Below are 72,089 nucleotides of genomic sequence, written 5' to 3'. Positions count from 1 at the left end.
AAGAAAAATAGACTTCTCCAGATGCCATAAGATCTATAGAATGTCCATCTATGAAGCAAGATATTATAGTTTGTCTTTTTACCTACAGCAAAAATATTGATATGTTGTTATTAAACTCTGCTTATAATAAAGGGCTGTGGCCTGGTATCCACACATGCTTTACTTTAATTAACAGCAAAGTCTATTATTAGTAGTGTTTCTTTGCCTACAGTTTTCTGAAACAATGAAATGCCTTGGAATTATAAGTAATGTTGAGCCAGATTCACCCAAAATAAATCCTGTAGGAAAATTTGTCACCCTTATACTGTTCATTTACATTTATATGAAATGTAAATAAGACTTTACTTAAGCAAATTAAGTGCAAATTTCAAATATCTATAAAATTAACTTCATAAACTGAGATTTTTAAGAAATTTCTAGATGAATTGGCTTAATATTGCTGATCATATGTACATTTTTTAAAAAGTTATCAAGTCCCTGTTATATTCCCGACACTGTGATTGTTTCTCAAGGTTAAAAGGTGGTTGAGGTAGACTCTCTGCATTTAAAGAGCTCACTTATTCTGAGAGACAATAGCACAGAAACAAGTGAATAAAATAGAGAATGAGAGTTCTTGGTTAGAAAGATGTGTCATGGAAATACAGAGGGTGTAATTCTTTCTGTTGGAAAGAAATCAGGAAAACTTCCCAGAGCAGATGATCTCTGAGATACATGTTGAAGGATAAGTAAAAGGTCAACAGGTAGATAAGGCAGATATGGGGATTCAGGCAAAAAGAACAACATGGGCAGCAGCTTTAGAACTGTGATTGTGAAATTAAAGGTGGTTTTGTGTTGTGGGAGAACAGGACGTTGATGACAGTAATTTGTTATATATCTGGTGAGAGAGGTGGAAATAAAAACAGGAAGGGCTTTATGTACCATTTTAAGGCATTTGGACTTGCCTACTATGTATAAAAAGAGAGTCAATGAAGACGTTTTAAGGAGAGGAGTCACATAATTAGATCCATAGATTGAAATAGTATTTAAGTGATTGAACTGGAGGAGGGAGAGATTGGAAGCAGGAACATCGGTAAGAAGCCATCAACATCACCAGGCAACAAATAATGGAAAGCCAGATTAGGAGACTATCAGGGGACTGCAATAGAAATTGTATTTTAATTAAAATAAAGAGGATTTGGTAACTGATTCGTAGAGACCAGAGGGAAGAAAGAATAAAGGATGGCTTCATGTTTCAGGAAGGATGTGCTTCAGTTAGCTTTTGCTGAGTAACAAAACACACCAAAACTAAATTACTTAAACCAACAATAATTTATTATTGCTCATGAATATCTTGGTCAACTGGACATTTCTGCTCAACTGGGCCAAATTCAGCTGATGTTGGCTGGGCTTGGTCATGTGACTGTGGTCAGTTGCTGTGTCAGCTGACTAATCTACTATGGCCTGAGCTGAGATGCCTAGTTTCTGTTCTATGTAGTTTTTTATCCATCAGCAGGCTAGTCAAGGGTTTTTCAGATGGAGTCTGGGCAGGGTTCAAAGATAATTAACAGAAGCATGCAAAAACTGTAATCATTAGGCTCAGAACTAGCACACAATCACATTCTATTAGTCAAAGCAAGTCACAGGGCCAAAAAGCAAAGAAACAAACAAAAAGCAAGTCAAAAGGTGGGAATAGACTATGCTTTTTGATGGAAGGATCATTGATTTAGGGAGGAGAAAAATTGCAGCCGCTTTTGTAAAGAATCTACTACAAAATAATTCATTAATAGAAGAGCAAGTAAAGAAGGTGGGTTCGATTGGAAAAGAAAGATAAAATCTTTGAATATATTGAGTTTCAGGTTCTACCTAAACATCTAGAAAAATTCAGTGAGAAGTTAAAAGCAGGAAAGGTAAAGTGACTTACACAACATTATATAAAGTGTAATATTATGCTTTGAGACATGTTATACCTAGAACACAGGCTCAATCTGCAATCCAGTATTCTTTCTGCAAATCTATTAATTTATTTAGAAGACACTCCTAGAGGACCACATGATCAATTATTTATTCACTTGATTCATTATTTCTTGATTTTCTCTCTCCCCTTCTTCCTTCCTTTCTTTCTTCCTTTCTTTCTTTATTCCCAGTATTTACTGAATACCTAATATGTGCTAGATGCTATAGGCACAGACAGGAGAATTGAACTTTACCTTATCTCAGATTGGTTAGTTCAAATCAGATTACAGTGTAATTAGAAAGAACTATGACCACACCCCTTTGCTTAGGAAGATATTTATTTGTTTTGAGCTTCACGTTGTTGATAATCTAGACAACCAACTTTGTTTGCCTTTTGACAAATAAATGAATACCATAAGGTAGATGGAATATAATTAATTGCAAACTGTCTTTCGTAACTTAATTAAACGTTCTGCTCCTACAGCAGGAATTTGAATCTTTTGTGTGGCTGCTAATTAGAGCACGTGAAGCCTGTTTTAGTTGGCTAATAATAAGAAAACGAGCAGGAGAGTACTATTGTTTACCACTATCACAACAGTTTTAACGTAGATATGCTTAATTTCTCAAAGGAAATGGGTTTTTAAATTGTAAAGTTTCATGGGGTGTAGGTATGATCTTTCTTTCTTAAACAAAAATCATCTTGTCCAATAAAAACAAAATGAAAACAAGTTAATTAAATTTTAAAAATTCTTTTCAAACATGTGTAATGCTTAGTTAAGAAATAAAACCCACAAACTCACTCCTGGCTATGCAATTAATTCATTTACTGGCAGGTAAATACTAGGGTCTCAATCTTGAGTGAATGATTGGTGGAGATGAAATTTCAGATTTCCTTCTGTCAAATATTGTTATCTAATAAGTGTCTGTAAAGAGAAGGTAAACTTGGCTCTCTTACCAGTATTATTAAAAAGCTATATCCTCAAGCTCAGCTGAAGTTATTGCAGTTTATGCATTGATATATGCAAGTTCTTTCTAGATTTCTATATCTTTGGAGATCCTGTTACTTACAAATACCTATTCCAAATATGGTTTAAATATTTCAATTAAAATTTTAAATTAAATGATTATATTTAAATATTTAAATTTAAATGTTTGATATTTAAATATTTTGAATTAAATCAGGAATACAAAAGGTTCCAAGTAATGATTTCACTTTCATTCTCTAGTTCTGGTTAAATTAAAAACACATACCAAAAAGAAAAAAATCAAAAGAGAAAGGAGGTGAGCGTTGTTTAAACATGAAATACAAATTCTGCACAGTATTTATATTTTTTACACTCCTTTCCTAGCATATTTGAGAAATTACTATATTTACCCTAAAAGGCAGAGAAACATATATTCCTCCTAATATGTTTGTCTTGTCCTTTTAAACAGCATATCCAATTGTGTTAATATAGATCTAGAAGCTGTTGTACACACAATATATTCATTTTTTAGGATTTTTTTACCTGTTCTTTTAATAAACTAACCATATCTTTTGGCATCTCTTACACTCTTGATGGACATTTTATCCTCAGCCAGAGTTGCTAAGCTTGGCCCTGTCAATAGCAGAATGAGCAGACCCTCCAGGACATCCACCTGATGGCTGGAGCAGCATCCTGCCCTCAACATTTCAGTTGCTCCTCAATCCACTGGAATAATTTTAATTAGTTTAGTCCCTACTGAGTTTCTATTTCCTGTTACTCACATGAGGTAAGATATATGCATTACAGTTGGATAAAAAATTGGTGGGTAAATGATTTGCAGGTATATAGCCAAAATTTTCCAAATCCGAATTAGCAGGGAGGTCAAACAAGTGGAGAAGAAGAAGGAGAAGAAAAAGAAGGTGAGGAAAAGCAGGAGGAGGAGAACAGAAGGAGGAGAAACGCTATATGTCATGAGCTGCTCGCTATATGTCATGAGCTGCTCGGTGTGCTTTTAGCCTCTGGCTACGTGACTCATATTATGGGGAGAGGTTGTGGGAGGTGATCTTCCTGGGAGGTCCAAGAACATACAAAACACTCATAGAAGGATCTGAGTTATAAGGTGAAAAATCCACGTTTTTACGTTGTGATTCATCCATTTCACACCATGGATATTTTGAAATTTCAGGCCAGAAGGGTGTTACTGCTGTATTATTTCAGATTACTGAATTCTTCTATAACAGATAGGAGAAACAAATTAAGAGAATGGATAAAACTAAGTATAGATAGTAAGTAGCTTGTGACAGTCCTTAGACATGGATAAAGTAAGTTCAGTCTAAATGTGCTGAACACAGCTAAGAAGGGAGAAAAGGACCAAGTAAGCCCTAAACAGCCGTGGGACACTAGTCATCAATCTTCTGTGACACATACTCTGGCCCCATGTATCTCCTACCTGAGCCACACAGATAAAATCCAGAGCTGCTCAGCCAGTCATCAGTGACCTGCAGCTACTGTCCAGGAGACCTTGACTGGTGCCTCTCTGCTGGGGGAAGTCGTGCTGGCTTCAGGGCTCTCACTGAACCCAGGTCTGCCCCACATTCTGATCCTGGAAACCACACCATCAGCAGGGAAGGCTGATATAGCAGACACAGGAAAACAATGCATGAACACTGTGTGACACTAGATCCAGGTATTGTCACCTTTCCATTCTTCTTGCTCTCGTTCCTAAGTTTGTGAACCTACTGCCTCTCCTCCCCCTTGAGTTTGCCGTCGTTTATCAAAACATGACTTGAGCATCTTTCTTTGGTCTGAGGACCTTGCTGGTCCACTGTCTCAGGGATGATTTGCTTATTGTACTTGGAGGCCACTAGCACTTCAAGAACATATCCCACCACACAAGGTATAATTGAGCCCACTTGGTGATGTTTCCAGATCAGGTTAAAAATATTAAATGGTTTCTCATATTCACATTAGATTTTTTTAGCAAAAAAAAAAAAAGTTCAATCGCAACCTAGTGAGCTGTTGCTAGCCAATGGTACTAGTTGTTTCTCTTTTATTTTGAGTCAGTTATCACCAAAATGTCTCAATTACATTCCTAGCTCTTTGAGTGTCAAAATGTTTGCCCTCTTCATACATTTACCACAGCAAAAGTCTCATCAAAACTTCATGACCTTAAAGCACTTTCTCCTCCTCTTACATGTAATGCTTTCCCAGATGCTCTAGTATTTTGAAGGGGGCAGTAGTCTCACGTGTAGCATGAAAAGCAGTGGAACGCCCAGTGGTGCATGCGAACTCTTATATCCCCCCGAGAGGAAGATAGAAATTGGCGTTTCCCTCTTAGCCTCTCCACCTCCCTGCATATTCCCAGGATATGGGTTTACAGATGGACATGAAATTTTTCCTCACTGTGTGTAATGTTTGTTCACCAAGTCTGACATGTATGAACAAGAACTGCTGGAACACTAAGTTACATGTGAATAATGAGAGAAAAGCCAAGTTTCCAGCTATATCAGACAATTCCATTACTCAGCTAAGTAATTTTCGGGCAGTGAAATTTGTGTTTATAATGCGAAAGTAATGGAGCTGCGTTGCTCTAGACTACTGAAAATAACACGAAATAAATATTTTAGATTCTCAAGTGATGTGTTTGATTAGGTGATTAGGCAGAAATAAATTCAACTGTCAAGTGAACACATTTTGTTTTTAGAGTCTTCATGAGGAAACTGGGGCTTAGAATAGATAAATTAAAATATTGAGTCTTAGATATTTGACATTCTATGGTCTCCTAAATTAAACCTTGGGAATTCGATTAAAAATTTCAAGCGGAGACACAGCTGAATATCTTTGACCCCTATGTAGTTCACCTCTACCTGTGAATTCTTTTTCTTTTCTTTAAGCTCTTTTTAAGAAAGGGTGGGCCCATAGCAGTAAGGAATGAAGGGAATCTCCACCACAGTCAGGCAGAGCAGCTAAATCTCTACCTGCACTCATGGGGTGGCAGCTATGGCTAGGTGGCCCTTAGGTTAAAAATATTCAGTAAGTTAACTTCTTTGGTATGTTACTCACTCTGGAAATATTTCCAAGTACAGTAAACCTTTTATAAATTGAAATATTAGATGGCAACATTGTCACAGGTTCTATAGTTCCCATGTTACATTAGACTTATTATATGCATATGGTAATTTGGTGGAATAAAAAAATCCTTAAGTGTATGTTGACACTCTAGCTGTACATGAATAACTTAAAAAACTTTCTGTTATAGATTTTGATACCATGTAGGCATAAATTAGCATTACTAATTAATAAATGTTTAAAATGTGAAATACGTAATCTAATGGGACCAATCTCCACCAACAAACATGCAAACATTTTGCAAAAGAACTTTCTCTTCCTGTTACTTGAGAAAAAGGAAAAGGATAATAAACACACAAAATCTACTGAGTATCTAGTATGTACAAGGCCCTATGTGCACCCTTCCACATACATCATTTCATGTAATCCTTATGCATCTCATAATATCTCCTTCCTTCCCTCTGCCTCAGATTCCTTCCAATGTACACTGTACAGGATACCATAAACTGAACATTTCACCACAGGCATGTTTACTCAGTATTCTCAAGCTCTGAAAAAGCTCAGCTGACACTTGACTGGGGCGTTGATGAAGTGACAGGTGACTTGGTGATGACATCATACCTTGATGAAGTGACAAGTGACTTGGTAATAATGATGTCACATCTGGGCACACCAGACAGCATTGTTTTGTTTTGTTTAGGAGAACTACACAAAGCCAGTGTCTGTAGCATAGACAGTTAACGTCCATTGGGTTGATGAAATGGAAATTATATAATTTATAATTGAATGCCCTAGTTACAGGACTAAATTAAATGTAAATTTAGAAGAAAAAAGAAAACATTATAATCACATTAAAATAAAATAATCTACCAATTACAAAAGAAGTTAAAATCTAAGATTTATTGGATATATATTTTCCTCCTACTGATTGGTGATGAAATAGCACTTCATTTAAAAAAATGGAAATTGGTTTGTTATCCAATTAAACAATCAACAGCTATTTATTAAATGTCTACTATAGGTACTATATGTTTGAAATAGCTCAATTTTCTGAAGCACCTATAAGTTTCCCAATTGTTATGTGAATAAGTAGTATGATTTTAAAGACGTTTTAAAGCTCGAATTGTCTGATATCTTACGTATACCCAACAAGTCTCGAAAAACACTATAAAAACACCATTTAAAGATTAACTTTACCTTTATTACATGTTTGCACGACTACAGTGGAAACAGAAAAATTGAAAAATACATGGAGACAAGACACTGATTCAATTCCATCCAGAATTGTTATTTTGGATACTGTAGAGAAATCTAAATGATCTAAGCATTTTTTAAATCAACTGATGGGTGACTCATAATTATTGTCAATGAACCGAGGTAAACTTTCATTCTGAAATTCATTCTGAAATATACTATTAAAAGTAAATCCCTTTGCAAATGAATTGAAGTGTGAATCTGGGATTCACAGATTTATACGTGGTCCTTCTGATTTATCTTTATGTATTTATCTTTATCTTTATTTATTATTTATCTTAATTTATCTTAGAGAAGGCCATTGCACAAATAGTTCATTCAGTGGCCCCTCATTGCTCACAGAATGAAAAAATCAAAATCTTTTTTCTGGCATCCAAAGACTACCATAATTTGGATTCGATACAACTTTCTAAACTTTTTTTTCACTATTTCAGTTTAGATACCTTGTGCTAGATCAATCCTCAAATAGTGAGTGGTCTCTTAAGTTTTCTTTTAAGAGAGTTTATTTTTTAGAGCAGTAACAACTGATAACCTACCTTGACACATCATTATCACCCAAACTCCATAGTTTACATTAGGGTTCACTCTTGGTGTGGTACATTCTATGAGTTTTGACAAATGTATAATGACATGTATCCACTGCATTATACTATCATACAGAATAATTTCATTGACCTAATAATTCTCTGTTTATATTCATCCCTCCCTGCCTCTCAGCCTCTGGCAACCACTGATCCTTTTATTGTCTCCATAGTTTTGTCCTTTTCAGGATGTCGTATAATTGGAATCATGCAGCACGATGTCTTTTCACATTGGCTTCTTTTACTTAGTAATATGCATTTAAGGCTCTTCATCTCTTTTTATGGCTAGATAGCTCATTTCTTTTTAAGACTGAGTAATATTCCACTGTCTGGAGGTACCATGGTCTATTTATCTATTCACTTACTGAAGGGCATCTTGGTTGCTTCTAAGTTTTGGCAATTATGAATAGAGCTACTGCAAACATTTGTGTGCAGGTGCTTGTATGGACTTAAGTTTTCAACTCCTTTGGGTTATTATCAAGAATCATGATTGCTGGATGATACAGTAAGAGTATGTTTGGTTTTGTAAGAAACTGCCAAAGTGTTTTCCAGAGTGTCTGTACCACTTTGCATTCTAACCAGCAATGAATGAGAGTTCCTGTTGCTCCACATCCTTGTCAGCATTTGCTGTTGTTAATTTTCCATATTTTGGCCATTCTAATAAGTATATAGTGGTATCTCGTTGTTTAATTTAAAATTCCCTAATAACATATGATGTGGGATATCTTTTCATATATTTATTTGCTATCTGTATATCTTCTTTGGTGATGTCTTGTTCAGGTCTTTTACCTATTTTTAACATGTTTTCTTATTGTTGAGTTTTAAGACATCTTTTTATATTTGTATTAAAAAGATCAGTCCTTTATAAAATATGCCTTTACAAATATTTTCCCGCAGTCTATAGTTTGTCTACTCATCATATTGATGTGTCTTTTGCAGCGAAGTTTTACATTTTAATGACGTCCAAATAATCATTTTTTTTCATGTATCTTGCCTTTGGTATTGTGTCTCAAAGTTTATTGCCTTACCCAAGGTCATCTGGGTTTTATCCTGTGTTTTCTTCAGAGTTTTTAGTTTTGATTTTACACTAGGTTAATGATCCATTGGAAGCCAGGTTTTGTGAAGGGTACAAGGCTTGTGTCTATATACTTGTTTTTTTTTTTTTTTTGCGTGTGGATCTCCAGTTGTTCCAGCACCATTTATTAAAAAGGCTATCTTTGCTCCATTGTACTGCCTTTGCTCCTTTGGCAAAAATCAGTTGGCTATATTTATATGAGTCTGTTTCTGTGCTCTCCATTATATTTAGTTGATCTATTAGGCAGCACTCAATAGTGCCCTTAAAGAGGCCCTCTAAAGTACTAGTTATCTAGGCTCCCTCATCTTACTCACGTCTCAAGGGATGTCCTTGTCAATGTGTATTCAAAGCAACACTGCAGCCCTGCCACCTTCCCTCTTTCCATCTGAAGATCTGCTGGAGTCCCCTAAAAGGGTGACCATTTCCCAACTCAGCTTGTGTCTCAAGTCCTGGTCCCTTGGAGGGTCATTTTTTCCAGTCTTCACTCAGTTGCCAGGTGATGAAGGAACAATGCTATTCTTTTTACTGCTCTTCATTGCCCTTTTCCCCAACTCAATCATGTAAATGAAGGCTTTGCATTCCTGAGCCAAATGAGAACATTGCCCTTTAAATCAGATAATCTGGTGTTTCCACCTGGAAGAGATTGGTTCCAAATTATTGTACCTCTCTGAGTTCCCACTGGTTGTCCAGTGTTGCAGGACTGTGAATCTTCACTGGGGCTCCCACACTTCTCAGGGCTGACGTTACTCCGTACGGAGACAGAGGATTTATCTTTCTCAGTTTGTACATTATCTCCAACTAGGCTAACAGCATGCCCTCTCTTGATCTTAGAGAAGTAGGCCAGAGAATGTCTGCCCTGAGGAAAGAACTTTAAATTTCTCAAAAATGAGGGTATTTGGGGTCACTTTTCTGGATCTTCCTGAACTTACACATCAGGTCTGTCATTCCACTTGAGTTAGGCATGTATCGTAAGCTCCATCATAAGATACATATATTCCTTGGATGGTGACGATACATTAGATAATCATTTGTTATACTTCTGTATTAAGTATGTTAAGAAATAACGAAAAATCTTGTTTTAGAAATTTATAGTAATGGCATGACCTTATGAAAAGTTTTGAAAATCTGGTCCCTTTCATCAAGACTTTTTCAGACAAAAACAACAAAATAATGGACTTAAGACAACATTATTTCCTCATATTTAATTACACGAGAGATAATGCAGGATTGATGCAGCCAATACATTTGATTTAAAATAAATGTGTTGATCGTTACTTAAAATATGTGGGCCCAGCATTTCCTGGGCTTTCTATTAAATTCAGTGAAGGAGTGTACTGAGGAGGCTGATCTTGAGTTATAGCATAAAAATTTTGAGATAGGAGATAATTATTAGGAGTCATCATTTCAGTTAAGTTTAATTTGGAGAATGGTTTACTGCTCTGTGAAAAAATGAAAAACATGAAATGCCTTTGAATGCTGTGCTGTATTGACATACTTCCCCTCTCAGTGGACAAGAATTAAATCAGTTAACTGTGTCTTCATAAAGCTCCATAAGATTTAATGTGCGGAACATTTATGCTGCCTCCTCTATTAGGTGTGAACTCTAGTAAAGGCTTATAAAGGTGTTTAGGGAGAAACAGAATACAATCTTTGCCAACTCGACTGAGTAAAGATTTATAGAGGAGGGTTTGTGTAACTTAAGTCAATAAAGTCCCCAAATGGAGTAATTGGAACATCTGGAATCAATAATCTCATAGGACTAGTTTCCTCTCCTCAACTTCTCTTTTCTTTTGCTTTCTGGCAGCTTATCCAGCCAATAACTCTAGGAAGTTATATTTGGTTTGAGAATTGAAATATGTGTGGAGATGCAGCTGCAAACATCAGTTTAGGGTCAGAATGAGATCAACTATACAGAGATTTAGGAGATGGGAGTTGGAAAAAAAATCGTCTTATGTGTACCTTTTCAACTACAAAATATATAGGACCATTGTAAGAAATAACAGCATTTTTAAAAATCAGTGTTTAAATGAGACAAATATAGACCTTCTACAGAAATGAATGGGTTTGAAAAGTCAAGATCACATATTAATTTGATTTATCTCAAAGAAGATCTGATCACCAAAGTACAAATGAGCATTTCACCTAATCACACAAAATACATTAAAAGTGAGCTCAGAAGTCAAATCAAGAAATTGCAAAAATAAATAAATAAATAAATAAAATGAGTGCTTTCCTTCCTTCCTTCTTTTTTTTTTTTTTAACATCTTTATTGGCGTATAATTGCTGTACAATGGTGTGTTAATTTCTGCTTTATAACAAAGTGAATCAGCTATACATATACATATATTCCCATATCTCCTGCCTCTTGCGTCTCCCTCCCACCCTCCCTATCCCACCCCTCTAGGTGGTCACAAAGCACTGAGAAGATCTCCCTGTGCTATGCAGCTGCTTCCCACTAGCTATCGGTTTTACGTTTCGTACTGTATATATGTCCGTGCCACTCTCTCACTTTGTCCCAGCTTACCCTTCCCCTCCCCATGTCCTCAGTCCATTCTCTAGTAGGTCTGCGTCTTTATTCCCATCCTGCCTCTAGGTTCTTCATGACCTTTTTTTTTTTTTTTTTTTAGATTCCATATATATGTGTTAGCATACGGTATTTGTTTTTCTCTTTCTGACTTACTTCAGTCTGTATGACAGTCTCTAAGTCCATCCACCTCACTACAAATAAGTCAATTTCATTTCTTTTTATGGCTGAGCAATATTCCATTGTATATATGTGCCACATCTTCTTTATCCAGTCATCTGTCAGTGGACACTTAGGTTGCTTCCATGTCCTGGATATTGTAAATAGAGCTGCAGTGAACATTGTGGTACATGACTCTTTTTGAATTATGGTTTTCTCAGGGTATATGCCCAGTAGTGGGATTGCTGGGTTGTATGGTAGTTCTATTTTTAGTTTTTTAAGGAACCTCCCTACTATTCTTCATAGTGGGTGTATCAATTTACATTCCCACCAGCGGTGCAAGAGGGTTTCCTTTTCTCCACACCCTCTCCAGCATTTATTTTTTGTAGATTTTTTGATGACGGCCATTCTGACCAGTGTGAGGTGATACCTCATTGTAGTTTTGATTTGCATTTCTCTAATGATTAGTGATGTTGAGCATCCTTTCATGTGTTTGTTGGCAATCTGTATATCTTCTTTGGGGAAACATCTATTTAGGTCTTCTGCCCATTTTTGGATTGGGTTGTTTGTTTTTCTGATATTGAGCTGCATGAGCTGCTTGTAAATTTTGGAGATTAATCCTTTGTCAGTTGCTTCGTTTGCAAATATTTTCTCCCATTCTGAGGGTTGTCTTTTCGTCTTGTTTATGGCTTCCTTTGCTGTGCAAAAGCTTTTAAGTTTCATTAGGTCCCATTTGTTTATTTTTGTTTTTATTTCCATTTCTCTAGGAAGTGGGTCAAAAAGGATCTTGCTGTGATTTATGTTATAGAGTGTTCTGCCTATGTTTTCCTCTAAGAGTTTTATAGTATCTGGCCTTACATTTAGGTCTTTAATTCATTTTGAGTTTATTTTTGTGTATGGTGTTAGGGAGTGTTCTAATTTCATTCTTTTACATGTAGCTGTCCAGTTTTCCCAGCATCACTTATTGAAGAGACTGTCTTTTCTCCATTGTATATTCTTGCCTCCTTTGTCATACATTATGCGTGGGTTTATCTCTGGGCTTTCTATCCTGTTCCTTCCTTCTTTTTTGAACGTGGTGTCACTATCTATCCAGCTGCTGAGGCCAGAAACATGAGAGTCGTCCTTGACTTGTTTCCTTAGCATAAAATTTTCTGAAAATAATAAATAAAACTGAGAGTTTGGTGTTCTTTTTGTATCTAGTTTTGCTCTGATTTGGCTTCTCGGTTTAGTAGACTTCAAGTTGAGGAGGCAGGGATTTCTGCTTTTGTTCCCATTGCCTGGTATCTTGGAGGTACTTAGAAATATTTGTTGAAAACTTGACAGATTATAATCTCAGTGACATCCTCAAGCAGGAAAAAACGCAATGCAATCAGTCTACGTCGATCACGATATAGGAAAAATGCACAAAAGTTTGTCACCTTGGGTGAGTTATTTAACCTTCCCAAATCAAAGTTTTTTCACCTGCAATACAGAGGTTAATAATAACACCAACAGGACAAGGTTAATGTACAAATCACGGATGCTCAAATCCCTCTCCTCTCTCTTTTCTCTTTGTCCTAATGATAGATCCTCATTGAAGACAAGAAAGCAAGGATGATGGCACAACCAAGAGAAAACAGCTTTCCCGGTGGCATGATTTAAGTAGAAATGGCAGCAGAGGTTTAGTGGAGCAACCCAGAGTCCGAGTGAGATGGGGCTGGGGGTGGGTGAAAGGTGCCCCAACAGTGTGAGTGTCAGAGAACATATTCCAGACAGGAACCATTCCTGGAAAATAATTATCTCAGGAGGTAGACCCCGATACCTAACCCTAAACAGATCCAGTATTCAATAGTAGGGTGACTGAGCAGCCTGGAGGGAGTCCACAGACCTCAGTTCATCTTTGTGCTTGTTTGGATCAGAAGTTCTATCAAGAGTGTGATCAGTTGAAACTGTTATTGACGATGAATCCTAAAGTGGCTGCTAATTTAATCGTTTAACACAAGTCAGAGGTTGAGGGTGACATCAATTCTATAGCCTGAAATGACTGCCACTGAAATTGATAAAATGATTAAAGCCCCATTACTAATACATAGGACTGTTCACCCAGTATGACCATTACCTGCTGGGAACTAGGATCTCTAGGGATATGACAGCCAGAAAAGGAGGAAGGAGAGGGAGCAAAAGAAGAGGAACACATATACCTGTGAAATCACAAAATATCAGGCTTTCCAAACCTCCTGACGAACCCCGGAATCACATGTGCAAATGTACATAAGATTAGATATTTTCACTCTGATGAATGCCTATTTCATTATTAATTACAATTTAAATGTTCATTCCAGGAGCAGAGGAGATTGCTTATTCATTCGCTACTTTTGTTATTTACTTATTAAGAGGTCTTTTAAAAGGGTTTCAATCTAACAGAATTTTCCTGAATTCTGGTTTAGGAAAATTGTTGGTTATTAGAAGCACATAAATATTCTAGAGCTTTCACTGAACTCAGAAATTCAAGTGAGTTGTGCCAAAGTAATGTAACAAATTCTGATTAATGAGTGAATATCAATGTTGTTTTACAAAAGGTCGTTTTAATTCTGATCAAAGTGCGCAGTCACTGTGCTTATGCGTAAAATCTGTAAAACCTTGTTGTCACCAGTTATTTATTTCATAAAAGACACTTGTTGAGGTTGATTACATTTGAATTGTCTTTTATTTCTATTTACAACCCAGAAAGTTAAATGAGAGTGCTATCAGCATACTCTTAGAATATGCTCTAGTTTTAAAGATTCCCTCAAATACTTTGAGATAGCTGGTAGGTGTGGGATATCTATCAACAACTTGAACAGATCTATAGGTCAGTTCCATAAATTTGAAATAAACTTTACTCTTTATGTTTTATTATGGTCCAATAGTCTTAGAAAATATGTAGTTTTGGATTTTCATCAAATTTTTGCATATTAAAAGTTCAATAATGAATTGTTAGATTAAGTAGGTGTATCTGGAATCACTTTTAGTAATTTAAAATTTTTAGAGTAGTTTTATTTTGGAACAATTTACAGAATTAATGCAAAGGTGATAAAAATAGTTCCCTTATATCCGACACCCAATTTCCTCCACGGTTAACATTTTATATTAGAATGGTACATTTAAATTTAACTTAAAGTTAACTTTGATCAGCGGTCTGAGGTTTGTTTGTCAGGTTTCTCTACTGTAAAGTTAGTCTTTCCATAATGTACTCTTTGGAAGAAAGCCATTAGGCACAACCCACACTGAAGGAGTGGGGAGTCATGCTCTACTTCTTGCGGGGCAGAGTATCTACATAAATTATTGGGACTTCTTCTGGACAAGAGATTTGTATATTCTCTTCCATTTTTAAATGTATTCAATCATTTATTTATATCAGATAAGGGCTCTCAGGTATATTTATTTTATATTTTGGATTATAATACAATACTCTTTATTTTCTTACTCAAATTGTTTTAGCTTTGGCCATTGGGGGATCTTTCAGTTGGGTCTTGTATCTGTTTGACATATCCCCATGATTGTGGTGGTTTTTTTTTTTTTCTTCTTCTTTGGAGCACTTTTTTCTTTACAGTACTACACGATACTCCAGGGTCATCTTCTGGGTTACCTCTCCCAGTCCCAGAAGATCATTTCTCCAAAGAGACTTGGTTCTTCTTTTGGAGAATAACATTAGAAACCAAGATCTAGGTGCACTCATTGCTTCTGGGGTGTCACTAATTCTGGGCCTTCTCAGTTGACTTAGCAAGGAATTAGATGTGTATATACCAATCTGCACATATACACACACCTTAGATATGTCCATGCATAACCATCCTGTGTCTACATTAAGCTACATGTGAGTTCATACTGATGTTTCCACTCTATAATCTATTACTCAGAGGCCATCCTAGTCTCTTTCCATTGCTTATCTATAACTTTCCATTACAAGAGAAAGAAAACTCGCTACCAACCATCCATTTACTTAATTGTTAAATTTCAATATACAAATATAACAGTTTCAGAATTGTTAACCTATAACCCTGTGGGGACCAACATCAGTAATTTGACTAGAGGGTTTTTGTCCAATTCCTTTGCCCTTAGTCTAATACAATGCACTCATTTCCAGAGTTACTTAGGTCAGCGCATACTCCCATACTGCCTTCAGTGAAATTTGTCAGACATTTAAATTACATTGTCACATTCTGCGTTCCACACATTGTATGGATGCACCAGTTTATTTATCCATTCACCTACTGAAGGACATCTTGGTTGCTTTCAGTTGTTGATGATTATGGCTAAAGCTATAAATATTTGTGTGCAGGTTATTGTGTGGACATAAGTTTTCACACCAGTTGGGTAAATCTCTAGGAATGTGATTGCTGAAATGTGTGGCAAGATTATGTTTCAAATTGTGAGAAACAGCCAGACTGTCTTCCATACTGTCTGTACCATTGTGCATTCCCATTGGCAACAAATGAGAGTTCCTATTGCTTTGTATTCACACCAGAAATGGCACTGCAGGTTTTTCTTTTTTGTTTTGTTTTTGATTCTTTGCCATTATAGTAGGCATGTAGTATGTTTTCAGTGTTGTTTTCATTGCAATTTCCTGACGACAAATGATGCTGAGCATCTTTTCATTTGGAAGCTGAAACCAGAACTAACCTGGATTCTAGCATATTATTGTGTTTCATGCCAGATTGAGTTCATGAAAGGTCTCACTAATAACACTTTAAATCTGATTTGGATCAGAAGATTTTACTGACACATAATTGATAAGGTCATTTAATCTCACACAAGAGCCATCTACCAGCATCATGTGTTTTGTAAAATCCTACTTAGTGTCTGATTAGAATGCATGATGTTACTGAATATAATGAAGTTGGGAGCACACCATCATTCCTCTCTGTTATTTACAGTGAGTCAAGAATATATCCAGTTGGCCACCTCTAAAGATCATGGGACTTCTAGTTATTAGAGTAAGGTACCTCTAAGAATTTGTCAATTACTTAGTTAAGAGAATGTACAAATGCACTCCCAAAATGGATGAATATATTAATTTTTAAAATATTTTTTGGTAGCCCAGCAGCAAATATATGAAATAGAGTAGAAATTTTATCAGTGATGATCTCAGAGGTTTGATAGACACAAAAATAGAAATGTTACTAAAATGACTGAGAAGAGCAAACATATGGACACCAAGGGGAAAGAGGGGGTGGGATGAATTGGGAGATTGGGATTGACGTGTAATACACTATTGATACTGTGTATAAAATAGATAACTAATGAGAACCTACTGTATAGCTCAGGGAACTCTACTCAGTGCTCTGTGGTGACCTAAATGGGAAGGAAATTCAAAAAAGAGTGGATATATATATATACGTATAGCTGATTCACTTTGCTGTACAGCAGAAACTAACACAACATTGTAAAGCAACTATACTCCAATGAAAATTAATTATAAAAGTAAAAAAAATAAAATGACTGAGAATTACAGTATGAAATAAATCTTAATTTGCAGGACCTTGACATTTTTTTTTCAAATTACACAAATATTTTTATTTTGAAATAACGATGTAATTTTGACAGAATTTAGATTGATAGAAGGCAATTTTGACAACCCATTTTGAACTGGAATTACATAAAATCACATTATACTAAATGGTGTCATTTTATATGAGATGAAATGTTTGTTAATTGTTACCTGGGTGACTCCAGCAAGCTCCTGTAAATTGGTTGCTAATAATGGGGTTATGTAATCCTTTCTTGAAAAAAGCTACAAGTTTCTTTCTAAGAAATGTTTTGAAATCATCTACAAAATGAAAAAGCAACCTATAGAATGGGAAAAAAATATCTGGAAATCATATATCTGATAAGGGGTTAATATCCGAGATATTAAAAGAACTCTTACAACTCAACAGTAAACAAACAATCTGATCAAAAAAATGGACAGAAGTACTGAATAGACATTTTTCAAAAGAAGAAACACAGATAGCCAACAGTTACATGAAAATGTACTCAACATTACTAATCATCAGGGAAATGCAGCTTAAAGCCACAATGTGATATCACCTCACACCTATTAGAATGGTTACTATCAAAAAGACAAGAAATAACAAAAAGTGTTGGAGAGGGTGTGGGGAGAAGGCAATCTTCGTGCACTGCTGGTGAGAATGCACACTGGTACAGCCACTGTGAAAAACAGTACGGAGGGTCCTCAGAAAATTGTAAATAGAACTACCATATGATCTAGCAATTCCACTTCTGGCTATTTACCTGAAGGAAATGAAATTACTATGTCAAAAAGATATCTGCCCCTCCATTCATTGCTACATTATTTAGAATAGCCAAGATATGAAAACAACCTGAATATGCATCCATGGATGAATGGATAAAGAAGGTGTGGCACCTATAATAATATAATGATAATAGTTATTATATATCAAATAGTATACCATGGAATATTGTTCAGCCATTAAAAAAGAAGGAAATCCTGCCTTCTACAACCACATAGATGGACTTTGAGGACATTATGGTTAGCAAAACAAGTCAGACAGAGAAGACAAATGCCATATCATCTCACTTATATGTGGAATCTAAAAAAAAGAACTCATAGATACAGAGGCAGAGGGTGGGAGGTGGGCAAAATGAATGAAGGTGGTCAAAAAGTACAAAAGCCTAGTTATGAGATAAGTAGGTGCTAGGGAGGGAATGTAGAGCCTGGTGACTATAGTTAATAATACTGTGTTGTATATTTGAAAGATGTTAAGAGGATAGATCTTTGAACTTCTCATCACAAGAAAAAAAAATTGTAACTGTGAGTGATGATGGACTTATTGTGGTGATCATTTCACAGTATGTACAATACATACAAATATCAAATCATGGACTTCCCTGGTGGTGTGGTGGTTAAGAATCCGCCTGCCAATGCAGGGGACAGAGGTTCGAGCCCTGGTCTGGGAAGATCCCACGTGCCGCGGAGCAGCTAAGCTCATGTGCCACAAGTACTGAGCCTGCGCTCTAGAGCCCGCGAGCCACAACTACTGAGCCCGTGTGCCACCACTACTGAAGCTCATGCGCCTAGAGCCCGTGCTTCGCAACGAGAGAAGCCACCCGATGAGAAGCCTGCGCACTAAAACGAAGAGTAGCCCCTGCTCGCTGCAACTAGAGAAAGCCAGCACGCAGCAACGAAGACCCAACGCAGCCAAAAAATCAATCATTAAAAAAAAAAAAATCAAATCATTACGTTGTACACCTAAAACTAACACAATATTATATGTCAGTTATATCTCAATTAAAAAAAGAAAGGAAAAACCTTGTGAAAACTTGAGATGTGAGATGTTAGGACATCAGTGGCAAGAGACACAGGAAGAAGGCATCCAGAGTGGACATTGTCAGCACCAGCCAAGACATGTAATGTCCAGGGAGAGGGAAGAGGTCAGCACAGGATTCTGAGAAGCTGGTACATCAGGTAGATGGACGGAGGGGCTGTCAATAGGGCTGAGGAGAAAACGTAGGCGCAGACTGGAGGAATTCATATCCTTAGCTAAGGAAGCTGAATTTTTCCCCAAAGACCAGCTCGAAAAGGCCAAGTTATAAAAGCATGTGGTCCTTCTAACGGTCCCTTTCCTTTATGAAAGTGAGAAACATCTAAACAAAAGCAATAACGATAACAATGCAGTCCTGTCTTCACTGATTCAACATAATTTTTGAGAGGGAAAAATTAACTTCTAGTATGTCATGCAATGGACCATGAGTCAGTGGAACCAAGTTCTAGCTATGATTACTCAAATTAAAAAAAAAGTTTCCTTCTGTCTTTGCAGTCATGTTATATTAATATGTGAACAAGAATTGTAATACAGTACATGAAATGAAAATAGATACATTTTATGTTATGAGTGAATTTCCTCCCCCAAATTTTATCTAACAGTGACATCACATCTAAAAGATGGTTAATTTCTACTGACATACAGGAATTAGGAGTAAGCAAAAAATAATAATAATAAATAAATAAAAACAACCAAAAAAGAGACATTGCAATAACTTGAAATGTTTTCATAGCTGCCAATATCATACCATTCCTTCACAAAATCCCTTCTTCTTATGTCCTAGGCAGTAACCTCAGGAACAATTAGGGAGTATGTTTCTTTGAGCTGGATAATTAAATGCCAAGAAAACTCACAACTTGACGTGTAATTCACTCAACATCTTGTTGTTTGAAGGAGCCAGTGTTCATATGTAGGATGGATTGAATTCCTAACAACATCTGGCATGAGCAGTGGACTTGGCCCTCACCATAACAGCATTACATTCATGGTCGGAATGACAGCTAAATGGATGGAGGGAGCTTGTCTCTAACAGGGCAGATTCATGACTGCAGCATAATGAATAAGAATGTTATAACCTCTGGTCACATACACCCTGGCCTGTTGCTCCTTACAAGCTATATCAGGGGACAGGGAGTAAATTCCTGTTGTCAGATCTAATGGTGAAAGATTCTGGCTTCTAACTGACTGGGAAAGCAAAGTAGAATTTCCATTCCAATAATCTGGATCAAAACACTTCCTGATCACCGTGGTCAACTTATTCTGTCACCTAATTAAACCCAAAGCATTGCAAATTGTGTAAGTAAGCAAAGGAAAGACTGCCTCTTCAACCTTGAAAACCAGTCCTTAAGACAAATATTAAGTCAGTTAAGTTCTAGGACATGTATTACAGGAGGTTTTCTCTAGGGTTTTTTCATGGGTTAAATAGGGATTAAATGCAAATGGCAAACAAAGTCACAAGAGTTACAAGAGGGCTTCCCTGGTGGCACAGTGGTTAAGAATCCGCCTGCCAATGCAGGGGACACGGGTTCGAGCACTGGTCCGGGAAGATCCCACATGCTGCGGAGCAGCTAAGCTCGTGCACCACAACTACTGAGCCTGAGCTCTGGAGCCTGCGAGCCACAACTACTGAAGCCTGCATGCCTAGAGCCTGCGCTCCGCAGCAAGAGAAGCCACCACAATGAGAAGCCCGCACACCGCAAGGAAGAGTAGCCCTCGCTCACCACAACTAGAGAAAGCCCGCGTGCAGCAACGAAGACCCAATGCAGCCAAAAATAAATAAATTAAAAATAAAAAGGAGTTACAAGAGAAATTGAAATGCAAGAGCAAATTCATACAAACTGATAAGAAGCAAAAATTCCCACCAAAGAAGCTCTCCCACACAAAGAAAAAAAAAAAAATCCAAGTTCTGAGAAAGGGAATAGCAAAATAGCTCACATTATTTAAATTTTTCCTTAAGCTCGGAAAGTTAGCTATATATTTTCTAAGTTGAAGGCCCTTGGATGTTGGGAAGAAATAGTATTATTCATTTTTTTAAAAGTTTGGAAATGTGTTCATTTTGCAGTATACTGCTTTCCTTTCCTTCAATATATACAAGCTTTATAGCAAAGCCCAGAATGAAAGAAAGGAGAACCACAAACAGCATGTGCCCTTTGTTGATGGCTACTCATCACACTTAGGTGCATCCAAAATTAGTATTTGTTCATGAAGGTGAAGTGCCTTTGTCAGCCACACGCTGTCATGATGTAGGCTGCCCTATGTTCTATGCACTTCCATAGGGAGGATTACAGCCGAGCTCATGTTTGCAAACATTTGTAGGTGTCTGCACGGAGTGAATAGTGCCATACTGCCTTGCACTTTTCATTCTTTCGGAGTTTTGAAGACATGATTATATGCCCCAAGAGAGTAGCTGTTTCCTGATGAAACGTGTTTATTAAGGAAACGTGCATAACTCTATGGGGAGGTAGACAGCTCACTTTCAAGGAGACTAACAGATTAGGATACATGGCATAATGATTGCTTTCTGCAGCACAGAGCACAATGTGAGCTCTGTATTTTTTTAAAGGACTGAAACTATAATTTGGGTATTTTTCAGGTTAATTTGTAATAGTTCCACTAGGAGGAAATCATTCAGGATGCATTATACAAATTGCTACAAAATTGAAAAATGAACATGAGGATTTTAGCGTCCTATAAGTTGCTCTAAAACACATGTTCTGGAAAAGTGCTGTCGGGGTGGGTGGGGGAGTAGAGAGAGAGAGAATCTCGACTGATTCTTTCCCAATGAGTTAAAATTAAGTAGATTCAATAAGTGGTTATGAAAAATGATGACTACATAGGTGTAAAAACTGCAAAAGCGTACCTTGATTTTTGCTTCAATCAGTAAAACTAGAGCATTTTAAAGCTTCTTAAAATATTTAATACTAATAACATTTGAGGGAGATTTTACAACTAATGATATAAAAGAAATTACACGCATTGTTCATTAAGATATTTTGCAACATCCTTTATCCACCAGGATTCAACATTTTTATTAAATCTTTAGTGATTGAAGCATTAGTTTTTCAGAGCTGTGTATTCAACTGCAAATACCATGATATCAGTTTAGGTGTTCTGTATGAAAAGGAAAATATTGTTTTGCATATATATATGCAGAATTTTCAGATGAAAGGATAAAGGTGATTGGAAGGAGACACTTTTACATATTGTTGTTTTAAATTTTAACTATTTGTTAGACATTTCTTCAAAGAAGACATATAGATGGCCAAGAGGCACATGAAAAGATGCTCAACATCACCAATTATTAGAGAAATGCAAATCAAAACTACAATGAGGTGTCACCTCCCACCAGTTAGAATGGGCATCATCAGAAAATCTACAAACAACAAATGCTGGAGAGGGCATGGAGAAAAGGCAACCCTCTTGCACTGTTGGCGGGAATGTAAATTGATACAGCCACTATGGAGAACAGTATGGAGGTGCCTTAAAAAACTAAAAATAGAATTACCTTATGACCCAGCAATCCCACTACTGGGCGTATACCCAGAGAAAAACATAATTCAAAAAGACACACGCACCCCAGTGTTCACTGCAGCACTATTTACCATAGCCAGGTCATGGAAGCAGCCTAAATGCCCATCGACAGATGAATGGATAAAGAAGATGTGGCACATATATACAATGGAATATTACTCAGCCATAAAAAGGAACAAAACTGGGTCATTTGTAGAGACATGGATGGACCTAGAGACTGTCATACAGAGTGAAGTAACTCAGAAAGAGAAAAATATCGTATATTAACGCATATATGTGGAATCTAGAAAAATGGTACAGATGAATTGGTTTGCAGGGCAGAAATAGAGACACAAATGTAGAGAACAAACATATGGACACCAAGGGGGGAAAGTGGGGGGGAGAGGGGGGAGTGTGGTGGTGGGATGAACTAGGAGATTGGGATTGACATGTATACACTAATATATATAAAATAGATAACTAATAAGAACCTACTGTATAAAAAAATAAATAAAAACAACAAAAAAATAAAATTTAGCTATTTGTGCATAATTCATGTATGTATAGCAAGGGGCAGTGATTTCTAGATCTAGGAAGCCCTTCAGTATTATGTTGTAGGACAAAATACCTCGCTTTTTTAGGGAAAATAATTTCTGCTAATTATCCACCTTAGCCCACCAGAGGATGAAAGAGTGCAGTGATACAGTTTTTATTTGATTATTTCATCTGCTGTTGGGCAGTCTTTTTTAGCAAATATTTCAAAACTTTATTTGGAAAATATCACTTGCTTCAGAAAAAAGTAAAACAAAATGTGAGTAAATATTAAAATATAAACATTTTAATGTTAGGTACATTTTTAAAAAACAGAAACAACTGTCAGGGCCCTAATTATATCCATCCATGAGGCTTTTCCCTGTAAAGATTTAGAAAGCAGAGACCTGTCCCCAGGAAAGGGCTCAGTGGCTCTTCCCCCACATTGTGTTCTGGGTCAGAGGTACCGCTTACTTCCTGGACATAACTCTCGTGTCCACATAGAACCATTAACTAGATCACATTCGTCCAAAAGAAAAGTGTTTTTAACTTGGTATTTTGTAGTATACATACATTTCTTCTCCCAAAGAATACACGTGATAATTGACTTTTCATGCCAGGAATTCTAGAATCATGAGAACACAGGTGCACAAAGACATAAAGTGGAGAAGGAGCAGTAAAACTCTTCCACCTCTGAGCCAAGGGGAACGCATTGGTTTCTTTTAGTCTAAGTTTTTCTGACACAGATTTTCAAAGAAGCAAAATTTCAATATAACTGTAAGTGCAACGTTAAAAAGCACACACTATCAATTCAAGGAAACATTAAAAACGAATTACGTATTTTTGAAAAGAGATCATTATGTATCAGTTTTTTAAGTGGAACTTTATTATTTGTTAAGGAAAATATTTTCTGACACTTGTTAAGGCAGTAAGGCACTCTTTTTTCAGCACTATTGAGATAGTGTCACACTACCACAGTGGGGGAAAGAAATCAGGCCCAACTCCAAATACAACAAGAGCAAGTGAGGATTTGTAGCCAAGGAGCAGCTGGGGGGTGGGGGGCCAGTGGGTGGAAAATTACTAAGAGGAAGCATCAAGGGAAGTTTGAACTGACCTAATAGGATTCTTGCTGAAGACAGGCCAGGGTTGATGAGACATCACCTGGAGATGGGGGGTGAGGGAGAGGGTCAGAAATTTGATCAGATATCAAGGTTGATTAGATATCAAGGATGGAAGGAGGATTTTCTCTAAACTGACTTAGCAGGATTCTTGCTGTAACTGGGATCTGCAAGAATAATTACAGAAGCCCAAGGTTGAGGGCTAGTGGAGAACAAGGCTAGAGGAACCTGACTAAAGTTGGTCAAGGAGAGTCTAGTCACATCTCACGGAAGTAAGGAGGGATGTTCTGTATTCCCAGTACCTACAGCAGGGACTGGAAAATAACGGACTTAACAAGCCTATTTGAAAGTATAAATACATGTATAAAAGGTCTATGTACATTCCATGCATTTTTACTTCTATTTAGTACTTTTAAATGGATTTTCTGATATTATTGATAGGATACATTTATCGTAATCATGTAAAATATTGGACCTTTGGACTTGTTATTGACGTTAAAAGAAAACACGTTTGGGACACAGCCTCTCAATTTGAAAATCACAGCTTCATCCTTTCAAAACTCTTCATTTGTGGACCTAATATTCTAGGTAAACACTATGTAAGTAAATAAATGGATAAATAGAACAAAGGTAAATAGCTTTCAATCTAGTGTGTGATAGAGGGTCTGGTTAAAGGAAGGGGTGCTGAGGACCCCCTGGCAGTCAGTCGTGCAGCACCCTGGGGTGACTGCCCAGGGCAGAGAGGCGGTAAGTGCAAAAAAAACCCCAGGGCAGAAGAGTCAGTTTGAAGGACAGAGTTGCCTGTGTGGCTCAGTCATAATTAACCAGGGGGAAGTGCTTCAAGGTCGAGTCAGAGGTGGCCCATCTTGCAGAGCTTTTGAACCACGGTCAGGAGTTCCTGACCTTGGTTCCTGACCTTGTCCTTAGGTGACAGCAGTGTTTATGAGCCCAGTGGATAAAGAGACTCTCATCAAGAAAAACAGAAAGGAATACAGTTGGAGAAGGAAAACTAGAAGGCAACAAAGGAAAGAATTTTAAGAAGAAAATAGCTAGTCGAGTGTATCCAATACCACTAAGTCAAATAAAATAAACACATAAGATTATTCATTGGCCCTGGAAATGTAAAAATGAGGAAAGACTTGAGCCTATTACATTAGTTTGCCTAATAAAATACCACAGGCTGGGTGGCTAACACAACAGATATTTATTTTCTCACAGATCTGAAGGCTAGAAGTTCAAGATCAAGGTGTGGGCAGGTCTGGTTGCTCCTGAGGCCTCTCCTTGGCTTGCATTCTCACTGTGTCCTCACATGGCCTTTTCTCTGTACACCTGCATCCCCAGTATCTCTCTATATGTCCTAATCTCCTTTTTTTGTAGGGGCGCAAGTCAGATGGGGTTAGGGCCCACTTTAACAGCCTATTTTAACTTAATAACCTCCTTACAGGCCCTTTCTCCAAAGATAGTCATATCCTAAGATGCCGGGGTTTAGAGCTTCAACATACACATTTTTAGAGGAGCACGGTTCAGTTCATAACACCTATATTACTGCTTCTCAATATTCAGATTCCATATTCATTAATTTACCTACGTGCAAAAATGTATAATCCCAAAGCCAATACTCACGGCACTCTCCTGGCCATTTGTGCGTCAGCGCAGAGGAGGGGAAAGCTTGACTCTCCCAAAGCTTGTGCTCCTAGCTGAGTTTCAACAAGGCGACATGGCCTTCTTGCTTCAGCTCTCATGCTGTAAACAAGTGTCCTTTCCTTGGTCGATCCAGTGCCACTGTGTTCATGCTTTTTGTTGGTGATTTTGCTGTTTCGAGTGGACCCTGAGTGAAGTGCGGAAAGGCTGGTGTTTCTGAGCATGAGGCAGGGATGTGCCTTATAGAGGAAAGATGAAGATCAGCTATGTGAGTCCTGAGTGACAGTGCTGTTGGCCGTGATTTCAACGTTGATGAATCAACACTGTATATCAAAGGAGGTGTCTTTAAACGAAAACACGCTTAAAACAAGAATGTATATTGGTCAGTTGACATAATATTATGGCCAGAGACTCCCAGGAACCTAGATCTGTATATCCCTGGGAGCAATGTTTTTGTATTCACTAATTCAGGGTTGCTGGTGGTTTTATAGAACTACTATCACTACTGTACATGCTGAGGGCTCAGTGCTGCCAGAGCAGGAGAGCTGAACTCTCAGGACTCTGGAAGATCTTCGAAGTGGAAAGCAAGGCAGGTCTAGAGCCCAGGGGGAGCATGAAGACGTGGTCACTGAGGCCGCCACCACAACCAGCTGTGAGGACAGTGAGTCTGCAGGCACGGTTGCCTCGGGACTTTCACACGCCCTGGAATTTTGTCCTCATGGGCGCCATAAAAGACGTTAAAAAATTGTATTTGATATGAAGGTGAATTTACAATATAATACACTGAAACATGTTCTTCAACCTAAAACTCCTCTTTTTTCTACTGATTTTAAAAGAAATTAAAACATTTGAGTGAGCTCCTAAAAATATTGTGGGGTTCCGGGCACAGTACCTCATGGGTAAGTCAGCCCTATTTGTAGGTACCAGGGCAGCTAATTGATAAACTTCTTGCTCAATCGTCCCAGTTTTCTCAGTGAGGGAGCAAACATTATCTACTGCAGAGAAGGAGATGAGTTATAGACAGAAAAAGGGATTCATTTCAGTTGAAATTTAGAAATACAAGAAGGAGCTTGCCAAGATCCAAGTGAAAGCCCCAACTTGAGGATCTTCAGTCTCCATGATTATTTGATTTTTCTTCACAGCCTTGGGTTACAAGTGGAAAAGAGAATGTTCCAGCTGTTAGATCTTGCAGAGATATTGTACATAAAAATTCAAGACGTCATATCAATGGGGAGACAATGAGTACATAATATACCCAGGGAGCTAGGTAAGCAAGTCTGACAGTTTGGGGTAAAATGTAGTTGGTGGTTGTCCGGGAACTGTATTTAATTTCTCTGTTTTGCGTGTTAGAGAAAGTTTTGGAGCAATTGAATAGTAGGTTTTTGGGAATAAGAAAGTGAATGAGCTGTAAGAAGGTAACCAGGGTGAGAGTGAAAGTACAAGATATCAGTGGTGGAGAAATTCCAGATCACAGTGAAGTCCAGGGAGTGGGTCGGTACAGTGGAGTGGGAGTGGAGATCATCCACATGGAGGACTTCAGTGGTTACACTAGGCAGTTGGATAGAAATTGGCCCAAGAGATATTTCAGGCTGGAGAGACATCCTTGAGCCAGGGATAAAAGAAGAAAAGGCCAAAAAGTAGGGAGATGGCAAGAAAAGGCTTCTGTTACTCTAGACAAAAATATGAGGTTGTTTTATTTGTTCTTTTTTTTTCCTTTGTATTTTGTCCAAGCTTACTAGTAAATAACTGAGTAGTAGCAAATGTAAGGAAGAAAAATGACAGCTCTGTGTCTTATTCTTGGTCTTATTGTTTGGAAAGTAAGATAATAAGTAACTTACATTGGAAAGGGCTGTAGGGAAGGATATGTTCCCTTGGAATAGCCAGGTTTCTGCCATAGAAAAGAGATAGGATGTAATGAAAAGTTAGAATATAGAGCAAATTGATTGCAATAGGAGGGATATTTAGGCGAAAGGCTTGGTTGGGCTTAAGCAAAGGAAGAATGAGTTTGGGGAAGAATAATATGGCAAAGTTAGAGTAGGAATGTAGAAGAGGAATATTCCTGGTTTATATTTTTAGTGGTAGTCAAGGACAAAGGCAATGAGAAGTATGGTGGATTTTAATTCTAACTGAAAACTATGGCATGAAGCTACTTCTCCATCTACAAAGACAAATCTACTGGATGATGTCAAGTCATCAGTTTTTGTAACTATAAAAAAATTATTTTTTTCTCAACAAAACTTAAGCTTGTTGATTCCTAGGTCAAAATGTAAGAGGACCCAAACTCACTTCCTCAGGAAGCATGTATAGACATTGAGAGCACTCACCTGGTGTTTTTTGTGCTTGAACTTAGATGTTTTATGGGTTATTTTTTAGTGAGTCAATCTGAGGACTGCACTATGGTTTAACATTGGTTCTATCTAAAAATTAATTAGAAGTTCAAAACATATGATTTTATAAATAAATTATCAGAAGCTAACTCATTAGCAAGCTGAGGACATATTGTAGTGCCAAGATTTGTGGTATTGGTTGTAAAAAAAAAAAAAAGAGAAAAAGAACCACACTAAACTAGAGAAGCCAATATTGGTACGTGTTACGGAGGAGGATTCCTCAGTGGATTATATCCTTGTTTCTTTGGTGTCAGAAACTCCCTGTAGAATTATCTTTTCTTGGATGATTTGTGAGTAATTTAACACACGATTTTAAACAGTGGATAATTACTTTGCTTGGCATGAGGTGCTTCAGAGATAATCCTGGCGTGCGTGGATAGTTTATCCTTTCAAATTTATCATCTCTTGATTTTCTCCAAAATAATTTATTTATCAGTAATTATGTGACCCTCCCTGCACATAAGTCACTTACTTTTACTTACAGAGATAGGATATTGTAGGATTACATAGCCATCCATCCATCTGTGTAGTTTTATGGTAACAGAAAATCCCCTGAAGTCAGCAAATGTCTCTTCTCCAGTTTGTAGCAGTGCTTGAAATTCCATTATTGGAGATATATTGCTTAAGTTCATTGCTGCTTAAACTTAACTTAAAATTAGCTTATGTGGTATTAAATTATTCTGATGAATAGCACAGAACAGTTCTCTTCAAGGCAGGGCAAGTGATCACAATGGCAAAATCTCCCAGGGCAGCAGATTTCAAGCATTGCTTCTCAGTGTAATTCTTAGCGATGTTTCAGTGGCTCCACAAATGTCACACTGAAAGTTTTTATAATTTGTATAGGATACTTGTTTTTATAAAACTCACTTCTCTGACCCTATGGCATGAGATCTAATATCACAAGGTCTACATATGTTATTCTGGAAAAAGGAAACAAAATGGATTTTTTAAATGATTTGCTTAACCCCATAGCCTCACCCATCTTCCTTCTTCCCTAATGCTTATATTTCTGTAGCGAATTCAGGCAGCCAGAGAAAGGAGAGGGTGCTGCCCTGTGGTTCTCTTCACTCTGTGTTAAATAAAATGTCTCTATTCAGTATGGGGAGGGATATGGCTAATACTTAATGATCCCCAAAGCCTCCTGATGTGTTCTGAGTTGAGGTGCGATATTTAAAGGAAGTATGATGCCTCAAGATGTGTGCGTGTGTGTGTGTGTGTTTGTCTGGGGATGAGAGTGAGGGTTTGGAAGAAGAACATTAAAATTATAAGGGACACTTCAAAATAGAAGAAATAGTATATGCCAAGAAATGAAAAATAACAAGCTTTCTTAAGCTTCTAGTCATTTGAGATGAATGGTTTTTAGACCAGAGGTTGCAGCAGGACGTGAAGTGTTTTTGCATCTCACACAGGTTGCGACTTATCTCCTGGCTCACCTGGCTGACAGGGATCAACACTCAGATCCACAGCTCCTTTAGCTTTAACTGGTCCTTCTGCTTCAGTTTTTCCAGCACTCGGGAGGGTCAGGTGCAAATCTAGCTTCTCCTCTGGGACATCCCCATCCAATGCTGTGCTAGAAAACTGGCTCGATGGGAGAAAAAAATAAAATAATCATCTGTGATGTTTGCCAATCTCCGTAGTGTAAACTCTCCCATTACAGCCAATTTCAAATTCACAGCTTAACAAACAGATGGCAAAATTCCTGCGTATTCAACAATCTGCTCTCTTGAGCCAGCACGAGCCAGCTCCAGCCTGCCGCTGCCCTATTGTCTTACAGCATTTGTAGAAGCCAACAACCTTAATTGCTTCCAAGAAAATTCTGGGTAGTAGATGGAAATGAGTCTTTTGTACATTTAAGGAAAATAAGATTTAATTTATAAGTGATCTAAATTATTGCTGAATCTATAGTAAAGAGTTTTAGAAAACCATTCTAAAAGAGTAAAACGTTTGCGTTCAAAGCCAGTATATTTCACTGCTCTGAGGAGATGATCAGTCGTCCAAAATGTAAGCCTTTCTTCACCGCACTAAAATATAAAGGTGACCCAATTAAATGGATATATGTCACGCATAAGCACTTTAACACCTCTAGTGTCTCTGTTTCTTCTTAGCCCTTTTAATACTTTATCAGATGCATACTAGTTTCCTGTGCATACTAGTTACCTCCATGAATGTCAATTAAATTTCCTTCAGTTACATTACAAATTGCTTGAGGATAGAATACAGGTGTCAGTATTTATCCCCACTGTTAGTCACGGTTCTCCAGAAAAACAACCAATAGGAGATAAATGATAGATATAGATATATGGAGAGAGAGAGAGATTATGAGGAATGGGCTCATGTGATTATGGAGGCCGAGAAGTCCCACCATCTCCCATCAGCAAGACTGTAGTGTAATTCAGGCCAAGTTCAAGACTAAAGGCCTAAGACCCAGGGTATACAATGGTTTAATTCTCATTATGAGGGCAGGAGAAGTTGAGATGAGATACCTCAGCTCAAGCAGTGAGGCAGAAAAGAAGGGGGTGAATTCCTTCTTCCTCTGACTTTTGTTCTCTTCGGAACCTCAGTGGGTTGGGTGATGCCCACCCACAGTGGGGAGAGCATGCTACTGGGTCCACTGATTCAAGTACTAATGTCATTCAGAGCACCCCATAGACATGCCTGGAAGTAGTGTTTAATCTGGGCGCCCTGGGTCCAGTCAAGTTGACACAAAATTAACCATCACAATTTGTCATCCATACATATCTCCTTCAACCATATTTAATCTCCAAATGAAGACAACGGCAAGGTCATAATTCTGCCTAACATGACATAACTATCCTACATAGAACCAAAAACAAACTTAACCCCTGCCCTAGTTCTCAAGTGATGTTTATTCTTCTTGATGTCTTGTAACTTAAATGCTATGATGTAAAATTAACAACACTGAATTTTACATCGAGGTAGTCCAATTTCCCCCTAGTAGTGAGGACCACTCATCCCAGCCAACAGAGTAACTAGAGTAACTGGCCTTCTTTGCCTGTTGATTCAGAGGCATGAGGAGCCCAAAATGCTGGGTGCAGTCTTAACTACAGTTCAGTGGAATCACTGTGTCTCTGGTGGAAGCATTCCTCCTCTGGAACCAAGACCTGTCAGGCCAGCAGAGCATAAAGTCATGGGAACAAGAAGCAGGGTTTTACTGGTGAGTCCCTAGAGGTAATAGTGAGTGGCTCATCCCATTTCCACCCCTTGATTCCTGGATTCAGTGAATCCTGGCCATCAGAGAAACAGTGCCATATAGTGGAGCTGATTCAGAGCGTATACAATCTTCCGGAGAACCTGGCCCAGCCCTGAAAGGTACTGACTCCTTGTGGTCCAGGTTTCAGCCAACCAACCAACCAACCAAACTGTCAGAGCCATTCCTATACTGCTCTCCCCTCTGCAAAGTGCAACATTCAATGCTGAATCTCTGCTCCGTGAGCTCACGTCAGCAAGTTCAGCCTGATGTTATGTTCCTTCTACTATAATCTCACATCCTTAGTATCCATTCCCAAACAAGTTCCCTGGTTTTCTGCCTGTATAAATTAGACAACTGAAGCCGTTTTTGTTGGAGCATAACACTGATCCTCATGGGTTTCACCTTGTACCTCACCTTAGGAGCCTGCAGGGACTGGACTCTAGTTACAGGTGTGAAAGGAAAGAGGGGTCCTGAGGAAAGTGAGCATTGTCTTTTGTGGCATCTCGGGTGGTGGGGAGAGCAGGGTTTGTGCCCTCAGACTGAGGTGAAAAGGCCAATGCCACTGAGTGGAGAGGTCAGTAGCCTGGGAGGTGGGGAGGCACTCCTGCCGGGGTTGAGGAGACTTCTTCCACTGGTAAAGAAGGCACTTAAGCTGGGAATTTGAACCTCTGAGCTCATTGTTTTCTTTCACCACTTTGTCCGGCAACATTAGAGCAAACAACCAACGTCATTATATTCATGAGTTTTCCAAGAATGTTCAAAAGTATCATGTATAGAGTCACCCAGCTCCTTGCTCCTTACAAGTGGTTGATGAGTATCCCATGCAGGTATTTTACGTATCTCTGTAACAGTTCACCCCATGCACTATTGGTGCTCTCTTTACTACTGGAAATTGAGTCATTAGCATCTTTAAATCGAATTATACTAGAGAGCAAACCTAGAAACCCCAGAGCCAATTCAGAAACTCATCCTTAGGACTTCCCTGGTGGTGCGGTGGTAAAGAATCAGCCTTCCAATGCAGGGGACGTGAGTTCGATCCCTGGTCGGGGAACTAAGATCCCACATGCTGCGGGACAACTAAGCCCGCGTGCCACAAACTACAGAGCCCACGCGTGCTCTGGAGCCCTCGTGCTACAACTAGAGAGAGAAAACCCGCACGTCACAACTAGAGAGAAGCCCACGCCACAACGAAAGATCCTGCACGCCTCAGTGAAGACCCCAGTGAAGGCCTACCACAACTAAGACCCGAAGCAGCCAAAATAAATAAATAAATTAATTAATCAATTAATGAAATATTTTTTAAAAAGAGAAACTCATCCTTAAAACTCTGTTCCTCTAGAACCATTGTCATTACCAAAACTTGTTTTGGTCAGTGTTCTACAGAGAAACAGAACCAATAGGATTTCTGTTTACTTATCATTTATGCATTTATTTATTTATTATGAAGGATTGGCTCTTGTGATTATGGAGGCTGAGAAATCCCATGAAAGGCAGTGGTGTCTGAGTCTGAAGACCTAAGAACCAGGGGGTATGATGGTGTAAACCCCAGTCGAAGGGCCATAGAAGATGAGATGAGGTGTTTCAACTCAAATAATGGGACAGAAAAGGGGGGAGCAAATTCCTCTTTCCCTGCTCTTTTGTTCTAGTCAGACCCTCAATGGACTGGATGTTGATGCCCACCCACATCGGGGAGCACACTCTCCTAAGTCCACCAGTTCAGACGCCAGTCTCACTCAGAAACACCTTCGCAGACATGCCCAGAAATAATGTTTAATCTGGGTGCTCCGTAGTCAGTCAAGTTGGCACTAAAATTAACCGTGACATCCCCACGGAGCCTAGTGAAATGCCTTGCCCTCAGAAAACGTGTACACAATGACCAGCAGGTGTTCAATTCTCTAAGTTTTAAAGGTCCCTGTCAAGTTGGAAACACTGTACTCCCTGGTTCTTTATATTAATTTTAAAAATCATCCCATTTTCATAATGGTGAATGTCAGGTGAAAACAGGGTGAACATAGACTGAGGTTTCTTTTCACGCAGAAGTTTTGTTACCGAACGCAAGTTCACGTTCCAACGCACAGGGAGGCCAAAGAAACTGCAGTGTTGGAGTTTGGAGCAGAGAAAGGTTTATTGTGGGTCCAAGCAAGGAGGATGAGTGGCTCGCACTCAAAAACCCCAAACTCCATGAAGGGTTTCAGCAAATCATTTTTAAAGGTCAAGTGCAGGAGTGGTGCGTTGCAGGGTGTGTGGTCAGCTCATGCACAGTTCTCTGATTGGTTGATGGTGAAGGAACAGAGCGGTGAACATTATCAATCCTTAGGCGCCAGTAGGTCTGGGGGCTTGTGACCATCAAGTAGTTAATTTCTTCCATTTGGTGGTGGTTTTATCATCTGTGAAACAACTCGGGAAGTGTCCATCAGATACTATTATCTGGGTACTTCAGAGAGGAGCTCCAGCAGAGGGCGTGGGGGAGGGCTCTGTCCCAGGAAGGCCCCCTAGGGTCCTGCTCCATTACAGTGTCTGTCTGGTTGATGCATTTAGGGGTTACAAGGAAAAGAAGAAGAAGGTAGAACCAGGGAAAGTTCTGTAACGGAACAGAACCAGGGAAGGGGAACCCTGGAACTGTGCTGTGCAAATGAAGCTCCTCGCTGGAGATCATCCCCAAATGATACCTTAGGAGGAGAGAGAAAAGTGTAGCCTGAGACTAAAAGTCTATATAAAGCTGAAAGGATAATGTTGCTGGAAGGCAGAGGGGCTGAGAGAATGGAGAAAACGGGAATGGATTAGGTATGACACCAGCACAGTAGAGTGAAGCTGCTCATTCTTTAAGAAGTGGTAATGTTCTTGTCAGAAATACGCTGATATGTTAGTAACTGTGAATATTCATAGTCATGGAATTCTAGAATTCTATGGATAGGATGGACATGAGACATATAATCCGTCACATTTCACAGATAATAGAGGTATGGGGAGGTTGCTCCAATGTAATTTCATTAAAATACACAGAGTGCTTAATGTATTTAAAAAATAATACAGTAAGTCCCCTACATATGAGCAAGTTCCGTTCCGAGAGCTCGTCCTTAAGTCCAATCTGTTCGAGTCCAACAAAGTTAGCCTCGGTACCCAACTAACACAATCAGCTATATAGTACTGTTCTGTAATAGGTTTATAACACTTTTCACACAAATAGTATATAAAAAACAAACACAAAAAATAAAGATATTTTTAATCTTACAGTACAGTCCCTTGTAAAGGACAGTAGTCCAGCACAACAGCTGGCACACAGGGGCTGGCATCGAGTGAACAGGCAAGAAGAGTTACTGACGGGAGTAGGGAGAGGAGGTGGGAGATGGTAGAGCTGAAGGATCGTCAGCAACAGGAGACGGAGGGCAAGCTGCAGTTTTATTCACGCCTGACGTTGATGGAACCTACGTTCGCATCTTCGAAAGTTTGCAACTTGAAGGTTTGTATGTAGGGGACTTACTGTATTATACACCGAAGGGGAAAATATCAAAAAGATCAGATCCTTTCCTGGAGCTTATTATTTCACTAGTAGAATAAGACAAGCATAAAGAACAAATGTAATGGGTGCTACAGTGGAAGAAAAACAAATTGTAAGGAATCACGGAACAGAAAAGCATCACTTTGGACTCAAGGAATCACAGAATCCTTTGGCCCAAGGAATCACAGAAGAGGTGTCCTCAGCTGGGTTTAAAAGACAGAGACTCCAAAGAGTATTTCAGGCAGGATGATTTGGAAGTTACTACCCTCCCTCACTCTTAACAGTTTTCACTGGATAATCATATCCCATCACTCAAGAATTTTCTCAACTCTTGCTGTCTAACCACACACATTTATCTGTTACTGTGCCTCTTTCCTCTAAGACTGGCCTTTAAAAGGTTATTCTGATAGAGAAATTAAGGGGTCATGTCTAGATTGAAGGGATAGCACGAACAGGGGTGAATTTTAGACATGTGGCAGAGACTGAATCACAGGTAATGGAGGGGCATAAGGAAGAGAGTGAAGAGAGTGAAGTTGGTGGAGGAGAAGATTTGTAGGGGAAGAAGAGGATGGGCTTAGTTTGCCCATATGGAATCTATGCATTAATATATGTCTCCACTTCAGTGATTACTAATATTTACTGTTTTTGGTTCTTCCTTTGTTTTTTTAATAACCCCAAACCACTTGTCAATATGTATTTTTCATTCAGTAAGCTCAACGTGAATCACTTCATTTCAAAATATAATGTTCTTGAGTCTCAATAGTTTTCTTCATATATTGCACCGATACATTGACCAGAAAATGATAAGAAAACTGAAAATATTGTTTACTGCATTCAAATCCTTATCATGTTTCTAAGAAAAAGTGTGATTTTTCTGCATTATCCTTATAAGGAAATGAACGCATGATTACAAGAGAATCATCATTTTAAGTTTAACAAAATTCTAGACACATTGACTGAATCTAGGTAATTTTTGTTTTTTCCTAAGTAGAAACCACTTCTGAATAACACTGCTAGTTCAGTTGCAAGTGTGAGAGGCACTCTTGTGCATGGCTTTTAATCCTTCTTGAAATCTGCAAATTATTTTTTGAAATCAGCTAAATCTCTCACCTTTAAAGAAGACTTTTTAAGGATGCTATTAAAAAATAATAGTTTTCTATTATAAGCTGTCTCCTAGTTCACCTAGGTGTTTAACAAAAGACTTGTCAAAAGACAATTTTATCTCAATGCTGTTGCAGTCAGAATGAACTTCAGCAGACGCAGCCACTGTGGGATTCAAAGGAGTGGACAGAATTTCCACCTGGAAGGCTTTAGGTTCCCCAACAGAGGAAAAATGTGATAGAACTCAAGTGTACTGAAGGAGAAGTAGGGTGGAATGGCTGTGGATACCCCAAAACACAACCTGATGGGTTGAAATGTGTCTTGGGATCAGACCTGAAATAGATCTTTGAGTCTTTATGCAGACCACTTCAGTCGGAATAGCATTGGTCCAAATCCTAGTTCTACCCTGTACCTTAGGTAACTTTGTTAAACTCATGGACTTTTAGTTTCCTTGAAGGTATAAGAGGAATAATGACTATTCCTACTGTATACGGTTGTAGTGAGGATTAAATAAAAACATACATATGAAGCATTTAGTATGGTTCTGGGAACATTGACAATGAGCAATAAATATTGACTACTAATTTTATCTAAAATTTTGAAGCATCCTTCATCATGAATGTATGGAATACTTTAGAGCACACTGATATCAATACTAAGAAATTCAACTTAAAATTGAAACCTTAGTGCCTACATTTTTGCAAGTCTGGATATACTGAGCACAATGTGTTTTTCAAAAGCTTGTCGTGACAGATTATTTGAAGAGGATAATTGATAGTCAGGGAAGCAGAGTCTTGTGAAGCAGAAGACTCCACAGAAATAATCCTGGGCATTTTCTTGAAAAGATGTACAACTTAGTAAAATAATTCTGTTAGCGTATTACATATAGTAGATATTTAGGAAATTAATTAATGGCATTTTTGAGATTGAAATGCTTGACATTACAATTAAGATCATAAAATATGTTTAAGGAAATAGTAGAGATTGTTTACTTCAGATAAATGTTTTCCAGAGACATAAGTTAGCTACAGATTTTTCATGGAAAAAGGGATCCCATTTCTTTTTCATTTAGTATTGTGAACTTTTGGTCCTTTTCTGTTATTATTTCTGGGTGGGTACAGAGCTTATGATTTATCTGAGAAGCTATTAGAATTTCACAGGAGAAACTGTTGAAAAATATTTGTCTCTAAAGTTGCTACAACAACATTTGTAAAAAAGATGGATTTTAGTAGAATTGAAAGGTTTTCTTGTTTCCATTAGATAGTTTAGTGAAAACTTCATTGGTTTCATGGAAATTAGAGAAGCCAAGGTCTCCCATGTCATCTCTGTGGTCTTTCTACCAACATACACTGAATATCTCCTTAAGTTTTTCTCGATTTTTAGTTCATGCTATCAAAATACCTCCTTTTTCTCTCTAACTTCATTTCGATGCTTCAGATTCTACTATAAATATGATTGCTTTCAAAACATACTGATCCTAATATTCAATAAATATTTAATTTTTACTTTTCTCCCAGCATACAGTAAAAAGTAACCAAGAGCTGGGATTGAGAGATAAATAGGCAGAGAACCAAAGCTATGGCTAAATTGTTGCTTCTATGGTCAAATATTGAGAGGAGTCCAAGGTAGTCTAAGATAGTCCCTAACCATAAAGAAATAAAGCACATATACTTAAAGGGTAGAAATGTCAAAAGAAACCCTTTATTGGTCCCAGTTTTCCCCTCTCACAGATATGTGTCATGGGCACACTGATGGCAATCAGAGGTGTCAGACCAAGGAGAGGAACATGGCACTGGGGACTTTTTTTGGCCTTAAGCAGGTGGCAGACCTCACTGTCACTTGCATGTTTTGTCTGGCTGCTCTAGACTGCTCACCCTATGTCGTCTGCTCTACAGAATTGACCTTGGAGTCAGAAGAGTCGGGTTCAAATCCAGGGTCTGGCAATTCTTATTTGTGTGACCTTAGGCATGCGAAGTACCTGCTGGAACATCAGCACGTACATCTGTTAAAAATGGAGCTAATAATCTACTCACAAATTTATGGCAGGAAGGAAATGAAACGATGTACAAGAGACTTGCGTTACACTGGCTGAAAATAAATATTAGCTGTCTTCTCCACCACACCCACCATGGAACAAAGTGTCGTCTCTGTAACATTTTATTATGTTCTCTCCCTGAAGAGAACCCTTTTGCAATTTTCATGCTTTCCTGATAGCAACTAAGAAATGTTAGAGAGTAAATGTCTCAGTTTCCGATGTCTCATCCCACGGCTCACGTGCATCCTACCATCCTTGTTTTGGGGGAAAGACAAGTTAAACCAACAGTAGGTTTGTCATTGTTACACTAATATTTAGTAAAAATCATGTGACAGTGTAGAAAGTAGCTGGATTTAGAATGTGACGTCTAAATCAAAAATCATGTCTTAAATTATCTAAGCCTTAGTCCTCTTCTCTTTAAAATGAGGGTACTACTTTCCCTTTCTTCCCCGGAGAGTATTTTTTGTACCAAGTTAAATCCTTCTGTAGGAAAATATTTTAATATATCTCAGTGTACAGACATAAAATTATGAAGTTTACATTTCAAAGCAAACCACACAAGTTAGCCAACGAAGCTGTCACACTTCAACAGTGTGAAAATCGGGCAGTATTGGAGGCAATATTCAACAGCTTCATAGTGAAGACAGGTAGAATACAGGGACTCACTCTACCCTGAATCATGCAAGTTTCTGATCCCTGAAAGAACAGGATAGGAAAGAAGCAAAAAAAGCAGGGAGTGATGATTTTTAACAACAACAACAAATACAGAGTTTTAAGTACAAACCACTCAAGCAGTGAGAATATGAAGGGAAGACGGGTGGTGTGGCCAGTGGAAGTTCCCTCTCGGCAGTCATTTGGAGGCAAGGAGCAACTATATAGTTTAGGGACACATAAACTGAGAGCAATAAATATTAAAATTCAAAGTGATTGGCTTGCAATGACCTATTATTTCCATGATCTAAAACTGACTACTCAAAAATCACAGGGATAAACTCTCAATCTCCCTAGAGGTATGGCTGCCATGGGTACCCAACAGCAAAGAAGACATTTGTAGTGATGACACCTGGAGAGGATGGAAGTTTTCTGTTGATTCTCAGCCACTGCCTTTCTTTTTTACAGCAACCATCTGGATACCAGCAGTGCTCAAATCTTTTTCTTTTCATCCATGGCATTAAGGATAGAGAAAAAACACACACTCACACACACACACACACACCCCTCCCTTTGACTAGTTCTTTTAACAAGGCATGGTAAGAACTGCCTACAGGAGGAAAAAGGACGTGGAAAAACACACTGTGTAAGAATTTCCAGTCCAGGCAAGAGTGCCAGACCACCAGGCCTTGATGTGTTTGGACAGTGCCAGAACCAGCAGGTCAGAAAACAGAGTTTTGCTGAGGCATAAAGAATGAGAGGGGAATAATTTTTCAGCTCTGGAGAGTCTGAAGTCAACCTAAGAGCAAAGAAGTAATGCCAATTATATTTTCAGAAAAGTCCTTTAATGATCCTACTCTTTTTCTATTATCAAGGAAAATCAGCTGGGGGAGGGGGCTAGAGGTTGGCAATGAGAGAGTGAAGGGAAAGACTGGATACTAGCTTTAAAAGAAATGGCTTTTTGATGAAAGAAATTTCATCATTTTGGTACATGCTTAATTTTTTTAAACCAGCCTCAATCAGCCAACGAAGATGTGCCATCCTGAGTTTCCTCTGTCATTGGAAATAGAATTGTATTTATTCATTCACTGTCACAATAAAGATTAAAACTTTGATGTCAAATACTAACCTGAATGATAGAAAAGCTATTTTATATATTTTAACAGTGGGGAAATGCCTTTACAAGCAACATATTTTCCTGTGTTGAGTTCTTTCAAAATTAAATTTATGGACCATTCATACATTCCAAAAGTGCACGGTCACTGTAGTGTCTAAATGTATCATATGACTTCAGGAATTCAGACGTGGCAGTTCTTCCTACTGAGGCATTAATTGTATAATTGGCAAGTTTAAGAATTAAATATAAAAATCAGTATATTTATCTGGATTTTAAAATATATTTTGAATTACTAGCTGGTAATTATACTGCTTGAAGTAGAAAAGGGTAGACATTTTTGTTAAAGAGTTTGGAAAAAAAAGAAAGGCAAAACCACTTTGTAGAGTTACCAAAAGGGATAGCAGTTTGGTATAAGATGTCAGCTTCCTGGCTCCAACTGGTCTAAGTAGAAAAGGAAGGAAAAAAAAAAAAAAAAAAAAAAAACCCACACAGATATTGCCTGAAAGGAAAATAGTCTTGGGGTCCTGCTATTAGCTGAATATTGGATTTTATGCAAATCATCTCAGTTTCCTTGCCTGGCAATGTAATATCCCCGTATCTGTTTTACCTCCCTTGAACAATAGATCTGAAAGCAAGTTAGAGACATATAAAAAGGCACTGAAAAATAAAGAGTGGTACCAAGAGAAAGTTCTATTATTATTATTTGGTTTAATGACTCAAATGAATCGTGCTCACAGTGGCTTCTCTGGCAGATCTGTAACATTTTTCCTGGTTCTAAGCCCACTTTCACTTGGATTCTTTACAGTCTGGGTTTTTATGGAGGAGACATTCTGACTCTAGGTGAAGTGAGATGTGAATTTGGATTTTTAGCAGTTTTCCAGAGAAAAGAATTGACCTCTCCCAAACATCAACTCTGTTCTTTTAAAAAATAAATGGTATTTCTTCTTCAGTGAGGTGTAATCACCCTAATAAGCATCAAAGAGTTGCAACATGGTATTTTATCAAGAGACGGAGCTCACACTCGATTTTCTCAAACAGGTGACAAAAGTTGTTGGAAAAGGTCACATCACTTTGTAAGACATTCAGCCAAAGAAATGAGAACAAAACTAGGTCATGTTGGGCCAGTGAAACACCTGGTAATATTTGGAGAATAAATAAATGAAGAAAATGAATGACCCCACCAAAATGAAGCAACATGGAACATGGTAAAAACTGAGAAGTTTTTTTCCTTCAAATGCACATCTCTTTATCCATGTGGATAATGTCCCTTCACTCCTGGTCAGCTTTCCCTTATGGTTGACCTTTTCAGGAAACAATGTCTCTGCATTCGGTGAGCCAAGTTGAGGTTAGGGAGTATTTCTGAGGCCTTTCCCACTGTTCTCTCAGCTTTTAACTGGGGTTTTCCCTACCAGTTGCAACCTAACAACAAAATCTTTATGATTTCCCTCAACAGACACTGTATTCCACCACAAATGTAATGACTAATAGTAGTTTTTTTTTTTTAATATCTTTATTGGAGTATAATTGCTTTACAATGGTGTGTTAGTTTCCGCTTTATAACAAAGTGAATCAGCTATACATATACATATATCCCCATATCTCCTCCCTCTAGCGTCTCCCTCCCACCCTCCCTATCCCACCCCTCTAGGTGGTCACAAAGCCCCGAGCTGATCTCCCTGTGCTATGCAGCTGCTTCCCACTAGCTATCTTTTACATTTGGTAGTGTATATATGTCCATGCCACTCTCTCACTTCGTCCCAGCTTAATAGTAATTTGAAAGGCATTCTTATGATGTCTTTATTGTTAGCAATTTCCTCACAGGCTCTGATCACTTTAAGAGCAAGTGATATTATTTTTAGATTTTTTGTATTACTTTCTGTATTCCCAACACCTAGCAAGATATCTGATATGACAATAGAGGCTAAATCAATGTTTGTTGATATATGAATAAATCCTTAGAGGCTATGGTGAACATTGACTACACGTGAAGCAATATACCAGGTGCCCATAGAGGAGATGTACTTACATCTTTGTGTTCAGTACCTTTATCTGTGAAATAAGGATGTTCGGACCTGTTTTAGCTACCACACAGGGTAGCTGTGAAAAGCAAAATAAGAAATCTAAAAGGAAGTTTATCGAAAAATAAAAGATATTCTAAGATAAAATGTTTCACTCCTAAGCAACTATGTGACCATGTTATGAATCACATTCATATCCTGCAAAACCTAATTTCATGTGTCAAAGTCAGTTTCCATTGATGTGGGTCCTTCGCCAGACAATACTATGTGAAAGAGGTTTTAATCTATTTTCTGTTCTCATCTGTATCTCTATCTGTATCTGTATCTGCATCACTAAAGGGCAGGTCTACAGCTGAGCTACTTGCCCATTTAATCATGTGGAAATGGAAGATGGCCTATATAGACAAATTTACAAATCATAATGGTTACCAAATGTTGTGCCACAGGAGGACTCTCAGGAAATGTGAAGATGAGAAAGGGTAAGGAATGCCAAAGCAAGCAATCAGCTGAAACAAAGAGCACTTGAAGACAATAGAAGAAAAAATATCATGATGTGAGCTTTTAATAGAAAAGTCCTAGAAAGAAAGCTAAGTAAATAACTATATGGCAAAAGTACCAGAGAACTGAACAACATTTTATTTCTTACAGAAGTAAGTTACTTAATAATTTAGCAACAGCCTAATAGATGCCAAACGCTGGTCTTGGCTCAAAGGAAACATTTGCAAATATGGCAATCCTTATCCTTCTGGAGATTTAAATCTGTTGAAGGAGGTGGTCAATGAACTAGAATTAAACAGCAGCATCCCCCCACCCCAGGGCACCCTTAAAACCCTGGTAGCATTTATCTCCTCTCCTCCTGAGGACCGGAAGAAGCAAGAAAGGGATTAGTCCAGAATGAACGCGGAAACGCCAGAGAGGGAGAAGTCATGAAAACCTAGGGAGAGACAACAGAGAAAATTAAATGAGTGACACTCATGAGTAAACCTATGTAGGGGAGCATGAGGGGAGTGAGAGGGGCACTTCTGCAGCTTTCAAGCTCAGACTCCTGAAAAGCAGCCATCAGTATTATTTCAGTCTTGTTTTTAATGATAAACACTTACTGGTGCCCAAGGTCATGACCTTTAGAGGGCAGTAGTTCACTAGTATCCACTGGAGATGAGAATGGCTTGCAGAGCTGTGATGAGAATAAAACGTGTGGAGATTTTTACATGGGTCATCCAAAAAGTGACTTTTTCTCCAGACACAACTGGGTTAAATGTTTTTCTGGTGCCTACTTTTTCATTATAATGATGCCTCCGGGAATCTATGAAGGAAAGAAATTTAATCTGGCTGTGAGTTAGGGTGCTGCTAGAAAAGCTTAAAATTCTTTAGCACTTTTTTTTCCCCCAAGAAGGCAACAATAGACTTAAGTGTTTTAAAAATGTGCTGACTTCTATCAGGGTTTTAAAATAAACTGATAGAAAGGTTCCAGCTCGCACACCCTGCCTGCGGGGCTGAGAGGGGAAACTCTCCCCTAGCTTCACACCCAGTCACCTTGTCTAAACTGGATCCAGTTCCAGGTGACAGCGTCCTCCGGGTCGCCAGTGAATGGGTGCACAGCAGGTGAGAGGTGATGGACTTGCCGTGTCCTCAGCACTTCGGGACCTTCCCCGGAGGCTTGCCTCACATTCAGCTGAAAGTAAATTCACAAAGTTGTTCTGGCCAAGAGTCTTTGGCTCTGAACCAGCAAGAAAATATTTCTAATTCTTTTTTATTTTCAAGCTAAGGTCAAAAGAACCTTGAATCCTTAAGAGGTTTTCCAGTATCTTTCACTTGCTCTGTGTGCAGCATAACAACTTGAAGTAAAAAAAAAAGGTTTACTCCTCTCCCTTCAATACATGGCATATCACACCCTAGAGGAGGGATCTAAGAAGAATTATCACATGTGCTGTGAAACTAGATGAATAATTGAAACTTCTTTCTTTGACTGGGCATGCAGTGCCTTTTTAGGTAAAGTGCCGTAGACTAAGGAGGAAATCTGCTCAGAAGATTCTGGAGTCATTTGGCTACTGACAGTTAATTGCTTTAAAAAAGGAAAGGAGTAGTGGTAGAAGGGTGGGGACAGTGGTTGGGGATTGTAAATGTTCCTGCTTAAAAATAAATTGGTATTAGGGAAATGCAACAAAAATAATGAAATACCACTTCACAGCCATTAATATGGCTATTGTTAAAACACACACACACACACACACACACACACACACACACACACAGAAAATAACAAGTGTTGGTGAGGATGGGAAGAAATTGGAATCCTTGTGCGTTGCTGATGGGAATCTAAAATGGTGCAGCCACTATGGAAAACAGTATGGCGGTTCCTCAAAATATGAAACATAGAATTTCCATGAAGTCCAGAATTCCACTTCTGGGTATGTACCCAAAAGAATTAAAAGCAGGGATTCAAACAGATATACCCATTTTCATGGCAGCATTATTCACAATAGCCAAAATAACCCAAATGTCCATTGACAGATGAATGGATAAACAAAATGTGGTATTTACATACAATGGGATAAGTAAAAGGAAGGTAATTCTGACACATACTACAACATGGATGAGCCTTGAAGGTATTATACTAAGTGATATAAGCCAGACACAAAAGGACAAATATTGTATGATTCCACTTATATGAGGTGCCTAGAATATTCAGATTCCTCCTGTATGGAGGCAGGAGGCAAGGTGGAATGGGGAGTTATTGTTTAATGGGTATAGATTTTCAGGCCGGGAACACAGAAATTTCTGGAAGTATGTGGTGATGATGGTTGGACTATAAAGTGAATATACTTAATGCCACTGACTTTACACCTAAATGTCATGTCATGGTAAATGTCACATTTTTTATGTGGTATATTTTGCCAGAAAAACAATTTTGGTAGATCACGAATGGCAGAAGCTCTAGCCATTGCCATTTATTTTCCAATGTTACCCTCAAGAATCTCCAGTAATAATGTCTCCACCTGCATTACCCTTCACTAAGCTGCTTATGGGAAATGCAGCTATGAAAGTTCTTTTACGTTATGCATGGTGTACAGATGAGAGTGTTTCTCCAGGGTTTGTTCCCAAGAGTTCAGTGCTAACTCAAGAGAGTGTATCTTCAAATTTCCTGAATAATAATAAACAGATTCCCAAGGTGCTTATACTTGTTTAAACATTCTCAAGCAGTAATAAAGAGTTACTTTACATCCTGGCCAACTTTCACTGGCAACTAATTGTGTATTATAGGGCTTTAATTGGCATTTTGCTGATTCTTAATAATTTATTACATATATGTGCCATGTATTCTATATATACTTATGATAATTAGTAATGATATGTGATTATATCATGATTAGTGATGTTGAGCATCTTTTCATGTACCTGTTGGTCATTTGTATGTCTTGCTTGGAAAAATGTCTATTCATATCCTTAGCCCATTAAAAAAAAAAATTATCTGGGTTTTTCCACTATTAAGTTGTACATTCTCTATGAATTCTTCAGATTAGTCCCTGTATTCAACTGTAGGATTTCTCATTTTTTTTAATGGTTTCTCTTTCTTTGTTGAACTTCTTGTTTTGTTTATGTATTATTTTCCTAATTTCATTTAGTTGTCTATCTGTGTTTTCTTATATTTTACTGAAATTCTTTAGAGGATTATTCTGAATTCTTTGTCAGACAGACATTTCCATTTCTTTAGGATCATTCATTGGAGCTGTATTAGTTTCCATTGGTAGTGTCATGTTTCCTCAATTATTCATGATTCTTGTGGCCTTGCAGTGGTCCATGAGCATTTGAAGAAGTAGGAACCTGTTCTAGTCTTCACAGACTGGCTTTGGCAGGCAAATCCCTTTACTAATCAGCCAATTCAGAGATTCTGGGTGGGCTGTCTGGTGGTGTTTGCAGGCAGGCTTGCTGCTGGTGGGTGGGAAGGTCTGGTGCCTGCATCAGCAGGTGGGCAAGCCTGGTACTTGGATCCATGGGGACAAGTCCAGTGCCTGGAACTTGGGTCCACAGGAGCCGACCAGATGCTGGGGACCAGTGGTGTGGGCTAGTCGTCTGGGTCTCTTGGGGTTGGCCTGGTACTAAGGTGGGGTGGGAGCTTGGGTTTGCTAGAGCCCACCTTGAGACTGGGCCTGCAGGTGCCAGCCTGGTGCTAGTGTGGGTCATGAGCCTGGGTCTGTGAGACCCTACTGGGAGCCCAGCCCCCCCTAGAGGCTTGTCTGGCACTGGGGCTGAAGGGGGCTTTGGTGCGTGTGAGCCGGCTCATGGGGGCCAACCTGGTGCAGGGGTGAGTCGGCAGCCTGGGTTTGCAGGGGCCAGTTTGGAGGCTAACTCTGCAGAGGCCAGCCTGGCACTGGGCCCAGCGGCGAGCTTAGGTTTGTAAGAGTCTGCCTGGAGCCTGGGGCCGCGGGAGCTGCCTATGGCTTTGAGGGACTGGGAGCTTGGGTTTCTGGGAGCGCACCAGGAGCGTGGTGATGCGGTACCTCCCGGGGCTGTGGGGGACGTCCAGCCTGTTCAGGATTTGGCCCCTTTTCTCTTGAGTTGTCACTTCTGTTTGTAGAAGTTATTTATAAATACTGGATTGTTAGTAATCCATTGTTAGTTTTATATAAACTAAATATCATCTCTGAATTGGTGGCTTGCCTTTTCACTCTCTTAAGGGTGACTTTTGAGGAGTAGAATATTCTAAAGCTAGGAATTTATCAATCTTTTACATCATAACTAGTGCTTTCTGTGTAGTATCAAGAAACAATGACACTCTTTTATATTACATTGTAAAAGTTTCACTGTTCTGCCTTTCATCTTTAGGCATTTAGGGGTCCTGGAATTGCTGTTTGTGGCTGACGTGAGGTTGGGATCAAATTGTATTTTTTTCATAAATGGACATGAAATTAACAACACTATTTATTGAAATGTCCATTTTTTTTCCGACCATGATGCAATTCTGATGTTATATTATATATTATTTTTTTTATTTTTTAACATCTTTATTGGAGTATAATTGCTTTACAATGGTGTGTTACATTCTGCTGTGTAACAAAGTGAATCAGCTATACATACACATATATCCCCATATCTCGTCCCTCTTGCATCTCTCTCCCTCCCACCCTCCCTATCCCACCCCTCTAGGTGGTCACAAAGCACTGAGCTGATCTCCCTGTGTTATGCGGCTGCTTCCCACTAGCTATCGATTTTACATTTGGTAGTGTATATATGTCCATGCCACTCTCTCACTTCGTCCCAGCTTACCCTCCCCCCACCCCATGTCCTAAAGTCCATTCTCCACGTCTGCATCTTTATTCTTGTCCTACCCCTAGGTTCATCAGGACCTTTTTTTTTTTTTCAGATTCCATATATATGTGTTAGTGTATGGTATTGGTTTTTCTCTTTCTGACTTACTTCACTCTGTATGACAGTCTCTAGGTCCATCCACCTCACTACAAATAATTCAGTTTCATTACTCATGGCTGAGTAACATTCCATTGTATATATGTGCCACATCTTCTTTATCCATTCATCTGTCAATGGACACTTAGGTTGCTTCCATGCCCTGGCTATTGTAAATAGAGCTGCAATGAACATTGTGGTACATTACTCTTTTTGAATTATGGTTTTCTCAGGGTATATGCCCAGTAGTAGGATTGCTGGGTCGTATGGTAGTTCTAGTATTAGTTTATTAAGGAACCTCCATACTGTTCTCCATAGTGGCTGTATCAGTTTACTTTCCCACCAACAGTGCAAGAGGGTCCCCTTTTCGCCACACCCTCTCCAGCATTTACTGTTTGCAAATTTTTTGGTGGTGGCTATTCTGACTGGTATGAGGTGATACCTCATTGTAGTTTTGATTTGCATTTCTCTAATTATTAGTGATGTTGAGCATTCTTTCATGTGTTTGTTGGCAATCTATATCTTCTTTGGAGAAATGTCTATTTAGGTCTTCTGCCCATTTTTGGATTGGGTTGTTTGTTTTTTTGATATTGAGCTGCATGAGCTGCTTGTCAATTTTGGAGATTAATCCTTTGTCAGTTGCTTTGTTTGCAAATATTTTCTCCCATTCTGAGGGTTGTCTTTTCTTCTTGTTTATGGCTTCCTTTGCTGTGCAAAAGCTTTTAAGTTTCATTAGGTCCCATGTGTTTATTTTTGTTTTTATTTCCATTTCTCTAGAAGGTGGGTCAAAAGGATCTTGCTGTGATTTATGTCATAGAGCGTTCTGCCTATGTTTTCCTCTAAGACTTTTATATTGTCTGGCCTTACATTTAGGTCTTTAATCCATTTTGAGTTTGTTTTTGTATATGGTGTTAGGGAGTGTTCTAATTTCATTCTTTTACATGTAGCTGTCCAGCTTTCCCAGAACCACATCTTGAAGAGGCTGTCTTTTCTCCATTATATATTCTTGCCTCCTTTATCAAAGATAAGGTGACCATATGTGCGTGGGTTTATCTCTGGGCTTTCTATCCTGTTCCGTTGATCTATATTTCTGTTATTGTGCCAGTACCATACTGTCTTGATTACTGTAGCTTTGTAATTTAGTCTGAAGTCCAGGAGCCTGACTCCTCCAGCTCTGTTTTTCTTTCTCAAGATTGCTTTGGCTCTTTGGGGTCTTTTGTGTTTCCATACAAATTGTGAAATTTTTTGTTCTAGTTCTGTGAAAAATGCCATTGGTAGTTTGATAGGGATTGCATTGAATCTGTAGATTGCTTTGGGTAGTATAGTCATTTTCACGATGTTGATTCTTCCAATCCAAGATCGTGGTATATCTCTCCATCTGTTTATATCATCTTTAATTTCTTTCATCAGTGTCTTGTAGTTTTCGGCATATAGGCCTTTTGTCTCCTTAGGTAGGTTTATTCCTAGGTATTTTATTCTTTTTGTTGCAATGGTAAATGGGAGTGTTTCCTTAATTTCTCTTTCAGATTTTTCATCATTAGTGTATAGTAATGCAAGAGATTTCTGTGCATTAATTTTGTATCCTGCTACTTTACCAAATTCATTCATTAGCTCTAGGAGTTTTCTGCTAGCATCTTTAGGATTCTCTTTGTATAGTATCATGTCGTCTGCAAACAGTGACAACTTTACTTCTTCTTTTCCGATGTGGATTCCTTTCATTTCTTTTTCTTCTCTGATTGCTGTGGCTAAAGCTTCCAAAACTAAGCTGAATAATAGTGGTAAGAGTGGGCAACCTTGTCTTGTTCCTGATCTTACAGGAAATGGTTTCAATTTTTCACCACTGAGAACCATGTTGGCTGTGGGTTTGACATATATGGCCTTTATTATGTTGAGGTAAGTTCCCTCTGTGCCTATTTTCTAGAGGGTTTTTATCATAAATGGGTGTTGAATTTTGTTGAAAGCTTTTTCTGCATCTATTGAGATGATCATATGTATGGTTTTTATTCCTTAATTTGTTGATATGGTGTATCACATTGATTGATTTGCATATATTGAAGAATCCTTGCATTCCTGGGATAAACCCCCGTTGATCATGGTGTATGATCCTTTTAATGTGTTGTTGGATTCTGTTTGCTAGTATTTTGTTGAGGATTTTTGCAAATATGTTCATCAGTGATATTGGCCTGTAGTTTTCTTTTTTTGTGACATCTTTGTCTGGTTTTGGTATCAGGGTGATGGTGGCCTCGTAGAATGAGTTTGGGAGTGTTCCTCCCTCTGCTATATTTTGGAAGAGTTTGAGAAGGGTAGGTGTTAGCTCTTCTCTAAATGTTTGATAGAATTCACCTGTGAAGCCATCTGGTCCTGGGCTGTTGTGTGTTGGAAGATTTTTAATCACAGTTTCAATTTCAATGCTTGTGATTGGTTTGTTTATATTTTCTATTTCTTCCTGGTTCAGTCTCAGAAGGTTGTGCTTTTCTAAGAATTTGTCCATTTCTTCCAGATTGTTCATTTTATTGGCATATAGTTGCTTGTAGTAATCTCTCATTATCCTTTGTGCAGTGTCAGTTGTTACTTCTCCTTTTTAATTTCTAATTCTATTGATTTGAGTTTTCTCCCTTTTTTTCTTGATGAGTCTGGCGAATAGTTTATCAATTTTGTTTATCTTCTCAAAGAACCAGCTTTTAGTTTTAGTGATCTTTGCTATCATTGCCTTCTTTTCTTTTTCATTTATTTCTGATCTGATCTTTATGATTTCTTTCCTTCTGCTAACTTTGGGGTTTTTTTGTTCTTCTTTCTCTAAGTGCTCTAGGTGTAAGGTTAGGTTGTTTATTTGAGATGTTTCTTGTTTCTTGAGGTAGGATTGTATTGCTATAAACTTCCCTCTTAGAAATGCTTTTGCTGCATCCCATAGGTTTTGGGTCATTAAGTTTTCATTGTCATTTGTTTCTGTGTATTTTTGATTTCCTCTTTGATTTCTTCAGTGATCTCTTGGTTATTTAGTAGTGCACTGTTTAGCCTCCATGAGTTTGTTTTTTTTTTTTACAGCTTTTTTCCTGTAATTAATATCTCGTCTCATAGCATTGTGATTGGAAAAGATACTTGATACGATTTCAATTTTCTTAAATTTACCAAGGTCTGATTTGTGACCCAGGATATGATCTATCCTGGAGAATGTTCCATGAGGACTTGAGAAGAAAGTGTATTTTGTTGTTTTTGGATGGAATGTCCTATAAATATCAATTAAATCAATCTTGTTTAATGTACCATTGAAAGCTTGTGTTTCCTTATTTATTTTCATTTTGGTTGATCTGTCCATTGGTGAAAGTGAAGTGTTCAATTCCTATACTATGATTGTGTTACTGTCGATTTCCCCTTTTATGGCTGTTAGCATTTGCCTTATGTATTGAGGTGCTCCTATGTTAGGTGCATAAATATTTACAATTGTTATATCTTCTTCTTGGATTGATCCCTTGATCATTATGTAGTGTCCTTCTTTGTCTTTTGTAATAGTCTTTAAGTCTATTTTGTCTGATATAAGAATTGCTTGTAGTGAGGTGGAGGGACCTAGAGTCTGTCATACAGAGTGAAGTAAGTCAGAAAGAGAAAAACAAATACCGTATGCTAACACATATATATGGAATCTAAGGGAAAAAAAAAAAGGTCATGAAGAACCTAAGGGTAAGACGGGAATAAAGACACAGACCTACTAGAGAATGGACTTGAGAGTATGGGGAGGGGGACGGGTAAGCTGTGACAAAGTGAGAGAGTGGCATGGACATACATACACTACCAAACATAAAATAGATAGCTAGTGGGAAGCAGCCGCATAGCACAGGGAGATCAGCCTGGTGGTTTGTGACCACCTAGAGGGGTGGGATAGGGAGGGTGGGAGGGAGGGAGACGCAAGGGGGAAGAGATATGGGAACATATGTATATGTATAACTGATTCACTTTGTTATAAAGCAGAAACTAACACACCATTGTAAAGCAATTATACTCTAATAAAGATGTTAAAAAAAAAAAAAGAATTGCTACTCCAGCTTTCTTTTGATTTCCATTTGCATGGAATATCTTTTTCCATCCCCTCACTTTCAGTCTGTATGTGTCCCTAGGTCTGAAGTGGGTCTCCTGTAGACAGCATATATATGGGTCTTGTTTTTGTATCCATTCAGCAAGCCTGTGTCCTTTGGGTGGAGCATTTAATCCATTTACATTTAAGGTAATTATTGATATGTACATTCCTATTACCATTTTCTTAAGTTTTGGGTTTGTTATTGTATGTCTTTTCCTTCTCTTGTGTTTCCTGATAGAGAAATTCCTTTAGCATTTGTTGTAAAGCTGGTTTGGTGGTGCTGAATTCTCTTAGCTTTTGCTTGTCTGTAAAGCTTTTCATTTCTCTTTCATATCTGAATGAGATCCTTGCTGGGTAGAGTAATCTTGGTTGTAGGTTCTTCTCTTTCATCACTTTAAATATGTCTTGCCACTCCCTTCTGGCTTGCAGAGTTTCTGCTGAAAGATCAGCTGTTAACCTTATGGGGATTCCCTTGTATGTTATTTGTTGTTTTTCCTTTGCTGCTTTTAATATTTTTTCTTTGTATTTAATTTTTGGTAGTTTGATTAATATGTGTCTTGGCCTGTTTCTCCTTGGATTTATCCTGTATGGGACTCTTCTGCGCTTCCTGGACTTGATTAACTATTTCCTTTGCCTTAATAGGGAAGTTTTCAAGTATAATCTCTTCAAATATTTTCTCAGTCCCTGTCTTTTTCTCTTCTTCTTCTGGGACCCCTGTAATTCGAATGTTGGTGCATTTAATGTTGTCCCAGAGGTCTCTAAGACTGTCCTCAATTCTTTTTATTCTTTTTTCTTTATTCTGCTCTGCAGTAGTTATTTCCACTATTTTATCTTCCAGGTCACTTATCCATTCTTCTGCCTCAGTTATTCTGCTATTGATTCCTTCTAGAGAATTTATTTCATTTATTGTGTTGTTCATCATTGTTTCTTTGCTCTTTAGTTCTTCTAGGTCCTTGTCAAACATTTCTTACATTTTCTCCATTCTATTTCCAAGATTTTGCATCATCTTTACTATCATTACTCTGAATTGTTTTTCAGGTAGACTGCCTATTTCCTCTTCATTTGTTTGGTCTGGTGGGTTTTTACCTTGCTCCTTTATCTGCTGTGTATTTCTCTGTCTTCTCATTTTGCTTAACTTACTGTGTTTGGGGTCTCCTTTTCGCAGGCTGCATGTTCGTAGTTCCCGTTGGTTTTGATGTCTGCCCCCAGTGGGTAAGGTGGGTACAGTGGGTTGTGCAGGCTTCCTGGTGGAGGGGACTGGTACGTGTGTTCTGGTGGATGAGACTGGATCTTGTCTTTCTGGTTGGCAGGACCACATCCGGTGGTGTGTTTTGGGGTGTCTGTGACCTTATTATGATTTTAGGCAGTCCCTCTGCTAATGGGTGTGGTTGTGTTCCTGTCTTGCTAGTTGTTTGGCATAGGGTGTCCAGCACTGTAGCTTGCTGGTCGTTGAGTGGAGCTGGGTCTTAGCGTTGAGATGGAGATCTCTGGGAGAGCTTTTGCCATTTAATATACGTGGAGCCGGGAGGTGTCTGGTGGACCAATGTCCTGAGCTCAGCTGTCCCACCTCAGAGGCTCAGGCCTGACACCTGCCCAGAGCATCAAGACACTGTCAGCCACACGGCTCAGAAGTAAAGGGAGAAAAAAAGAAAGAAAGAAAGAAAGAAAGAAATAAAATAATTAAAATAAAAATTTTTTTAAATTATTAAAAATAAAATAGTAATAAAAAAAAGAAAGGAAGAAAGAAGAGTGCAACCAAACCTGAAAACAAATCCACCAATGATAAGGAGCGCTAAAAACTATATAAAAAAAAAATACGGACAGACAGAACCCTCAGACAAATGGTAAAAGCAAAGCTATACAGACAAAATCACACAAAGAAGCATACACATACACACTCACAAAAAGAAAAAGGAAAAAATGTATATATATATAAAAAGGGAAGAGAGCAACCAAATCAATAAACAAATCTACCAATGATAATAAACTCTAAATACTAAGCTAAGATAGACATAAAACCAGAAACAGGTTAGATGCATAAAGCAAACCCCAAGTCTACATTTGTTCCCAACATCCACTGCCTCAATTTTGGGATGATTCGTTGTCTATTCAGGTATTCCACGGATGCAGGTACATCAAGTTGATTGTGAAGATTTAATCCACTGCTCCTGAGGCTGCTGGGAGAGATTTCCTTTCTCTTCTTTGTTCGCACAGCTCCTGGGGTTCAGCTTTGGATTTGGCCCCGCCTCTGTGTGTAGGTCGCCTGAGAGCGTCTGTTCCTGCCCAGACAGGACGGGGTTAAAGGAGCAGCTGATTAGGGGTCTCTGGCTCACTCAGGCCAGGGGGAGGGAGGGGTACGGATGCGGGTCGATCCTGTGGTGGCAGAGGCTGGCATGACGTTGCACCAGCCTGAGGCACACCATGTATTCTCCCGGGGAAGTTGTCCCTGGATCACGGGACCCTGGCAGTGGCGGGCAGGCTCCCGGGAGGGGCGGTGTGGATAGTGACCTGTTCTTGCACACAGGATTCTTGGTGGTGGCAGCAGCAGCCTTAGCGTCTCATGCCCGTCTCTGGGGTCTGCCCTGATAGCCATGGCTCACGCCTGTCTCTGGAGCTCCTTTAAGCAGTGCTCTTAATCCCCTCTCCTCGCGCACCGGGAAACAAAGAGGCAAGAAAAAGTCTCTTGCCTCTTCGGCAGCTTCAGACATTTTCCCAGGCTCCCTCCCGGCTAGCTGTGGCGCACTAGCCCCCTTCAGGCTGTGTTCACGGCGCCAACCCCAGTCCTCTCCCTGGGATCCAACCTCTGAAGCCTGAGCCTCAGCTCCCAGCCCCCGCCCGCCCCAGCGGGTGAGCAGACAAGCCTCTCGAGCTGGTGAGTGCTGGTCGGCGCCGATCCTCCGTGCGGGAATCTCTCCGCTTTGCCCTCCACACCCCTGTGGCTGCGCTCTCCTCCGTGGCTCTGAAGCTTCCCCCCTCCGCCACCCGCAGTCTCTGCCCGCGAAGGGGCTTCCTAGTGTGTGGAAACCTTTCCTCCTTCACAGCTCCCTCCAGAGGTGCAGGTCCCATCTCTATTCTTTTGTCTCTGTTTTTTCTTTTTTCTTTTGCCCTACCCAGGTACTTGGTGAGTTTCTTGCCTTTTGGGAAGTCTGAAGTCTTCTGCCAGCGTTCAGTAGGTGATCTGTAGGAGTTGTTCCACATGTAGATGTATTTCTGTTGTATTTGTGGGGAGGAAAGTGATCTGCACGTCTTCTTCCTCAGCCATCTTGAAGGTCCCTCTCTATATATTATTCTTTATCTTTGGGACTCTCTTCACTTCAATGTAGATAGAGTGTTCTATGCATACTGTTCTAGGTACATGTTATTCATCAAAAAACAATACAGAATAAAATTTTCTGTCTTCCTTGATTTTATAGTTTTATAGGGAGAATCAGATAAGAAAAAATGAGTGCAGTAAATAAATTGTCTAAATAAAATAAAGTGATAAGCATTATGGAAAAAGTGAAAAAGTAATTCTGGAATGGAAGGGGGTATCAGTTTAAACTGGAATGGTCTGAGCAAACACATTGAAAAGGTAATGTTTAAGAATTGAAGGAGATTAGAAAGTTAACAGTGTGGTTCTCCAGGGAAAGAGTAATTGGCCAGTGCAAAGACTAGGAGGCCGATGTATGCCTGGCAAGATCAAAGAAAAAGCAAGGAGACCAGTGTGGCTGTCTCAAAGTGAGTTAGAGGTATATTAGTGGGAACTGAGGTCATTGAGTTAATGAGGGACAGATTATGTGGGGTTCTAGGCCATTATACGGTCTTTGGGAAGCTATTGCATCGTCTTGAACAATCAGGTTTATGTTTCGTAGGATCCTACTGGCTGGGGTAAGAAGTGAATCAGGGAGATTAATTAGGAGGATATTGTACAAGTACACATTACATATGATTATAGTGTGAACCAGATGGTTCCAATGGAGGCAGACAAATAAGGTCAAGTGCTGCGTATTTTAAAAGTAGAGCCAACAAAATATACAAATAGATTGGTATGTTTACAAAAGAAAAGGGTGAGTAAGAGTGAGTCTGGGTTGGGTTTTGGGGGGATAATTAGAAATCTAATACTAGTTATATTGAGTTTGAGTTGTTCATTGGGCTTCCAACTGGAAATACTGATAAAACACAGAGATGTGAGTCTGTAGTTCCAAAGAGATGTCTAAATTTCAAATACAAATTCTCTTCAATTTTTCATTCTCTGAGGCACGTCTACACGTTCTTAAGTACCTGGCTTTATAAGTATAGTAAGACTAGATGTGTGAAAAGGCAGTCCTCCCATGCTATTTTAATTCTCTAAGAATGTCTTAACTATTCTTGGTCCTTTGCACTTTCATAAAAATTGTGGAATAAGTTTATCAAGTTCCATTAAAAGGCAAAAGCAAAAATAAGCAAAAACTACTAATACTTTCAATGTTATTTCTTTGAATCTATAACATATTTTTGGAGAAATCAAGAACTTAATAGTTATGAGACTTCCAATGTGAATATGGTTTATATATCAATTTATATAGGTCTTAATTTCTCTTAATGATGTTTTATAATTTTTTTCTATAGAAGTCTTGCACATATTACTTTAAAAATTTTGCTGCTATTGTAAAAGTTGTAGTTATTGCCCCTTTAGCATTTGCTGATATGCAGAAATACAACGGATTTTTGCTTATTAATTTCTTTTCCAGCAAACTTACTAAAATTAATAATTTCTAATTGTAGATTTAATATGTAAATAATTCTAAGATCAAATTCTAATTTACTAATATTAGCAATAATTCCTCTGTGGATTTTGTTACACATTTTTGCTCTTTTTCCTTTTTCTTTGTTTTTCCTTTTTGCTTGGAGTAGGCGGGAACTATTGCACTAGGTAAGACTTATATAAACTATTGAACTGACAAGGTGGCATTACACATCTTTATTTTGCTTTTCGTCCCCAAAATGAACACTGCCGGTGTTTTACCAGTAAGTATGATGTTAGTTGTAAGGTTTTTGTAGATATGCTTTATAGGAAGTAGTTACTTTCAATTATTTGTTTGCTATGAGGTTCTGGTTTTTGGTTTCACAATGGATGGATTTTGAATTTTCTCAGAAACTTCTGTATATATTGAGATAATTTATTGATTTTTACTTTAAACATTCCATGATACATATATCTACTAATATTCTGATATGAAAAAATTATACATTCCTAGGGTAAACCTGGCTTGGTCATGGTATATTATCCTTTTTTTTACTCTGTTGTTAAGTCTGCTTTCCTTTCATTTAAGCTTTTTTGCCTCTATTGTCATGAATGACATGAAATTGTAATTTCCTTTCCCTTATGCCCTTGTTGCATTTTAGTTTCTAGGCTTATGTTAGCCTCAGAAAATGAGCCACCAACTATTTCCTCTTTATTTTTTCTCTAGTCTGTGTTAGATTTTATTCACTTCTGCTTTCATTGTTTGTAAAAACTCTTGGATGAAGTCGTCTAGGCCTAGAGTTTTTTCTGAGGGAAGGTTTTTGAATATTTACTTATTTATTTTGGTTGCACCAGGTCTTAGTTGAGGCATGAAGGATCTAGTGCCCTGACCAGGGATTAAACCCGGGCCCCCTGTGTTGGGAGCACGGAGTCTTACCCACTGGACCACCAGGGAAGTCCCTGAGGGAAGGCTTTTGAATAATGAGTCAAACTTCTTAATGATTTTTGGACTAATCAGGTTTTCTATTTTTTCTTAGGTCAATTTTGCTAAGTTGTGTGGTTTTCTTTTTTTTTTTTAAAGAACATTTTCACTTCATTGAAATTGTAAAATGTTGGCATAAAGCTTTTTATGATGTCTTTTCATTACCTCTTCAGTGTCTTCAATATTTGTTGAGTGTTCCTTCATAAATTTATGATACAGGCTATTTTGCCTGCACTTGTCTTCCTTGAATAATATTGTTAGAGGTATTTCAATTTTATCAGCCTTTTCAAAACACCATCTTTTTACTTTGTTGATTTTACCTATTAATTGTACAAATTCTGGTTTATTGATTTCTGTCCTTTCCTTTGATATTCCCTTTCCTCTCCTTTCACCAAGTTTATTTTGCTTTTCTTTCTATTATTCTTCTAATTTCTTGAGATACATGTTTCTTTAATTTTTCATTATATTTTCTTTTCATATATGCACTACCAAGCCCATAATTTTGGTTGCAACCCATAAATTTAGATATGCATGTTATCTATTTGTTCAGTTCAAAATATTGTCATTTTTATTATTGGGATCAATACGTTTTTTAGAACTATGTTTCTTAATCTTCAATCATGTGGGAAGTTTTCTAGTTTTCATAATTGATTTTCATCTTAATTAAATTGTATTCTTAGAATATAGAATATGTCCTATATTATTTCAATTTGAAATTTCTTGAGAGTTGATTTATGGTCCAGGAAATGGTCAGTTTTTATAATTGTGCAACGTATGTTCAAAAAGAATGTTCTTGGATGAAGAATTCTGTTCCGTACTGTCTTTAGGCAATGTTTGTTAATTGTGTTCTCCAAATTTCTTTTACTAATGTTTGTTCTCAAAACTGCTGATGGAAATATGCTAAAATCTTTTAGTTTGGTTGTTTTGCTTATTTTATCTTATATCAGTTTTTTATTTATACATTTTGATGCTCTGTTTTGAGATACATTAGATTTTATCTTTAATAAGTTCCTCATTTTATTTCTAAAAATATTTATTTGTGTTTTGTTTAAAGTCTGTTTTGTCTTCTATTAATAAAAGTTCACCAGATTTTTATGGTTATTATTTTAGTGCTACTATTTCCTTTAATATCCTTTCTTTTTCAGTGTTTGTGTTTCATTATGTTTTAAATAAGAGAGAAGATGGTGGAATCTTTAAAAAAAAAGCCCTAACTAATAATGTTTGTCCTTTACCTAGAGGATTGGATCCGGTGATATTTGCTATTATTGATACAATTGGTTTAATTCATCATTTTTGTGCTTTCTACTTATCAGAGCTGTTCAATTTTCCTTTCCTCTCTTTTAATGTTTCTTTTAGAATTAGCTGTTTTCAATCATTCTACTTTTTAAAAATTAGTATCTGTAAATTTGACTCTGTTTTTTATATATTATTGTAACCTTTATTATTAAAATTTAATTTTAATACTTTCACCAGCCTCCAAAACCAACACATGAATTTTAGAACACTTTAAACCTTTTAATCTCTTCTCAACATTCTTTTATGTTTGTCATTTATTTTACTTCTGTCTTGTTTACTCTTATAATCTCACAGACCTTTACCATTATTGGTATGGCCAGTACTTTAGATTTACCCACATATTTGCCAATTTCTTTTTCTCTATTCATTACAGGGTCTGAGACTTTTCATCTGGGAGCCTTTCTCTTCTGCAAGAAGTACAGACTTTAGACATTTCTTGGGCTTGTTGCAGTTGAGACCCCCTTGATGGAGGGTGAGATTTTAGGCTCCCCCTGTCCTGAGGGTGGATCCTGGGTGAGCCAGCACAGCATTACGACAGTCTTCTTTGTGACTCCCCACTTAGACAGACTCTTCACTTCACTTCTGTTTGTCTTACCATTAAAACTGTTAGTACAAGTTTTTCTTGGTAAACAGATGCCCTCAGGGAAAATCAGCTTCAGTGATCCCTGCTTTCTCCCCTGAATTCCTCTTTCCCTTAGATTTTACAACCATGGGGAGAAATGGCTCATTAGCAGAGAACATTTCATCTCTTAAAAGGATAATCTCCTCCAACTACAACCTTGTCTATATCCCTCCTGTCTCAGAGGAATAACTGTTTCTATTTTTATCCAATAAGAGATCCTCTTCTGAGGCTCCAGCTGTCACCTCTTCTTACTTCTTTGCTCTATTAGTTATCCCATATTTCTCCTCTGAAGAAACTCCCAGTTTCTTTTCCCATCATTCTCAAATATCTTAAAGTCTCCTCCATTATTAAAAACAAACAAAAGAACCTCTTAGACTTACTTCTACAGTAAGCTATTGTCCAATCTCATTATCTATAACAGTTATCATTTTTTTCAAGAGTCTGCATTTGTTGCTCCTGCTTTCTCCTTCTTAACCCACTTAAATGAGGCAAAAGAAAAAAGAAAGAAAACGAAGAAAAGAAAGAAGGGAAATTACCTCAGTCACATTTGGAGAATCTCTCTCTTCTATCTACAGATGATAAAATATCTCTACTTCTTTTGAGTCTTTTATAATAGAGACATTATCACAAAATAAAAGCTGAATGAATACTCCTGTCACATAAGGCCTACCTTCATTCAGTAATAACAACATGGAAATGGCTCGTTTTTGAGGCTGGGAAAAACTGGCTCTTATTTAGAAGGGTGGATCTTAACCAGCTCTTGACTGGTAGTACTCAGAACTGTCACTGGTACTGTCAGAACTCAGTAAGTACTTGCTAAAAAATAACTAAAATCTTATGGCAATTTCCAAGGAAAATCGTTCTGAACGTCAGTGGTTTTTAACATACATTGTACTATTTGGAAAAGCTTCAAGGATTACCTCTTATATTATTAATAAATATATTTTTATATTATCCTAAAGAATGTAAGTTTTATACATATATATCATAATGTTTCTCCTTTGTAAAAATGAAAAGATATTTGAATTTAATAAGGTAAAGAAATTTACAGTGTGTCCTGTGCTACCTGCATGATTCAGATTAAATGTTACTATATATAAAGTTAGTGAGTAGCTCTGGAAGCATTTATCATTCTGATTTAATTAGAAAATGAACAAATCTTTGATCATAGGCCTTATATAAAGAGTTACAGAAGGGATTTGTGCCTTTTCTTATTTTGTAGCACTGTATTTAATGCTTTACACCCTGTTTTTAATATTGTATCTCAGCACCAGCAGTTCCTAGCTGTGTGACCTTGGTCAAGTTACTTAACCTCTCTGTGCTCTATAAAATAGCAAATGATAATAATTATTCCTACTTCATAGGAAGGAACAACACATCAAAAATAATGGCTATATATGCAAGCACTTGATTAGTTACAAATATTTAATTAATACAAATGCATTTTTAAAATGTTATTTGTGTGGTACTTCACTGAAATATATATATGAATATTATAGCTCCAAAGTAAACATCACACATTGATTTGCAATGGAGAACACTTAATGACTCCATAAATAAATGCTTACATTTATAATACTTTTCGGTGGAAAGTTTTTATTTAATAAAATCCCTTTTTATTAATTATATATACATATATCACATATATATATTTGCGGGTCTTAAATTTACATTTCTGAAATATTCTCTTTAATACTTAAATCAATCATTCATGATCCAGATTCTTCAGTAAGGCTGAAATAATAGCAAAAATAACCAGACATTTTTTAAAGTATTCAATAATATTTAGTACGCATAGTATGAGTTTCAAATGTCCTTTATATTTTGTTTCTGAGAAATCATAGCCTGTATTTTACATAGAATTCCTTTTATTGTGTCATATAAACAATATGTTTTAAAGAATAGCTTTTCCCCTGTATGATCCATCATCATATATTATATAATGGAAATGAGAGATTAACTTTCCCTGGACAAAAATAATATGGTAATATTGATGACAAAACATAGAAAGATGATAATACTGAACAGATTTATTATATATGTGTGTGTGGTGTTTGTGTGTGTATATGTATATTTTGTTAAATGTAAAACATATCTTGTTAAAGAACCTGTTTTTGTTTCTAAATTCAAAATTTCCCTCTTGTTTTTAATATGGCATCAAAACATGCCACAAGGGTTAGCAACTAGAGAGAAACATGACAAAGGTGTGATGAAAGCGCTTCTTATTAATTCATGAATTAATATGAATCTCTGATGTTAGATACTTGTAAATTTTCACCCTCATTTCTTTAGATTGATATAATTGACATTATTGTGCTTTAGTATGTTAGTCCTTTCTTTGGCATCAGAATGCATCATAGCTTTGGACATGTTGGATAATAGTATTTTCTTCTTTTATGGAAATAGATGATCATACACAGAACTCTTGGAAATGATTTCTGAGAAAGGAATAGTAAGATAAATATTGAAGGACAAGTGGATTCAAAGATGGAATTCATTTGTTTTTTTCTAATAACAAAGCATTAAATGTTAATGTTGCATTTGTTCATGACACTTAAAGCTGTTGAGTGGAATGCAGAGCAGGACTAGTTTATTTCGTTGGTTTATTTTGTAGAATTAAATCAAGCTTCAGGCTTTCCAAGTGTGACTTGAAATTATGCTTCCACGTTTGTCGTGTGGTTCTTTGTGTGGTCCTCTGGTCTGAGGCAGATTCTTTCATGCCTTCCCATCCACTTTCCCATTAAGAGGTAGGGTCTGTTTCTCTGCCTCTCCCCACCCTCACCCCAGGGCTGGCCTGGGACAGCTTTGACCATTAGAGCATGGCAGAAGTAACACTGTGACAGTTCTGGGCTTTAAGAAGATTGGCCTGTTTTGCCTTGGAATTTTGGAGCCCTGAGCCACCTTGTAAATGTTTACTGCCCTGCTGGAGAGACCCATGGCAAGGCCCTAAGAATACATGAAGGGATCCAGCAAATCCATGCTTCCAGATGCTTCTGGAAGCAGGCATGTGCACGAAAACCTCTTGAGCTCTCCAGACGAGTCTGGCCACCCAGTGACTCAAGGTGGTGCCACCTGAGAGGGAAGAATCAACAGGTAAGACCTGATTGAATTCCTGACACACAACATTGTGAGGGTTAATAAAATGGTGGTAATTTTTAACCTCTTGTTTTTAGGTAGTTAGGCAACAACAGATACCCAGAACAAAATTACCAAGGAAATGGTTAGTGTCACCAAAGCAGCCAAAAAATAATATTAATGATATTAATTAATTTTCAAAAACAATAAAAGCTAAAATTTAAATCCTGAGTTTCTAGTTCTGTACATATGCCTTCACAATGTCTTGGTGACCCCAACACCAAAAGAATCAAAATTTAAAATAAATTAATTAATTATATAGTTTATTCTAACTCAGTGGTTTCTACACAAAGAAATTTTGTTATTGACAATATTTTCGCTTTTCATCTATATTGTAGGTCAGAGGAAGGTATGTTTAATAATCTGTGGCCTTAAGAATTATAGTATTTTAAAAGTGTTTTGAGTAGAAGAAACAAATTAATAAAAGAAAAGAATGCATGAACTTGTGGGAAGTGATGGTCCAAGTTGCCAGATGAGATGCAGGGCAACTGATGGAGAGAGTGTGGCTTATAAAACTGGTTGCTCAGCTAGACCTCCCACCACTTCTTTGTCTCTTTATTGCCTTGGGGACTTCTGCTTGGGGCCCCTTCATTCTTCTCCTTGGTTAATCCTTCTCATGTAGCTTCATGACTTGTTTAATCTCACTCAGTCAATGACATTTTCCTTTTGAGCATTATAGATAAGTGTGTCCCCCAAATTCATATGTTGAAATCCCAGCCTCCAAGGTAATGGTATTAGGAGGTGGGGCCTTTGGTAGATGATTAGGTGATGAGGGTGGAGCCCCCATAAATGGGATTCGTGCCCTTATGAAAGAGGGCTGGGGAAGCTTCCTTGCCCCTCCACCATGTGAGGACACAGCAAAAAGGTGGCAGTCTATGAACCAGGAAGTAGGTTCTCACCAGAAACTAAACCTGCTGGCACTTTGATATTGGACTCCCCAGCCTCAAGAACTGTGAGAAATAAATGTTTGTTGTTTATAAGCCACCTAGTCTATGGTGTTCTAACAGCCTGAATGGACTAAGACATCGGCCAATGACAGATGTTTAATTCCTTCATCTTTACAACCCCATAGGCCTGGGGAAGAGCTAAATGAATCTCTGGATGTGCATTTTTACATAGAGAACCTGTCCATTGTAAGCCTGGTGATTGTCCAAGGCAGCTGTGCTTCAGTGAGTGATACAGAGGTCCGGGCTTTTCCAATCCACGGTTCCATTGTCACAATGCAGGCTTTTTATAGTGCAGGGAAAGAATAGGCTTCTTCCCACCTCAAACTATGTGTAAGAGGGCTGGAAGGGCTAGTCTCCCATGTGTGCAGGAGGGATAGGATAACCACACATCGGTGGGCAGTGTCTACACCATACTTAACCTGTAAGACATCAGACAAAGCCAGGAAGTGAAGACTGTGCTGTGAGCAGTTCAGTTCCTTCATAGACATTACCCTATTAACCTTTATAAATTGTCTCTATCGGAGGTAAAGCCATTTCAGTAGATAAGCCCATGTGCACAATGCAGGAGAAGTGAGCACCTCAGATTCATCAAGCTCTAGAAATTGGGAGACTGTATTATTCAAACTCCTAGTGTGCTATGTAACCAAGGGGACACATCCAGTGAGTGGCCAAGATGGCGGGGGGGGTCTCTGTCTTTGAGCTACAGGGGTAACACCCTTTCAAACACATTGTAGATGATAAAGAAACTGGAGAGAAGGGAGCTTTGGAATTGAAAGTATTTCACCATCTTCCATTGGTTCCCACTTTCTCCACCTTCTTTCTGGCCCGATGTTTCTCAGTTGAAAAGTGGACCAAATCCCGGCCTTTGTGTTTGGAAACACACACACGCATCAGACACACACTGTGGATTTACAAGGGTTGAAAAGCATGAACTCTGACTTTAAAGGTGTTTTGCTGTTGTTATTTTTTACTAAGTAGAGCATGGGATTTGTTCTTGCTTGCCAAGCAGTTCAAATAAATAGTTTGCTTAATGAAAAGAGGCTTGAGAAAGAGTCTTAACTTTGAAAAAGAGATTATGATTAAAATTCTTAGAATTGCAGCCCAAAGGAACAAATATTTTATGGACAAGGTGATTTGAAGAAATAATTCGTTTTAAAAATCAACTCTACTAATTAAGTTCCCAAATGCAGAGTTGGCTTAATTAGTAATTCCATATGTATGCAGTAGATGCAATAATATGGAATGTATATATGCAGTAGCATGAACAGCTTCCTTAGCACCTGAGATATGAGTCATTTTTGCCCAAAGCAAGCTGGATAGTGAGCTACACTACAGGATAATGAAGATTTAAGGGGGCAAGAAAGAGTTCTGGCATAATTTTAAAAGGATATTTTAGCTATTGAAGTAGGTATCTGTCAACTAATGCTTTTTAAGTACGTTTTTTAAATAGGTAAAAAATGAGTTTTATGTTGCTCGATTTCTTGAATTAAAATAGATTAAAACTACAGATTAAATATAATCTTTATTCCCAAAGCTACTCCTGGGTACGATGTTAGGCACTTAGGCAGCTCTTAAATTCTTTGGGTCTATTAGAATTCCATTTATTCTGTCATTATTTCAGCTGAAAAGCTGCTTTCATTTGTGGATACATAATTTACAGTTATAAATATTTAAAGTGGGTTTTTCATCTTCTCTTTTTTTTTTTTTTTTTTACCATCTCTTTTCCCCAGACTTCTCTCTTCTGCCCCAGGATCACAGTACATATGACATTGTTTCTGTCTTGGTTCCTACTCCAAGTTTCTGCTTTACTAAATTGCTTATTCCTCTGCAACCCTTGAGCTTTTATTAGTGTCCCTCCCTGAATACCAGAGCTTTTTTGTAAGTTTCAGGAAAGAACTGAGTTTGGCTACTTTTAAATTGATCTCTATATTTTTAGTATCATCCGCGGAAGTTATCAGCTTTTTTTGTTCCATTTACTATTTGAGTTTTCTATATGTTTCCTTTTTACCCAAGTCATGACTAGAAGTTGGCTTATCCTTTAGTTAATTTGTTTCATACACCCAAATTCACCCCTAACGTAAGCAAGTTGCATCCTCCATTGCTTGCTTTACTGCAAAGGGTCTTAGTTCCACTCCCTACCTCTCTGCTGGCCACACCTCATGGAGCCCCGTGAAGCACGACTGTCACCAAATTACCTTTGCCCTCAAAACAACAAACATGGTTCCATTATTATTTTGATATTTAGAATATCACATGTGTCAATATCAATTCCTGTATTTAATCCATTACCCAAAGCAAAAGGAAACTGGGATGCAAGGAGAAGTTAAAAGGAAACAACGTAAGTGTATCATCTATGTAAATGTATCTATGAATGCATTTCCATCTTCATTCAGGGATTTTGTCTCATAGAATACAGCCTTAGTTTACTCCCTCTTCCCACAGATATTGGCTGTGAGAGACGAGAACCCATCCTTCTGACCCCTCCTTCATGTGAGCACTAATACCACACAGTATAAGAATTCTATCAGAAAATGACATCACTTAAGAGAAAATAAAATTGTGTAATGTATATGTAGAAACGAAATGCTAACTATCTGATCAGCTGTCTCTTATCAGTCTCACGCCAGCGACTGCACAGTGTGTACGCTCTCACTGGTGTGCACGCTCCCATGGCCCACCCGGGCTCTCCCTTCCTGAAGCCTCACCTCCAATACTTTCAGAGCCCATGGACTTCTGTCATTTTACCATTTAATTTGAATTATGTATGTTAATTTCATCTTGTCATATGTCGTGGAATTTACATTGTGCTTGTTCACCATAATATCCTCAATTACTTAGTCTCTGTTGCAGATTTTAATGCATTAAATGTTTACTACCAATCCTGTAGCTACAGTTTTCTCCATTCAATTATGACTTTTGATTTATCTCTTTCTAGGATGGACACTACATTTTATCATTTCTTTCACAATTGGAATTATCTGCTTATTTTTCTTGATGCTTGAATGAGCTAGTAGACAATGATGTTCCTGGATATAACTTTATTCCCCCAGAGATTTATGAATATTTCTTTGTATTATTTATATCATTTTCTTACCAATTTTTGCTGGTATATGTTATTTTCCTTCTACCTACAAGTTTAATACATTTATATTTCAGAAAATATTGCTGTACTGTCTTCTAGAACATATTCTCTTCATTATATTGAGCTCTCTATTCCAAGGAACTTTTTCTTATATTGAATTTTCATCATGTATTCTCAGTATTTTTCATCTTCTCACTAATTCCTTCCACCTTGTATCCTGGCAGCATTTATCACTGCTCTTACAAGCCTTGCATCCATGCCAGAATTTTCACTTTGCACACGGTGTATTCTTTTCCTTTACCTTTTAACCGATTTATTTGATTTTCGATGGCATCACTTGACCCTCAATTTATGTTCTTACGTCTGCAGTCTCTCTGGATTGCCTTATAATCCAGTCTTTGAGATACTCTTAATAATTATCCCATAATATAGAATATTTCTAGAGAATCTGCATCTATTCCTTCAAAAAACAAATCTTTATCTTCCAGAATGGGTTCTTCATTTGAGGAGGTGAGGATGGAAAGACTATACTCTTATTGGCATGGTTACCATGCCATTCATTTCATCTTGCTTATGTTAAGGTAACATATCTGTTCAGATTTTCTATGTACAGTAGCAAATTGTGAGTGAATACTCCTGGACAATTTGTTTACCCTCCTTGAAGATTTATTTTTAGGAATTCATGTAACTTCTGTTTGTTAACTTTGTGTCTTGAGCATATGCTATTGGACTATTTTTTTATATCCTAATTTGTGGAAGTGAGAAAGAAAAAGAGCGTGGTTGGGTTGAAGGCAGACCTTGCTAGGGAATCTAAGTTGATTCTATGGAGATCTCTTCACTTGCCCTTGCCAAGGGAATATCACACTCCAGTGATCTTTGGCTTGTTCTCCAGTTACCACCATATCCTGGAGCTCTGAATATGGTCAATCGGCAGTCAACATCCATCTCTGACTCTTCTTATGTGCCTTATGGTATTGTAGAAGCTGAAAAACTAACACCCATTTCCCAGATTCCTTTGTAAGTGGGTTTAAGTAGGCAAATTGGATGTATTCATGCTACATCTGGAATTCATCTTTGAGGTGAAATCTATCATTCTGCTGCTATTTCTGCTGGCAAGCAAGGTCCCAGGGATGTGAACATTAAGGTGAACTGTGGGGACCAGCCTCAGTGATCTGTCTCCTGTTCACCGGCACCATGAGGAGGTTTTGGGTTGGTTTGGGGAGTGGATGTACCAGTGGTAGTGGCTTCCAGATCCTTAGATTGCAGCTATGGTAGTGATTTCTAAACAAAATAGATCCACTCTTAGTCCCAACTCCTACTATTTTAGTCCTTACAAGAATATTCTATTCCTTGTATTAAATCCCTCTCTGCTTAAAATACCCAAGTCGATGTGTTGCACTGAATGTCTGATATGCCTAGAATATGGCAAGACCTGACATGCAGGATTTCTTACTCTTTTTTTTTTTTTAATTTATTTATTTATTTATTATTTATTTTTGGCTGTGTTGGGTCTTTGTTTCTGTGCGAGGGCTTTCTCTGGTTGCGACGAGCGGGGGCCACTCTTCATCGTGGTGCGCGGGCCTCTCACTATCACAGCCTCTCTTGTTGCAGAGCAAAGGCTCCAGACGACAGGCTCAGTAGTTGTGGCTCACGGGCCCAGTTGCTCCGCGGCATGTGGGATCTTCCCAGACCAGGGCTCGAACCCGTGTCCCCTGCATTGGCAGGCAGATTCTCAACCACTGCACCACCAGGGAAGCCCGGATTTCTTACTCTTAAGGGTTTATCCTTGATTTTACCCAAGCCGCCCACTTAGTACTTAAGTTTGTTTGTTTGATACAGGTTTTGTTTTCTCCAGGTGGTGGTGGTTTATTTACTAGGTTTGGAGGGAGACAGAGTTTGAAATCCTGCTTTACACCATCATCTTTCCGTCATAGTGAAGAGAATCATTTAAAAACTCATCAAGAAAAAATGTATATTGTGTTAATTTTCTTTGACAAATTTAAGTCTTCCCCAGAGGCCTTATAAATTCAAAGTGAAAGAAAACACGCAATTAATTATATTTTCAATTAACTTGTGTAGGGTCTATTTTATAATACTGTATTTATGTTATACATTTACTTGATGATACAAGGTCATTTTTTCACAAATGTATTTTGACCATTTTAAACAATTGCTCTTTGGATCACTGACTATTTATTGCCTGTCTCTTATGCACCAAGCACTTATTTCTAGGCCCTAGGGAAAAAAGATAGGTAAGACAAATTCTTAGCTTTGTGTCTCCCGTGAATATTACTGTTTCAGAAACTACCATTCTATGTCTCTAAAATGGCAATGCCCTAAAGTAGAGTAACTTATCTTTCGTATACTTTATATTAACTGAAATAAAAGAATGAAGACATGTATTGATTCTGCTACTTACATTGTTCATTAATCTTCATATAAATCTACATAAGCAAATATCATAAACTTTTAAATATGGGGAAACAAAGATCAGAAATAGGAAATGACTTGAAAATCATATTTCAGGTCACTGAATAGTGGTGTTGAATTTTAAAATCCATATTCTTTTCCCTTCCTTGTGCATTTTCTCAAGAGATACAGTGATAAAAAGGTAATTTTTTGAAAAATTTGATATCCATGCTATTTTACACCTAACTGCTGTTAACACTTCTCAAACCAATTTTTAGGTTCATTATTTAATTTAGTAGTTAAACATTACCAGGATCTTGGCAGGAGTGGAATTGTCCCCATTTTATAAATGTGGGCAATGGAGGTACCACATCTAAGTTTTTACATTTTACTAACTACATCAAGTTATCGTGTTAATTTCCAAATGTCACGGGATTGCTGGATGAAACATCCAAAACTTTAAAAAGGACAACTGCTTTTACTTATCTAAATTTTGCTGAGTAAATACATTAAACAAAATTGAAAAAAATAATCAGGGAAACTCATACCCTCTGATAATATTTCTGAGTAATATTCATTTCAATTTTACTTAATTGGTAATGTTTTAAAATTTGGCTTAAAAATGAATATCAGGAAAGATTACATGAATGTATCCATAAAATTTTAAAATGAATTTTACTACAGAATGGCACCAACCTGTGAATTAGGACTATTATAGAAACGTACTGCTGTTTTGGCTCAAAAACAGACATGTTTTCTCATGCCCCTATACCTTGGCTTTGGCTTTATCAACCTCAGAATCTTTTCAAACATCTAACTGTGGACTAGCGAGCAAATCAAGCAACATGTCAGCTCTACAGGGGCATAATTTCCTCCATAGTGGGGCCATGTCAGACAAAGAAAAGAGCCAAGTAAGTAGATCTAGGATTCCAGCAAGGGGCTTGCAGCATAAAAACTCTCTCCTCTTGCTACTGGAAAATTAAAGGCACACTTGTCTTGGTGGTGAAAGGCCAGCTTAGAACTAATGCAGTTCAACCAGTGCAGTCTAAGACCCGGGCTGTACCTTCCATAGACAATTCTTGATCTGTCTCTGGTCGAACTTCTCAAAACTATGACTTGCCCTCACTTAATTTGGCCAAAATGAATAGTCGTCTGTCATTCATCAATGTCAAAGATCTTTTTGAGTCTCTATATGCAGCCCTTTCAAAAGTCTCTTGGCATCAATGATTCTTTATTTCCCCTCTTCTCTCCCACCTTGAAGACTGAGCCTTCTCTTTCCACCTCAGCTGCATTTTCTACAGCCTGTTCTTCCAACGTTATGGCCTCAATCCTTTTCTGTCCTCCCTAGACACACTCTCCTTTTGAAGATCCAGTCTTACGCCTTTATCCGTCTCTTCAATTATTTTGATAAACAGTTTACATTTTCGTTCTTAAACTTTCAGTTTTCCTCCAATATTTCCAGCTCATACAACTTCATTAAATATTTACTGAACATATGCTATAATTGTGGAAGTTACAGAAGAACCATAAAACATATGCTTTGGCTTCTAGGAGCTTACACTTTCAAGGAGGGTTACAAAGACCGGATACATGATATATTTACTTTAATAAGCAACTTTCTCCTCAAAAGCAGCTTGTATCAAAAAGTAACTTGTCATTTCACCACCAAGACAAGTCAATGGACCTAATTGCAGGGTTTGCATAAAACGTGTGTCAGCTGCTCAGAGCTTTTGCTATTTTGAGATTAAAGCCAGAATGGAGACCAAATATTAATGGTTGATCTAGGATTCCAGCAAGGGGCTTGCAGCATAAAAACTCTCTCCTCTTGCTACTGGAAAATTAAAGGCACACTTGAATTTATGACTATGCCAACCCTTCTTCCCTGCTTTTAGTTCTTGTCACTTAAAAACAACTTGATATTAAATAAAATAACTCATTTAAGGAAATAAATTATGAAGCACCATACAATGTTCGGATAGTATTAGTGGTGATGAAAACGTTAGTGGTGGCAGCAGTCGTAGGAGTCATGTGAGTAGTAGTGCGTTGTGGTATTAACAGCGTCCGCATTTCTGCTTCTTCACTGTGGTTCGGAGCATTCTTCATGTCAATCCACACCCAGGGAACTCCTTAACATAATGTGACTGCCTTTCGGTCTTCCAACATTTTGTAAATTGTATTTACCCTTACACAGGAATACTGACTGGATAATATTTCTTCCTATTACCGAATGATGCTGACATACGTATCTTACCTCTTGCTGACAGTGGAGAGTGAGAAGAGGTGGTGAATACAAGCATCAGAATGTCCATTTCGTAAAGACATCTGTGTCTAGAAAGGTCAATATTTATTTGGGTTAACAAATTCTTCTTGAAGATTACAGAATCCCATAGGATTAACCTGCCTGTAATCACACCTTAATGTCTAGGAGATTGATAGCTTCTTTGACTCCAAATTTGGATTTGATGGGGAGAAAGAAGTAGGAAGAGAGGGGACGAGCACAAAAAGAAAAGTCTAGGAGGTAATTAACTGCTAATGAAGGTCTGACCTGATTTCCCTGATACCACCACCAAAAGCTCACTTTTAATCTTAGGAACTTCCAGGAAAGTGTTTTACAATGAACTTTTTTGATATGCATAACAAACTCAAATACCCAGGATTTTGTGAAATTTCCCTTTGGGTGGGAGGGGAGATCAGTCATACTCCTTTCCGATCAAATTCTCACCAGCCCAGGTGACTTTTTATAACTTTACATTTTATGAAAGTAACAGGTTGAAGAGAATTTATGAAAGTCTAAATTCGGGGGGATGGCTTTTCTAGTTATATGAAACTGGAAAAAAAGTAAAGAGAAATATAACCTGGCAGAATTAAGGTGATAATGGTAGACAAGGGGAAACATCTGGAAAATGTATGCTGGGTAATCCCAGGCCCACCCCTTCTGAGAACTGACTGGGCTTGACTCTTTCTTGCTACTGAGATTTACAGTCTTGAAGCAGTACAAGTTCAACATCTGCTCATGTATTCCCAAGTGGTGTGTATATGTAAGAACAGTGCTTATGACACTGATTTCCTTACAAACTAGGTATTCCTTAGAATATATATATATTTGATGCCCGGTGGAATTGCTCATGAAGTTGTCTTATGTGGGAACCTCCAAGTCTATTTGAGAACTATACTTATCCCAACAGCCAATCTGGTTACATGTAGAAGCTTCACCCACTAAAAGATTAAATAAAAGGGATAGAATTATCAAAAATTTTCCTTTGTATCTATGTTTTTGTGGTTATTGAAAAAAATCTTTAGAATGATCACACTTGAATCCATTCTCTAGGAAGTTAAGAGACTTTAATAAAGGTAATATTGTACAACAGTATAAAATTTGTATGTTATGTGAAATACTAGTTCTTGAGACTTTATTTCCATATTACACATATTCAATTTTTTAAACATATATTAAGAAAAATACCTCACTAGTCAGTTGATAATTTGGCAGAAATTTCCCTGTACATTTACTCTAATTTTTTAAATTTAATGCATATAAACTATAAAAAGATGGTTATCATCAACTCTCATTTTCTTAATGCAAAATAAACTATGTAGGATTGTTGGCACTTCGTTAAGCTTACTTGTCCATCTGCTTCTTTTATATGACATTTAGTGGCCAAATGTTATAGACTTAAGTTAAAAAATTACTTGGGGCAGAACGATAAATCGACTAGAGTACACTTGCCTGTTGTTCTTTCCAGCTGTTAAGTGTGAT

The sequence above is a fragment of the Balaenoptera physalus genome (genome assembly GCF_965194825.1).
Source record: "Balaenoptera physalus genome assembly, chromosome: 2".
Lineage (NCBI taxonomy): Eukaryota > Metazoa > Chordata > Mammalia > Artiodactyla > Balaenopteridae > Balaenoptera > Balaenoptera physalus.
Note: the sequence above shows the minus strand (reverse complement) of the source record.